Below are 72,089 nucleotides of genomic sequence, written 5' to 3'. Positions count from 1 at the left end.
CAATAATTGATGTGATAATGGTAAACAGTCATGTGTCAATGCTGTGATATAATCCAAGCTAATCCAAACGATTATCTCCCATTAAACTGGCCACACGTGGAGTGAAATTTGACTAATTTCAATGCAGTCAAGAAAGAGGTAATTAGAAAATTTGTAATAGTCATGGGAGGAAAGTGTCAAGAAAAATTGAACATTCTGCATTACTCACTGATCTTCGTTAGACAATACTGCAACTTGGGGCTTCTGCAAGCCGACTCTAAATAATGTTTTTCCAAAGGGTACAAGAGATTTTTGATAACAACTCCAGTTAATATATTTTTTCTCTCTGGGTTTGGATAGACTTTGGAAGGGTTAGAACTTCTGTCTGGTCTTTATTGAAGTGCACAATCACTTTCTGTCTGGGTAACTGTTGTTGCTGGGACAGAAATTGAGGGAAAATCTAAAACTATACAATTGGCACTAGAATTGGAGTGTAGGTGAATTTCCCAATGTTCCAATGACAAATGCCAAAGATAGAAGTTCCCATCAATATGGGGACTTTTTTTCTATTGCTTCCTGTTTTGTTTCAGGGACAAGATGTAAGGACAAATCTTAGCTAGAAAACGAACGTCCAGTTTTTCTGGCATGCTAGTCTCATGTCGAAAGTGAAGAGGTTACTCACAATACGAACATTTTCGTACAACAGAATACAACTTCAGAAGTGACGTAATGTGTTGACTAGTTTCGTATGTAGTCTTGTCCTTGCGATTTTTTTTCTGTACGAAAATCGTACTAATAAAACAAAAGTGGGATGTTGAGTTCACATCCGACCAAAATGTTATAGTTTGCACATCCATCTTTTGTCTGACGAAAAAGCGAAATCAGCTGTTGAAAGCATCGTACTAACGATCCGAAAATCGTCAGACAGCTCGTCGTTTGAATTTTTCCATCCGATTTTTGTATCGTGTGTACGGGCCTTTAACCCCCTGAGCGGTATTCCCGAGTCTGGCTCAGAGTGGAATTTCAGGACCAAAAGCGGTAACCCCGAGCCAGACTCGGGACCGCCTCGCTGGATCCACAGGCAGAGTTACTTACCTTGTCCCTGGATCCTGCGATGCCTCCCCGCTGTGTGATCGAGCAGTGTCCTCCTCGCTCGATTCACAGTGCTGAGTGCCGCCGAGCTCCGTTCCCTGCGACGTTACGACGCACAGGGGGCGGAGATCGGCGCCAAATTTTAAAAAGTAAATAAACACAATACATACAGTATACTGTAATCTATAGATTACAGTACTGTATGAAAAGAATACACACCCCCTTTGTCCCTAGTGGTCTGCCCAGTGTTTTTTTTTTGCCTGGAAACTGGGGATTGTCCATAGCAACCAAAAAATGTCCTTTTATGTCAAAAGTGGTTTTAGACCAGCTAGAAAACAGCGATAATAAATTAGAATCACTTGCAGAATTGAGCGATAGCGATTTGTGGGAAAAGTCGTCATCAAAAAATTTAAAGTAATAATTTTTATTATTATTATATTATTTGTTATAATTATTTATATGTATTTATTATATTATAATTTATGATTTTGTGTTTTAAATTTTATCATACCCGTGATGTCTACTAGACTCTTGTTTGGACAGATTTAAGTGAGTTGTTCCTAAGAATTACAGGCCTACAATATAAAACGCCAAATTTCCATGCAAAAAAATGGTACCGCTTTCAGCACCTAAAATCTGAAATTATCATACCGCCAGGGAGGTTAAAGCGGTTCTTCCCCCTAGAAACAAAAAATCTAAAGTCAGCAGCTAAAAATACTGCAGACTTTTAACAATAGGACACTTCCCACTGCACATGCAATAGCCGTGCGGCGCTTTGTGAATGGTCCTGCAGCTTTCTGGGACCTGTGATGTGTCCCAGAAGGCTGCGAAAGAAGGAGGGGGGCGAACTTCTGCTCGGATTGCTGAAACGATCCGACTTAGAAGTGGAATTGGGTACCTGTCAAAACCAGGTGCCTGCTTCCCTCAAAAGAAAATAAATAAAATGCCAAAACTTGAAGGGGGTGAGGGGTTGGAGAGAAGGCAGACAAACGGAATGTCCCTTTTCCGGTAAAGTTCCGCTTTAAGGGATGATTTACTAAAAGCAAATAGGCTGTTACCTTTGCAGGGGAAAATGCATAGTGCAAGGGATTTTTCCCCAGAGCTTAGTGAATGAGGTGTTTCCCTGCTGATGTCCATCATCCAAGCTATTTTTTTTATTTTTGCCTGCATGTGATTTAGTATTCTTTACAAAAGTGAAATTCCACCACCATTTCTAAGCTGTGGGGAAAATTCCCTTGCAAAGTGAACAGCCTTGCTGCCTTCAGTAAATCAACCCCTTAAGAGGGACCGAGGGCGGCTTCCTTCATGGGCTCCACTTAGGGCTACAGTTGCCTTAATCCGGCTCTGGTTAGGATACATTGTCGAGTTAGATCAGGAGTGTCAAACTCAATTTCATTGTGGGCCGCATCAGCATTATGAATGCCCTCAAAAGGGCCGGTTGTATCTGTAAGGCCTTGTACACACGGCCGAGGAACTCGACGTGCCAAACACATCGAGTTCCTCGGCCAGTTCAGCCCTGAAGCCGCCGAGGAGCTTGGCGGGACGAGAGCTCCCATAGAACAACGAGGAAATAGAGAACATGTTCTCTATTTCCTCGCCAAGGTCCTCGTCGGCTTCCTCGGCCGAAAGTGTACACACGACCAGTTTCCTCGGCAGAATTCAGCCAGAAACTCGGTCGGAAGCTGAATTCTGCCGAGGAAACTGGTCGTGTGTACGGGGCCTAAGATTAGATGTCCAGAGCATCCCCTCCCCTTACATTAGTTGTTAAGGGTCACCCACCATCAGAAGTTGAGTCCCCCACTCTCCCTTACATAGTGCATAGTACACAGTGCACCCCCCTTTCCTTATGCTGCTGCTGGGAAGAAGCTGGATGCATTGCTTGAAAGCAGAAAGTAGGAGTCTGGAGGAGGACCAGAGAGGTGCGAAGGCCGCATGAAATGGCCTGGAGGGCCGGATTCGGCCCACGGGCCTTGTGTTTGACACCTGTGAGTTAGAGTATAAGTGAAGTATTTTATGATGTGAATGTTGAACCAAAGAAACCAAACCAGTACACTACTACAGCATATCAATCTAAAGCAACCAGTTAGGAATACTCACCTGACTGGTGGAACCAGTATTGGTGCAGCAAGATAAAATTCAATTGGTTGGTATAGGAAACTGTTTTGCATTGGCTTACTAAATCAGCTTGAATGAATATGGTATTTGTAAGAAATGATTTGCCATCTATAAAGCTGGTTAGTCAGCGCATTTCTACTTGTTTCTTTTCTTCTTCAATACCAACAAGTAGCTCATCATTCTTAAAATGGCTCTGTCATCTTAATTGCATATACAAACACTTATTGTTTTATGAACAATGGGCTGTAATTCATTCTGACAGTAGTGTCCTACATATACTTGTGCACATATCAGAGAGATAATTACAATAATTGATTAGATTTACACGTGCTAGTGTATAATCTACATGCGCATGAATTCAGTAGCAGCACAGTGAAGTATGTAGAGACAGGCTGTGGCTGTTTGTTAGGAAATGATCTGACCAACAAAAGATTTTTCCTTAAATATGACACTTGCATAGACATGCATGCTTGTATCCTGCTGTAAACTGTAATAAGCCTTTATTGTTTTACTGACACACATGAATAACAGAGGGTTTGCTGAACATTTCCTGCTTGGTGTTAAAATTCATCTTTGGGTGTCTTAAATGGACATATGGGAGAAATTTAGACACATTACAGACTTACCTTAAGGCCTCGTACACACGTCCGAGGAACTCGACGGGCAAAACACATCGTTTTGCTCGTCGAGTTCCTTGTGAAGCCGCCGAGGATCTCGGCCAGCCGAAATTTCCCATTGAACAACGAGGAAATAGAGAACATGTTCTCTATTTCCTCGCCGAGATCCTCGTCGGCTTCTTCGGCCAAAAGTGTACACCCGCCCGGGTTTCTCGGCAGAATTCAGCTCCGATCGAGTTTCTGGCTGAATTCTGCCGAGAAACTCGGTCGTGTGTACAGGGCCTAACACTTTCACTGCACATGGGAATTTTTTGCACGACAGTGCATCTATAACTAGAACATTCTTCATAATAATTTCAGCGCTGCAGCCGCTTCCATCTTCGCCCGTCTTGCTTCTGGGTTCGCAGGCTCCGGCTCTGTGATTGGCCAGACCCGCAAATAGGTCACTCTCACGCATGCGCACAGGAGCCGCCATTCACGGCATAGGGCTTGGAAGGAACAGCTCAGGTGGTCGTTTCTTCAGAGCGCATGCACCAGTGATGTCACTGGCTGCATGTAATGTAAATATCTCCTAAACGGGGAACGTTTCTGAGATTTTGAAAACTACCAATAGGCCTCGTCGTAAAAGAAACGTAATTTTTCTTGACGAGGTTCTTGTCAGGCTTGTCGAGAATCTTGTCAAGCTTTCTTTGCATACACACTGTCAAGACAAAATCTCGTCATTCTCAAGCGCGGTGACGTACAACACGTACGACGGCACTATAAAGGGGAAGTTTGATTCCACTGGTGCCACCCTTGGGGCTGCTTTTGCTAATCTCATGTTACTGCGTGTTAAGTAAAAGTTTGGTGAGAGACGATTCATGCTTTTCAGTCTGTTACAGCGTGACGAATGTGCTATCTCCATTACGAACGCTACTTTTACCGAAGGTGCGCTCCCGTCTCATACTTTATTCTTAGCATGCACGGGTTTTTAAGCATACACACGAACGTGTTTCTTGTCGTAAACCAGCCCGTCGAGGAAATTGAGACTCCCGACGAGAAAAAAGAGAGCATGTTCTCTTTTTTTCTCGTCAAGATCCACAACAGTTTTCTCGACGTAAAACATACACACGACCGTTTTTCTCAGCAAAAATGCTCTGCCAACATTTTTCTTGATGGATTTTGCAGAGGAAAACAGCCGTGTGTACGAGGCTTCATTATTATATTATATAATTTGATCTGAACTTTCTAAACAGTATATAAATGTGAAGACAGCAGATATACATGTAAAACCTATGTAGGGAGATTTGGTTAATCTCTGTGTATCATCTGAGGCTGTTTACTTCACTGGGTGTATGGGGGGTTTACATCCACTTTAACACCCATATGGGCGTAACATGTTACCAAAGGTGAACTTATCCTTTAAATCTCCCCTAAGATCAGAACTATATCATAGAAATTGGGCATTTTCAGTACACTCATCAGTCTTCGCAAAGTTGAATTAAAATGTCATTAATATTTTTTACTGCTTTTTGTTTTTTATACCATTTTCCTTTGAATGTCATTTGGGTATCATTAAAAAAATAGACGTTTGAAAAAAAAAAAAAAAAAAAAAACATTGTATATAACAGAGTTATGTCTTCTAAAATAAATGTTATATACACACAAAATACTTCATGTCCAAACAATTATCATGATTTCTGATGTTACACATTTAAAAAAAATGTCATTCTACATGACAAATGATTGGGTACTTGGATGTTGTGGAGGCAGCTGTTGAGCATTTTACAAATGCTTTTCTGATAAACATTTTTTTTATGAGGTCATTTTCCCAGACAAACTGCTTTTGGGTCTTCTCTAAAGCTTTACTCTTTATTATCTGCAAACCCTTCTTTAGTAAAAGTGGTAATCTCTGTGCCTCAGAATTGCTGTTGACACCTAGGGGGGTGATTTACTAAATGCAAATAGACTGTGCACTTTTACAAGTGCAGTTGCTCCAGAGTTTAGTAAAATGAAGGGAAGCTCTACTGACTTCCATCATCCAATCATATCCTTGCATGTGATTGGGTATTCATTGTAAAGTGACACTATGGGGGTTGATTTACTAAAGGCAGTTGCACTCTGTAAGTGAGGTTGCCCCAGAGCTTAGTAAATGAGGTAAGGCTTTACTTTGCAAACAGTATCTAATCTTAATACAATATCTGCATTTTTGCTTGCATATGATTGGATGATAGAAGTCAGTAGAGCTTCTTCTCATTTACTAAGCTCTGGAGCAACTGCTCTTGCAGAGTGCACAGTCTATTTTACTTTAGTAAATCCACCACATATTATATGACTTCACACCATCGCCAGATCCGTCGCACAGCAGAGGTCCGGTGCGTGCTGGTTCACTGTTTCAGGTCCGTTTTCAGCCCGAATTTTGGGCTGAATTCGGACCTGAAACGGACTAAAAAAGGCACACGTTTTTCCCAGAAAATCACACCGGACCTGCTGCGGAGATATGTGAAACTGCTCCATAGAGAGCCGGTCACATTCTCCTGCTATGCGTATTGCATGCAGGGAAAACCGCATCCAATTCGCATAGGTGTGAACCCAGCCTTAGGGCCGGTTCACACTGGTGCAATGTCAGACATTGCATGTGATTCACGCCGCTCTGCTGTGCAAATCACATGCAATGTCTGTGCGATGTGAATTCAGCCATATAGATTGTATGGCTGCATTTGTATCGCATTCGGACAAAAATCGTGCAGGACCCTTTTTTTGGGCCGCACCAGAATCGTATTGCATGGGTGTTCACACCCATGCGATCCGATTCCTGTCCGAATTGACAGTTCGCACGGCGATATGCAAACCGATTTGGGGGTGTCAATAACTTTCTATTGACAGCCGCAGCGGTTCGCATAGGGCAGTGTGAACCGCTGGCAGGTGACATGCATTGCGGGAACCTGTGCTGGATGCACACAGGTCCTCGCATCGCAGCAGTGTGAACCGGCCCTTACTCAGTAATGCTGCTCAAAAGATTTCCCCTGTAACTAAGAGCTATTATACTCATGTCACAGCCCATGCTACCAATCCTTACCATCTTCAAGAGCTAATGTGCCCAGAGAATCTATTTAATCTAACACATTTCTGGGAGTGTTGGATTTCTTGCCCCCCAGCCAACACTGTGCTGGCCCCTTGGTCACTGCAGGACACAGTAGTTACCTGGGGGCCGACAGAAGGAGCCCCAGCCCTGGGCAGTGGACCAGGAATTTAAAGCTCTTGGAAGTGTTTCTTTTTCTTGTGGCCATAAATTCTCCCAGTGGAATTCTCACATGGAAACATTGCTACTGAAAGCATGGTGTCTCTTAAAGTAAATATTAAAGTGGTTGTAAGCCCTAGAAAAAAAAACTGCAAGACAAAGGCATAATGAACCAGTATGCATAGCATACTAGCTCATTATGAATTACTTGCCTTACATCGAAGCCCCCGCAGCGGTCCTCGTACCCCCCCCTGGCCTGGCGACATCTCTCCCAGGGTTACTCCTGGGTATCGTGACTCCGGCAGAAAAGACTGCACCGATGTCTACGGCGAATGCTTGCCGTTAGTGAAGGCGATCGTGCCGTCACTGACAGCACCCGCGCCCATGCACGGGAGTGACGTCATCACGGCTCGGGTCAATCACAGCGCCAGAGCCGTGATACCCTGAAGTCACTCAGGTATCATGGCAGCGGCGGAGGACAGGAATGAGGCCTCGTACACACGACCAAGTTTCTCAGCAAAAACCAGCAAGAAACTTGCTGTTTTTTTTTTTTTGCCGAGGAAACCGGTCGTGTGTAAATTTTTCGACGAGGAAACTGTCGAGGAACTTGTCGAGCCGAAAAGAGAGCAAGTTCTCTATTTCCTTGACGGGAATGGAGAAAATTGGCTTGTCGAGTTCCTCGACAGCCTAACAAGGAACTCGACGAGCAAAACGATGTGTTTCGCCCGTCGAGTTCCTCGGTCGTGTGTACGAGGCCTGAGAGTCGCTTCAGGGGCTTCGATTTCAGGTAAGTAATTCATAATGAGCTAGTATGCCTTTCTCTTGCAGGGTTTTTTTTTTTAAAGAAATATTTTAGAGGGTTTACTTTCTATTTAAGTCTTTTTAATTTGACCTAAATAAAGTTTGATCCCAATCAATGCTTTTTAGGACTGTACAGTAATATAATGTAAAACGTAGACTGTGAAATCATATGGAGTATGTAATAAAGTAGTTTTTCTGTTGTGCACAAAGTAATATTTGCTTGCCAGTTATTTCTTTTTTTTGGTTTGCTTTTTTTTACCTCCAGTTGATGAAATCAGTGTGTACCCAGTTACCAGGGTATGTTGTACATAGGAATGTAACTTTGATCTCTGATTACTGAGGGAGGAGGCACCAATTACTTGTTCATTTTAAAGTATCAATTGGACAAAACCTTTTTTTATGTTTTAATTTATCTTGGTCAAAGCAAACACGAAGGGTTCTTCTTTATCCTATATTACAGAAACCTGTCATGGCCAGACTTTCTCACGTTCACGTCTGGGTGATTCTCTATTAGTAGGGGGTGCAGTCCCCAGGAGAAGGGGTTGGACTGGAATGCAGGCGGCGCTGGAAGGTTGAACCCCGAGGAGCTTTAGTGTGACTGAGGAGGCCTCCTGTCCTCTTAGGTCTGTTGCTTCTCCAAGTGTTGTACATTGGATGGACATATGCACACAAACCAATGCTTTCTGAGGCTGCTCTATTTGATCTCTGGCCGCCTGCATAGCTCCCTGCTCACTTGCAGTTGTAAGCTGCCATTCAGATAAAAAAAAAAAAACCTTATTATCTCCATCCATGTAGTGATGACACATGTTGAAGTCAGTGGAGTATAGCAGCGCTCAAGCACAATAGTGTTAGCCTTTATCAAAGACACTAATAACAGAATGTGCTTAAAGATCCAAAGAGAGCAAAATCAAAGGACTTCAATGTAATGTCATTTGTAATGCATATTGAGCCTTTCTAGCATCTGTATTGACATTCTTCAACTCTTAGACAAGTGAACATGTTAGAATAGCATTTTGTAACTTTTCTTGTCTACAGATATCTTTTTTTTTTTTTTTTTTTTGTTATTTTTGAACTGCCAGCGTTTGATTATGGGATTTCAGAAGAGCCTTACCACACGTATTTTACTTTAAATAGAAACTTGTCAAAGAGCAACACCACATCAAAGAGAGTATGTATGCACATATTGGATTGAATCTAATTGTTTTCAAAACACGTTAATGATTGTTAGGCCCGCAAAAGAAAAGTTTATCTGTTGGCTGCTCATCTCATCTTATGGAATTCCGTGTGCATCATTCTAGTGAGAATCAAAATTGCCATGTCTCCCATAGTGCTGTGAGCAGGCTTTAATAGATCTTTGCAACCACAATTAGATTCAAAGCTGGAGGATAAAATTAGAGAAATTTCAAATCTGATTGGATAATAATACGCCATCCCTTTTTTTTTTTTTTTTTAACTTGATTGTTTTTCTTGTTCAACATTTTTATTGCGTTTTAAGCACTTTACAAAAGCCAATTATTTAAGGTTAGCAGAACATAACAAGGTATATGCAACACACCGAGAGAAAGTGAAATAACAGGGATCACGTTGCAGTGCTAATATATATTATATACAGGGCTTTTTTTCTTAGGAAATAGGTGCAGAAACTCAAGCACGACCCCTCAAAACCCCCACATACACCCTCCAAACCGCATCAAATAGTGAATGTAGACATATTTCACTATAGTGGGAGGGTCTTAAAGGGGCATTAAATACCAGGAGTGCCATATGTACAAAGTGTAGATTTTTTTTGGGGGGGGGGGGGGTTAGTACAAAGTTCAGGAGTGTGCTACGTGTATAGTGCAGAGTTCAGGGTGCGCTACCTACATAGTGCAGAGTTCAGGAGTGCCTAACGTACATAGTGCAGAGTTTGGGGGTGCGCTACGTACAGAGTTTAGGGGTATGCTACGTACATAGTGCAGAGTTCAGGGGTGAGCTACATACATAGTGCAGAGTTCAGGGGTGCGCTACGTACAAAGTGCAGAGTTCAGGGGTGTGCTGCATAAAGAGTGCAGAGTTCAGGGGTGCGCTACACACAGAGTGCAGAGTTCAGCCTTCTTCCCCAGCTGCCTACCTCTGCATCCTTCATACACATTTCACTTTTACCCCTCTTTAGGTCTGACCTCCGCATACAACCCCTCCACTGCCCCCATCTCTTCTCCCCCTCCTTAAAAGCTCCGTCATCTCTAACGTGTCTTACTTTTGTTGCTGTATTAAACTGAAGCACCCAGTCAGCTCTAGTAACTCCTCCCCCACTGTAGGTGGCTCTGCCTCTCTCACTTGCAGGGAGACCATCCAGTGGGGGTGGTGGCATTCCACACTGCACCCTGGGCAACTGCATCTCCCTTGTTAACACCCTGCACACAGAGGGAGCCGCTCAGAAGATCAGATCTGTGGGAGCCATTGGGAGACAAGCTGTCACTTGTAAACACAGAAGCCAGACTTCTGTGTTTACTAGTGATAATGGTGAGCAGGGAACAGAGGGCCTGAGCCAAAGGTGGTGGAACTGAGTTCCACCAAGTTCCAGCTGAAAAAAAGCCCTGTATATATATATATATATATATATATATATATATATATATATATATATATAAATGTATTATTACGGCAGTTATCAAGAACAAACCTTAACTCAGTAACTTTCATGACCGACCTAAGCAACCAACAGTCTGAGTCTCTCATTTGGAAAGTTTTCAGAGTGATAAGTTGGAGCACACATCAACGTCAGTCAGAGGTGATTAACAAAAGAACACCTTGGCGTTGATTTACTAAAGGCAAATAGAATGTGCACTTTGCAAAGTGCAGTTGCACTCTGCAAGTGCAGTCGCTCCAGAGCTTAGTAAATGAGGTAAAGCTTCACTTTGCAAAGAATACCCAATCACGTGCAAGGAAAAAAAAAAAACAGCATTTTTGCTTGTACATGATTAGATAAGGGAAGTCAGCAGAACTTTTGCTCATTTATTAAGCTCTGGAGCAACTGCACTTTCAGAGTATATTAAATGTGGGTGGTGTCGCGCAGTTCTTATGTTATTTACATGTGACAACAAAAGATAAAACCATCACATACTGTAAATCTATAAATCAATCTTGAAAAAAGTAATATATAAGGAACATGTGATGAATAAATTATATACATGTGTTGTGATCCAAAATAATATCACTAAACACATATAGCTACACGGTAGCTAACAAGTGTCCCAGTGCTCTTCTTCTTCAGTATAATTAAAGAAAAAATGTTCCTCTAAATGGGACTTTTGAGGGGCAGTATTCATCTACTGGTCAAACCATAGTCGTGAAAAAAATTACCGTATATACTCGAGTATAAGCTGACCCGAATATAAGCCGAGGCACCTAATTTTACCACAAAAAAATGGGAAAACTTATTGACTCAAGTATCAGGCCTCGTACACACGGCCGAGGAACTCGACGTGCCAAACACATCGAGTTCCTCGGCCAGTTCAGCACTGAAGCCGCCGAGGAGCTCGGCGGGACGAGAGCTCCCATAGAACAACGAGGAAATAGAGAACATGTTCTCTATTTCCTCGCCGAGCTCCTCGTCGGCTTCCTCGGCCGAAAGTGTACACACGGCCGGGTTTCTCGGCAGAATTCAGCGAGAAACTCGGTCGAAAGCTGAATTCTGCCGAGGAAACTGGTCGTGTGTACGGGGCCTCAGTCTAGGGTATCCATCTTCATGCCTCACTGTGCCTCACAGTGAGGCATGTAGATGGATACCCTAGGCTTATACTTGAGTCAATAAGTTTTCCCATTTTTTGTGGTAAAATTAGGTGCCTCAGCTTATATTCGGGTCAGCTTATACGCACGGGCAGGCAAATGGGCGTACCTGAATGTCCCTTTGAATTTGTTGCCTAGCTGGCACGTACGTACCGCCGCGTGCATCGGGAGTGTGCTCGTGGGTCCCGCAAACTCGATGTTCGCCGGTGGCCTGCGATTGCGGTGAAGAGAGGCAGATGTGAACAAGGCATTTCCCTGTTCTGCCTAGTGATAGGACAGTGATCTACTGCTCCCTGTCATCGGAAACAGTGATCTCTGTCATGTCACTTGTAGCCCAGTCCCCCCACAGTTAGAATCACTCCCTAGGACACACTTAACCCCTTCATCGCCCCCTAGTGTTTAACCCCTTCCCTGCCAGTGTCACGCGGTGACGTACAACACGTACGACGGCACTATAAAGGGGATGTTCTACTCCACCTTGGGGCTGCTTTTGCTAATCTCATGTTACTGAGTGTTAAGTAAAAGTTTGGTGAGAGACGATTCGCGCTTTTCAGTCTGTTACAGCGTGACGAATTTGCTATCTCCATTACGAACGCTACTTTTACCGAAGGTGCGCTCCCGTCTCATACTTTATTTTGAGCATGCGCGAGTTTCTAAGCATACACACGAACGTGTTACTCGTCGTAAACCAGTCCGACGAGAAACACGATGTGGAAATTGAGACTCCCGACGAGGAAAAAGAGAACTTGTTCTCTTTTTTTTTCGTCGAGATCCACGAAAAAAGTTTTCTCAACGAAAAACATACACACGACTGTTTTCCTCTGGAAAAAAAGCTCTGCCACCAAGTTTCTTGATGGATTTTGTCGAGGAAAACGGTCATGTGTACGAGGCCTCAGCCACCCAACAAGCTAAACATTCTGCTGCCTCCTATCCCTAAATAATTCATAAGAACAATCACGGTATGCCAGTTCTTTCCAATATACAGCGATATACGTCAGTAGAGATAGATATTTCTTTACGCAAAACAGAATAAAAACGATTTCCCCAGATTTTTGCATGACATCACTAGGTATTATTTACTACACCAGTTGTGCTTTAGATTAAGAATATTATCTCAAAATCACTGCACCTGGTACATTGCTGTGTGGAGACACAACATCCTGCATAGTCCCACTAATACATAGCCAATTAATTTAATCTTTTGATCAAAACACCTCACTGTTAGCCTAATCCTTGAAGAATATATCTTTGTAATTCTTGATCTTTGTTGAAGAGCCTTTGAGATGGCATGTTATAACTATACCTAGGTAATTGTCAAGGGTAGACAGGCAGGAGTGGAACAAAATCTACTTTTGTGTTCATTTACTGTTTGTTGATTTTGGAAGACGTTTTTCGTCTTTCAGTTTTGTAGTGATTTTTGTAGCAAGTAGCCCACACTCCAAAATTAGGTAACTGAACTTTACACCAGGTTGCATCATAAAGTGCAAGAAAAGTCCTGTAGTCTATGTACCAGAAAATCTAACTAAGCTGTGGTAACCTCTTCCAACCTTTAATGTAGTAATAGTTACTAGAAATCCATGAGGTTCGCGTTTTTGCCAAATGCTACTGGTCAGAAAATCTTTACACCTGATAATGCTAGAGTTCAAAATGTAACCCCAAGTCCATGTGCACTTTTTAAGACACACAAATTATTTTTTTAAATAGGAAAAATTTTCTTCAACAATATAATTATGTATAATTATTATAAATGTTGCATAACAGTGCTGTTGACATTCTCCGGAGTCTCTGCAGCTACTTCCTGTCTACATGTATGTGTTCAGAGATGGTTGCAGAGGTGTTGCATAGCAGGCATCCTGAGGCAGCGTACACACGGCCGAGAAACTCGACGGGCAAAACACATTGTTTTGCTCGTCGAGTTCCTTGTGAAGCCGCCGAGGATCTCGGCGAGCCAAATTTTCCCATTGCCAACAAGGAAATAGAGAACGTGTTCTCTTTTTGGCCGGACGAGATCCTCGTCGGTTTCCTCGTCGAAAAGTGTACACACGACCGGTTTCCTCAGCAAAAAAAACAAAACACAGCAAGCTTCTTGCTGGTTTTTGCCGAGAAACTCGGCCGTGTGTACGAGGCCTGATAGTGACAAAGGCAGAACATGCTCACATGAGTGTTGGCATAGCCGCTTATAGTTTGAAGTGCAAGCACTTGTGACACTGTGACAAAGAAGAAGAGCAATTGAGGGACGAAGGCCAAGCCTAGTCAACCTATACCTGAGTATAGACTTTCATGGTACAATTACCAGGTACTAACCCAATGAAAAATATTACTTTGAAAGATATTGAAAATTATTTTTTAAATGTATTTTAGATTTTAGAGATGGGATTTTAGAGATGTGCTCCACTGACTTCTATTGCGTTCTCAATAATATACAATTAGAAAAACATTTCCAGAACTTCCGCTTTGATAGACCAAAACATTGAAAAGTAAGATTTTAATCAATATCTCAATGATCACAAGTACAATTTCCAACATTTTATAGAACATTTGTTTAGCTCATTACATGAAAGTAAGGTTAATAATATAGCTGAGATTACAAAAATCTTCAGTTTTACTCAAATTAGTTAATGCAAGAATGAATACACCCCACAACTAAAACTACTCCATCTAGCATTTAGTATGACCTCCGTAATTTGTAAGGACAGCACCAAGTCTTCTAGGCATGGAATGAACAATTTGGCAACATATTTCAACATCTATCTTTTTCCATTCTTCAAGAACGACTTATTTTAGAGACTGGATGCTGGGTGGAGACAGATGCTCAACTTGTCTCTTCAGAATTCCCAATAGGTGTTCAATTAGGTTCAGAACAGGAGACATGGTTGGCCACTGAATCCCTTCCACTCTGATCATCTTCAGAAATGCAACAGTGGCTTTAGATGTGTGTTTTGGATCATTGTCACTGTAGGCACCATGCATTTTTCTTTGTACTCCTCAACTTTCTGACGCCATACAGTTTTGAAGCCATAAGTTCCAAAAACATTTATCTTGGTCACTTCATAGTACAGAGTCCCAGTAGTCTTCTTTTTTTAGCATGGGCCCTGGCAAATTCTAGGCGGGCTTTTTTGTGCATGGGCTTTAGGAGCGGATTCCTCATGGATGACACTAAGAGCTGGACTGGGACAAAAATTTGGCTCTGTACTTCATCCAGACCGGCCCACTTTAATTTTGCAAACACACACAAAAACAGTATATAAACTACAAGCAATTGCGCAAAAAAAAAAGTAAAAACATTCCACTGTAAGTATAAACGGCTTTTTTTTAATCATCATGGTACTGCCATCAACCGAGGATCCCATACCATGATGGTTCCCCAGTTATACCATATTGGTCTTAATTTCGAATGCCTCCAAAGATCCCTAACCGCTACCCCTAACCCCTATAACCGACATATATACATTTCGACACAAAAAATAGGGCGGGATGGTGGGAGCTCCTTCTTCATCCGGTGACCTGCGACTGACCACTGGCCCCTGGCCCCTCCTACCCCCAGAAATAAACTTACTAGGCCACCAGGTAAACCAGGTGGTGAGTTCTTGTCACTTCCACTTGAAACTCCTGAGGTCGACTTTTCGCTTCATTGAAGAATCGCATAAGATCTCCATGGTCAATGCCATTATTGGAAGTCGATTAGATTATTGTAATGCCTTGTACCTGGGTTTACCTAATAACATCATGCACAAATTACAGCTTATTCAGAATGCCGCTGCGAGGCTACTCACGGGTGTTGGTCGTCGTGACCACATCACGCCATCGCTGAGAGCCCTGCATTGGCTACCCGTGAAGGAACGGGTTCTGTTTAAGACTGGATGCATGGTGCACAGGGCTACCCATGGCAAGGGGCCAGTGTACCTGCAGGAAAAATTCACCAAGTATGTGCCCAACCGTACCTTAAGGTCGGCTAATTTGGAAACTTTGGTGATTCCTAAATTTCGTAAGAAAAAATGCGGAGGGAGGACGAGTGCGGTCCAGGGAGCACAGTTTTGGAACTCCCTGCCTCTAAAATTAAGGCTTGAGAATGATCTTTTTAAGTTCAGGAAGCTTTTAAAAACTGAGCTTTTCAGTCTAGCCTATGGAATTACATAGGTTTTTATAGTTCTTTGATCTGCTACTATTTTAAATTTGATCTGTTCCGCTGCCTGTGTGTGTTTTTTTGGTTGTTGCTGTATTGTTGTTCTCGGCGCATCGAGGCCTACGGGTAACTGACTGCGTTTTGTACTTTTTTGTACTTTTAAGAATTTTAATAAATAAATAAATAAATAAATAAACCCCCTACCCTTGCCAGCTACACATCCTTCATTTTAACCCCTATAACTGCTGTTTTGTGCTGCTACCCTTTCATGCCAGCCCTACGCCTAGCCTGCGTCTTGCTCCAGGCATCTCTTGAAATGCTGTCATTTTGTTGGCTAGAATGTGAACTAGTTCAGAGCAATAGGCTAACCCATTTTATGAATATCAAATTTCTGTACAGGTGTGGTACTTCTACATACATGAATATTATACATGGCTCTTTCACATGTGGCATTTTTATAAAGCATGATTAATGTGACCACCAAATAGTGCAGATGAATCTTTCTGCTGCATGTGTTTAAATGGGACTTGTTGATTCACAACTAGTGAATGGTGAAAGTCACCTTCACTGCTTTATAAATAGTTCCAGTGTCTTTTCTTGTTTTTTGGGGGATTATAGTAGTACTTTGAGGTTAGGGTCAACTCTTTATCCATTTTCAGTGCTTATAAGAGAGCAGAACCCTAGGTAACGCTATAACTGAAGGCAGAGATATGAATCTGCATTCCCTCTGGAGCCAGCATATAACATCATATGGGGTGTGCCAGGTCAAACGACTCCAGTTTCTGTATTTTGGCAGCATGAGTGTCTTGTGAGGAATAAGGATATCTTTGGCAAGATCCCTAGGATTAAAAGTGAAGCAGATTCAGAGACTGTAAATCTTGCTGAAATGCACTTACGTAAGTAGCATCCCAAATATTTCATCTATGTTGATTTCAAATCCTTTCACCACAGATATTTTATCCCTTATGTATATAGAATCATGCTGGTACAACTGAGGGGGTAATGCTTTCCACTGGTCTTGTACATGTGCAGTGCACTGCAGTAATTAACACCTTAAACTAAACCTGTCTTTTTTTTCCCTCCAAAATGCATATTTTGTGCATATACCAAAATTATTGGTGAAATGCGGACACCTGGACTTTCCAGCAAACACCTGCATTTGTCTTAAAGTGGACATGAATAATACAGGAGACATCTAAAAATGTTAATTGTGCTTAAAGTGGAAATGGAATGCCGCTGAACAACAGATTATGTGGCACTCATGTGGCACAGTACCCAGGCAACAGCTTATATTAATTTTGAACAACAAAACCAAAATTTGCCAATAAAATCTACAGATTACGCTCAGTACATTATAGTGTAAGTTAGTTAAGTGGGGAAAGAAAAAGCGTGCTGGGGCGAATAATGGGCATGGTTTAAGCGTAATATTGGGCGTGGCTTAAAGGGGCGTGACTCAAAGGGGTGTGGTTAGCATCTGAGATGAACAAGGGATAGAGAGAGAGAGAGGAAGGAAGAAAGAGGAATGGAGGGATGGCAGGCCCAGATCCTACACCACAATAGAAATATGTGTATTCCAGAAAGTTCAACAATCAGCAGATAAAGATACTCCAAAAATCTGGTGTTAGCACCTCAATCATCCCGGCACCATGGTTGTTATGGTGTCAGGGTGATTGAAGCGCATTATTTCTATTATTATATTGTAATATAAAATTAAATAGTTCAACTCACCATAATGCAGAATCAGAATCAGTGGGAGCCCTGATGTCACTGTCCCCAGCCAGCGGAGTGCTTCCTTACATCTCAGGTGTCCCCAGCGGAGTGTTTCCTTACATCTCAGGTGTCACTGTTCCCTGCCAGCGGAGTGCTTGCTTACATCTCAGGGGTCCCCAGCGGAGTGTTTCCTTACATCTCAGGTGTCACTGTCCCCAGCGGAGTACTTCCTTATATCTCAGGTGTCACTTTCCCCAGCGGAGTGCTTCCTTACATCTCAGGTGTCCCCAGCGAAGTGCTTCCTTACATCTCAGGTGTCACTGTCCCCAGCCAGCGGAGTGTTTCCTTACATCTCAGGTGTCACTGTCCCCAGCCAGCGGAATGCTTCCTTACATCTCAGGTGTCCCCAGTGGAGTGTTTCCTTACATCTCAGGTGTCACTGTACCCAGCGGAGTACTTCCTTACATCTCAGGTGTCACTTTCCCCAGCGGAGTGCTTCCCTACATCTCAGGTGTCCCCAGCGAAGTGCTTCCTTACATCTCAGGTGTCACTGTCCCCAGCCAGTGGAGTGTTTCCTTACATCTCAGGTGTCACTGTCCCCAGCCAGTGGAGTGCTTCCTTACATCTCAGGTGTCCCCAGAGGAGTGTTTCCTTACATCTCAGGTGTCACTGTCCCCAGCCAGCGGAGTGCTTCCTTACATCTCAGGTGTCACTGTCCCCAGCCAGCGGAGTGCTTCCTTACATCTCAGGTGTCCCCCCCCATTGGAGCCCTTCTATATCCCAGCAGTGGTGTCTCCGCCACCATTACTGAAGGCTGAGGGGGTGCAAATTAGAGGCGGCCATTTTCCAGAAGACCACAGACGAGTTATAAACGAGAAGGAAGCCTGCCTAGTGGCTACAATAGAAATTGAGCTGCGGCGCCGCCCGCCCGCCGCCCCTTTCCACAACAGGTCACAGATGACAGACCGGGGGTGGGCGGTGGGTGGTGCAGCAGCTTTATTTCTGTTGTAGCCACTAGGCAGGCTCCCTTCTCATTTATAACTCGTCTGTGGTCTTCTGGAAAATGGCCGCCTCTAATTTGCTCCCCCTCAGCCTTCAGTAATGGTGGCGGAGACACCACTGCTGGGATATAGAAGGGCTCCAATGGGGGGGGGACACCTGAGATGTAAGGAAGCAGTCCGCTGGCTGGGGACAGTGACACCTGAGATGTAAGGAAGCACTCCGCTGGCTGGAAATGGCTGCTGGCGGGGACATTATCTCCGCCGGCCGCGGACCTCTAGAGGCGGCGGCGAAAAATAGTGAACAAAAAGGTTGTAGCTATTGCCAACTATGACCGTCACCGGGCCCCTCTCGGCTGTGGGCCCCATAGCGCCCGCGTTGGTCACTGCATAGGGGGTTATTTACGAAAGGTAAATCCACTTTGCACTAAGTGCACTTGGAAGTGCAGTTGCTGTAAATCTGAGGGGAAGATATGAAATGAAGGAAAACTCTGCTGATTTTGTCATCCAATCATGTGCAAGCTAAAATGCTGTTTTTTATTTTCCTTGTATGTCCCCCTCAGATCTACAGCGACTACACTTGAAAGTGCACTTTTAGTGCAAAGTGGATTTGCCTTTTGTAAATAACCCCCAAAATGCTTACTTCCTGTTGACATCAGAAGATATCAAGCAGTGCCATCAGCACAGAACTGGCGGAAACCAGTGGGACCCAGGTACACCCATCTACTGTCCAAAGAAGTCTGACCAAAAGTGTTTTTTGGGGAAGAATTGCAGCCAAAAAGCCATACTCTGATGGTGACTCAACGACGCGTTTCGAAAATGTGCTTTTCTTCTTCAGGGGTATCCAGAAATATGAGTAATTCCCAATTTGTGGTTCCATGATGTTCATTAATTTTTTTTTAGCAGACAGTGGAAAATAACTTTGGCAGAAAATAGATCTCCTGCTCTGTAAGACAGGACTGTGCTGTGTGGCAGAGTTGTGTAAATCTTAGAACTGGATGTACAGGAATTTAAAGACAGGTAAAGCAGCTCACTTATGCATTTAATTTGTGCATTTAGCTGTTTGTCTGGAGTTCTGCTTTAGCTGGTTCATTATTCTGTACCTCGAATGACATGTTTTATATGTTCTCAGCAATGTCTCCCACAGTAGATGGATTAATTGTTGGACTATGTTCATTAAATAGTTCCTTTCGGCAGCAATGTTATGTTTCATTGTGGAATGTGCTGTGAGAAAGTAATTAGGAAAGTCTGTCAAGGAGGGTCTCACCACTGCCATTATCTCCTGTGTAGTAATTACATACCTCTTTTTGACAGACATTCCTATTCTTTTTTTTTTTTCATTGTAATTAGAGTAAAACTACTGATATGCATATTTGGATGGAGATTTATCCATTTACAAGATCTAGTATTTGGCTGTTTTACATGTCACTGGAAAGCAACAAATATGGTATGCAATGTTTGTTTCCTGCGGAATCAAAATTTAAAGTGTTTCTAGACAGAAATTGTATATATGACTGCCTACCAGTTCTTAGATATTAGGGGCTGCAGTTTCTATTTTTGTTTTTTTCCTTTCACCTATTTTCACTTAGTGATCCTGCCCAGTACCACACTTCATGTCCTGGAATAACAATAATCTCTAAAGCCTTGTACACACGACCAGTCCATCCGATGAAGCTGACTGATGGTCCGTCGCGCCTACACACCATCGGTTAATTAACCGATCGCGTCAGAACGCGGTGACGTAAAACACAACGACGTGCTGAAAAAAACAAAGTTCAATGCTTCCAAGCATGCGTCGACTTGATTCTGAGCATGCGCGGGTTTTTAACCGATGCTTTTGCCTACTAACGATCGGTTTTGACCTACCGGTTAGGCGTCCATCGGTTAAATTTTAAAGCAAGTTCTCATTTTTTTGACCGAAGGTTAAATAACCTATGGGGCCTACACACGATCGGTTTGGACTGACGAAAACGGTCCTTAAGACCGTTCTCCTCTGGCGATCCTATCGTGTGTACGAGGCCTTACTCTTCTGTATCCGGGCAACAGAACCGTAATATAACATGGAGGGATGTTGTTTTGTAGTCCTCAGAGGTAGCTATAAATGACATAACCGGTAACAGTAAACAAAAGCAGCTCACCCAATGTCTGTTAAAATCAGAGCACGACACTCCACACCAGGGAGAAAGCCTCACATTACTGTGTGGAGTTACAGACAGAAGAACAGGAAGTGAGGATTTCTCAGAAGAAATAAGGACATTTAAAAGCAAAATGGAAGGATGAGGTAAGTGAAGGAGGACTGCACTAAGGTAAATGAAGCTATTTAGGGATTTTTTTTTTTTACCTTTACAACCCCTTTACGTCTTTTAAAACTTTTTCTTTTAGAAAATATACTGATTCTGGCATAACTTGATCTATCCCCTGTCCATGGTGCTGACTGGATTGTTGGAACATGCACAAACAATGTGGGGTCAATTTATTATTAGAGTTTACTTAGCAAATGCAGTGATAATAAATAAGGTGAACCTGTATCCACTTTTAATACACAACCATGTGCCATGAAAACATCTTGTTTTTTTATTCTCCCTCATACATGGTTGGCTAATTAGCGTGAAAACCAATATTCCCAGAAAAGTGAACAGCCTTTACTGCTTTATACCACTAACACAGATGAACCTTAGAGAACTAGACCACGCAGCTTATAACAAAATATATATTTTTATATATATATATAGTATAGTCATGGCCTAAAATATTGGCACCCCTGTATTTCTGTCAGATAATGCACCACTTCGCCTATAAAATTGTTGCAATCACAAATGTTTAGGCATTCTCATGTTTATTGCTTATATTTGTATTGGTATGACACAACAAACAGCCAAATCTGACACATTTCACGCAAAACTCCAAAAATGGACTGGACAAAATTATTGACACCTTCTCAAAATTGTAAGAAATAATTGCATTCCAAGTTTGTGATGCTCCTGTAATTTGTAATTAAAACTCACCTGTATCAATTACAGGTGCTGACAATATGGAAATCACACTGTCAACCTGTTAAAATGATAAAAAATAAGCTCAACCTTTCTGTTGTGTGTCTCTATGTGCCACGTGGAGCATGGACAAGAGAAAGAACAGCAAATAATTGTCTGTGAAATTGAGAACAAAAATTGTGGAAAAGCATGGGCAATCTCAAGGTTGCAAGTCCATCTCCAGAGATCTTAATGTTTCTGTGTCCATTGTGAGCAACATTGTCAAGAAGTTTACAGCCCATGGCACTGTACTGTAGCTAATCTCCCTGGACGTGGATGAAAGAGAAAAATAGATCAGAGTTGCCAAAACCAAAATCCTTTTGGGAGAAGGTGCTATGGACAGGTGAAACAAAATTACAGCTTTTTGATAAAGCCCATAATTTTACTGTTTTCAGAAAAAGAAATGAGGCCTTTAAAGAAAAGAATACAGTCCCTACAGTCAAATATGATGAAGGTTCACTGATGTTTTGGGGTTTCTTTGATTCTTCAGGTACTGAATGTCTTGACTGTGTGCATGGTATTATGAAATCTGAAGACTACCAAAGAATTCTGGAGTGCAATGTAGGGCCCATTGTCAAAAAGTTGGGTCTCCATCAGAGGTCCTGGGTCTTACAGCAGGACAATGACCCAAAGCACACATCAAAAAGCACCCAGAAATGGTTTAAGACAAAGCACTGGAGAGTATAGAAATTGCCAGCAATGAGTCCAGATCTAAATCCCATAGAGAACCTGTGGAGAGATGTCAAAAAAGCACTTGGGAAAAGGAAACCTTCCAATCTGAATTTATTCACTCTTGAGAAGAGAAGAATAAGGGGGGATATGATCAACATGTACAAATATATAAGAGGTTCATACAGTGAACTTGGTGTTGAGTTATTCACTTTACGGTCAACACTGAGGACAAGGGGGCACTCTTTACGTCTAGAGGAAAAGAGATTTCACCTCCAAATATGGAAATGTTTTTTCACAGTAAGAGCTGTGAAAATGTGGAACAGACTCCCTCCAGAGGTGGTTCTGGCCAGCTCAGTAGATTGCTTTAAGAAAGGCCTAGATTCTTTCCTAAATGTACAGAATATAACTGAGTACTAAGATTTGTAGGTAAAGTTGATCCAGGGTAAATCCGATTGCCTCTCGGGGGATCAGGAAGGAATTTTTTTCCCCTGCTTTAGCAAATTGGATCTCATGCTCTGCTGTTTTTTTTGCCTTCCTCTGGATCAACTGTGGGTATGGAGTTGGGTGTATGGGATTGTACTGTGTTTTTTATTTTGTTTGTTTATTTTTTTTGTGGTTGAACTGGATGGACTTGTGTCTTTTTTCAACCTGACTAACTATGTAACTATGTAAATCTGAGAGACTTGGAGCAGTTGGCGAAAGAAGAGTGGTCCAAAATTTCAGTAGAGAGGTGTAACAAACTCATTGATGGTTACAGGAAGCAAATGATTTCTAAGAGGTACCAAATATTAAATTGAGGGTGCCAATAATTTTGTCCAGTTCATTTTTGGAGCATGGAATGTGTCAGATTTGGCCTTTTGTTTATTCACTTTTTTTTTGTCATACCAATGCAAACAAAATAAATAAACATATAATGCCTAAACATTTGTAATTGCAACAATTTTCTGGGAGATATGGTGCATTATCTGACAGAAATGCAGGGGAACCAATATTTTTGGCCATGACTGTATATAAATGTGCGTCTCCAAAAATTTGAATATCATCAAAAAGTTTATTTATTTCAGTAATTCAATAAAAAAATTGAAACTCATATATTTTAGATAGATGCTTTGCAAACAGAGTGATATATTTCAAGCATTTCTTATTTTTATTTTGATGAATATGGCTTACAACTAGTGAAAACCTAAAATTCAGTATCTCAGAAAATTTAAATATTATATAAAACTAATAAAAAAAAGGATTTTTAATACAGAAATGTTGGCTTACTGAAAAGTATGCCTATGTACAGTATAGTATGCACTATACCAATGCTTGGTCGGGGCATCTTTTGCATGAATTACTGCATCAATGTGGTGTGGCGTGAAGGTGACCAGCCTGTGGCACTGCTGAGGTGTTATGGAAGCCCAGGTTGCTTTGATAGCGGCCTTCAGCTCATCTACATTGTAAGGTCTCAGATTCTCTATGGGGTTTAGGTCAGGCGAGTTTGGTGGCCAATCAAGCACAGTGATACCATTCTCATTGAGCAATTCATCTGTCTGTCATAACAGCTGTTAAGATAAGATACCTTGTTGATTGTCATACTTGCCCACAAGATACAACCCAAATTGGAAGTGCATTGTCTTTAAATGGCCCTTAAAGTGATTGTAAAGTCTTGTTTTTTTAAGTTAAAAATAACAAACCTGTTATACTTACCTGACCTGTGTAGTGGTTTTGCACAGAACAGCCCAGATCTTCCTCTTCTTGGATCCCTCTTCGGTGCTCCTGGCCCCTCTTTCCTGTTGAGTGCCCCCACAGTAAGCAGCTTTCTAAGGGGGCACCCGAACCGAGTCACAGCTTTCTGTCTCTATTCACACATGGACCTGTGGCCTGGCCCCACCCCCTTTCCCTCCTAATAGGATGACTGACTTCGATTGACAGCAGAGGGAGCCAATGGCACCACGGTGCTGTCTCAGCCAAGGAGGAGGAGAGTCCCGGTCAGCAGAGATACTCCTACAACATCACTGGATCGAGGTGGGGCTCAGGAAATTATTAGTGGGGCTGAGGGGGGCTGCTGCACACAGAAGGCTTTTTTTCTTAATGCACAGAATGCATTAAGATAACAAACCTTTTGCCTTTACAATCACTTAAAATTTTGCCTGAGGCAATGTGGTATCATTTGCAATTTAACACAACAAACATACCGCAGTGAAATTCATTTTGAATTGTACGCACTATTACACTTGAAGGGATAATAAAGCTTCCTTTTTTATTTTTTTTAAATAAGAAACATTTCATAATTACTTCCACTGTGCAGCTCGTTTTAAACAAGCTTCTGGGGTACCTTGGCGGCTCTTGCAGCTCCTACCTGCATTAGATAACCCCCTTGGAGAAGAGCTCTCCCGAGGGGGTTACCTTGCGGGCACGCTCCCGAGTCATACACTCAGTGTCTATAGACGCCAAATGTATGACTCAGCCCCGTCCTCTGACGTTCGCGTCATTGGATTTGATTGACAGCCAATGGCTGCGCTGCTATCAATCTATCCAATCAACGCCAGGACTCCGTGGAGAAGAGGACGCCAGGGACGCGCCGAGCAGGTGAACTGACTCAGGTAAGTAAAGCAGGGGGCTGGGGTGCCAGTGATTGCCAAGTATTTTTTCAACTTAATGCATAGGATGCATTAAGGTGAAAAAACACGAACCTTTACAATCCCTTTAATATTGTAAATTATCCCATTCCAGGTAAACATACTGGCCCATATTCTCTCTAAAAATCCGCGGGCTGCGCTTAAGGCACTTACACTCTGCTGTCCCAACTTACAGGAGCAAGTGTTGTATTCCCCAAACACTTGCTCCGTAAGTTGGGACGGCGGAGTGTAAATGCCCCGGCGTAGCCTGGCGGATCTCCAAGGGGGCGGCTTGTATTCAAATTAAGCACGCCCCCGATTCTAATGAACTGCGCATGCGCCGGGCTTCAAAAAGCCCAGTGCGCATGCTCCAGTTCTCGGCGGAAAACGTCAATGACGCCGACGTGTGCGTCATTGACGTAAAGTCATATTCAAGAACGACTTACGGAAACGACGTACCCGACGAAAAAACACGACGCGGACCCGACGCCATCCGTAACATGGCCTACGTGGGACTTGCGGAAACTTACTCCTCATATAGCAGGACTAAGTTTCCGCTTACGCAAACGACGTTAGCGACGGTTACGCGACGCAAACTCGTTCGGGAATCGGCGTAGAAGGATCATTTGCATACGCAAATGAGTCCTTCACGTAAATGCCATCTAGCGGAGGCCGGGGTCATTACATTTAAGATCCGCCAGTGTAAGTGACTTACAGATGGCGGATCTTAAGTGTATCTATGCGAAAATGATTCTAAGAATCAGTCGCATAGATACACGGGCCAAAAAAGAGAGATACGATGGAGTATCCTGAGATACTCCATCGTAACTTCTATGAGAATATGGCCCACTGTATATAGTAACCAGCTGAAGGTGCACAGGTTCTCCATGATCCACTTTCTCCCTCTAGGCATTCAAACGTGATACGCACGATGCTGTGCTTTTTGCTGAACTGCAACAATATATATTAGCCTCATCAGATGTGATGCGTTTCACCCAATGGGCTTAGACACCTCTTACGATTAAGCCTATTAGGTGAAACAATTAAGCCCATTGGGTTAAAGCATCAGAGGACAGAATCACTTCTGGTACCTGCACATCTTGAAGGTAGTACGGGATGCCAGATGTGTGGGTCAGACGACTATAGTCTACCAGATAGAACTAAATGCAGGAACACATGCTGGAGCTCCGCTTTAAGTGAATATGTTGTTTTTCCGTAACTGTATATATGTCTATATAAAAGTTGCTTTATATCCTAACTATAATAAATGTCTAAAATATGCACAAAACAGCTATGCATTCCCTTTAATAGTGACAATGACCTCCAGATACTTGACAGCTTTGAAGACGATACGCTAACAAAGAATTGTCATTTTCAACACCATTGCCTTATTTACCCACCCCAGCCCCTGCTACACAGATCTCACATCGTTGGCAGATCAGTTATCTCCTCTGTGATAATCTCTTTCTCATTAGGTGGCCAAATACTGGGCCAACTGCAGTTTAAATACGCAGGTGTGGAAAACACTACAAGCACTACAAATCAGAGATTTTATGTTGTGTAAAGCCTTGTAGGTTGTTTTCCTGGAACATGGAATTTCTTTGTCTGCTGCCTCACAAAGCTTTATGCAAACATTTAGTATTTGGATTAACAAACTTGTAACTACTCTTTGAGTCCAAATTGATTTGTTTTCTAAGGATTTTGTACTTGGCCCTATCCATCCATTCCTCACTTTGTGAGCTGGTTTACATTCCTTTGCATTCTTCTATTTTAGCATACACACTATTTGTGCTATTTTTGCAAATTACATATACAGGTATTCTGCAGTCTGTCACAAACATTGACTCAGAAGTTTTAGCTTTTTTATTACCTTTTGATCCTGCCAGTAGATCATTTGTTTCCCTTTATCAGTGTGACACCACTGTTGTGCAAACAAATTGTGCAGCAGTGTTGTCACTATTGCGGACAGGGGAGTCTTAGGCCCCGTACACACAACTGTTTTCCTCGACAGAATCCATCAAGAAACTTGGTAGCAGAGCTTTTTTGCCGAGGAAAACGATTGTGTGTATGTTTTTTATGGAGAAAATTGTCGAGGAACTCAACGAGAAAAAAAGAGAACAAGTTCTCTTTTTCTTCAACGGGAGTCTCAATTTCCTCGTCGTGTTCCTCGTTAGGCTGGTTTTCGACGAGAAACATGTTCGTGTGTATGCATAGAAACCCGCACATGCTCACAAGGGTGGCGCCAGTGGAATCAAACTTTCCCTTTATAGTGCCGTCGTACGTGTTTTACATCACCGCATTTGAGAACGACGAGATTTTGTCTTGACAGTGTGTACGCAAAGAAAGCTTGTCAAGTTTCTCGACAAGCCTAACAAGGAACTCGTCGAGGAAAACAATGTTTCATTTACGACGAGTTCCTCGGTCGTGTGTACGAGGCCTGAGATGGGCATGTAGTTATAAATGGACCTTTGAGAGGACCAGAACTGTGAAAGCTGTGGCCAAAATAGTAAAGAAAAGGGTGAAGGACTGGTCATTTATGGTGTATGTAGGCTTCCTGTAGTTAATCTTCTCCCTGTTTCTGACTTATGCCTTGTTCATGCCTTGTTCTACATTGGTTGATTTACTAAAACTGGAGAGTGCAAAAAATAAAGTAAAAACTTTGCTTCCTCATGTCAGAGTTCCCTCTACGTGATTTGATGGTAAGTAGGGGAAGATGCACGAAATAGCAAGAGAGGTGCCTAAAGCATAAATTCACAAAAAAGATGATGCAAAAGCAGGGAATCTCTTGCTTTCCAGGTACAGCTTTCTCACCAGCAAGCAGAACAGTTTAACAACACAAAAGTGATATCACTAAATCTTATTATCTTATTATAAATCTAGCGAAACAAGCATCTTACAGTGCAGATACACAACTATGAAGCTCAAGGAACAGGAGTGCCTAGGCATAGAATGTGCACTGCTATTTTTGAGGAGGAATTCAAGACAAAGGGTTAATCTTTCAGGATACTGCTGAGTCACAATTAAAGGGATTGTAGAGTCAGGCCTCGTACACACGACCGGTTTCCTCGGCAGAATCCATCAAGAAACTTGCTGGGAGATATTTTTTTGCTGAGGAAACCGGTCGTTTGTACATTTTCGTCGAGGAAACTGTTGAGAAACTCGACGAGCCAAAAAGAGAGCAAGTTCACTATTTCCTCGACGGGAATGGAGAAACTTGCCTTGTCGAGTTCCTCGACAGCCTAACAAGGAACTCGACGAGGAAAACGATGTGTTTCGCCCGTCGAGTTCCTCGGTCGTGTGTACGAGGCTTCAGAGTTTTTTTTTATCCTAATGCATTCCAAAAGTCTTCTATGTGCAGCAGCGCCCCTCAGCCCCTCTAATACTTACCTAAGCCCCATCTCTGTCCAGCGATGTCCACATGTGTCTCTCCCCCCTAAATGGCTGATACACTGCAATGGCGCCATTGGCTCCCGCTGCTGTCAATCAAAGTCAGTTAGCCAATCAGGGAAGAGAGGGGATGTGGCCAAACCGCAGCTCCATGTCTAAATGGACACACAGAGCTGCAGCTAGGCTTGGATGCCCCCATAGCAAGCTGCTTGCTATGGGGGCATCTGGAACACAGACCACAAAAAACTATTAAAACGACTAAAACTATTCATGCCCTTTAAGGCTCCATTCACATCTAGGCGGACGAAATCGCGGTGTTTTGTCCCGCGAATTGCGGCGGCAAATAGTGGCGTTTTGGACCGCGATTTGCGGTGACAAAACGCAGCGATTGTCTGCCTAGATGTGCCCCTAGGATGTGCCCCTCTATAGAGATGGTCCCCGAACGCCGAAAGCCGCCTGAAAAAAAGGTCCGGGACCTTTTTTCAGGCGGCAGGCGACAGGCGTCCGGCGTTCGGCGTGGAGATGTGAACCATCTCCATAGAGGGCAATGTGTTTCCAGCCCTCTGGCGGCAGCGGCGTCACACTACAGGCGACAAAACGCCTAGGTGTGAATGGGGACTAATGGTGCAGATCTTTTTCTCCTGAATGTTTCCAACAACACTTCCAATTCTCTACCAATACATAGGCCAGTATATAATTTGCCCAGTAATCACAAGAGATTGTCAAATGAATGAGTGAGGAGTGAATATAGCCACCCTAAGGCCCTGTTCCCACCAGAATGCGATGCAGAAAACTTGTGTTCCGTGCGTGTTTCCCTCACTTCATTCAAAATGAACTGCATTTGCAATCTGCAGTGGTTGTCAATGTTAATTTTACGACAGTCTGAACACAGGTCGCAAATGCAGTGTGTTTGCCTGCTTCGGCTTGCATGGGACAGAAGTCCCATGCAATCCAGTTGCAGTGAGTTTCCAAAAGTAGTGCATGCACTGCTTTTAGTGCAGTGCAGTGCAATTTGAGCTCGTTCAAAATGAATGGGCTCAAATCACACTACACTCACGAGTGAATTGCACAGGAACGCATAGTGGGGACACAGCCAGAACACTTGAGGAATGTCGCCAAGAAAACCAGGCAAACTTCCTGCCTCTTTGCCCACGTGACTCCTTGGTGGCGCCGATTTGAGGGTCTAGAAGGGGCGGGACTTATTGTGAGGAAAAGTGAGGTGGGCTGAGGACAGTGCTGACTGCCTGCTGTGTGTTGCTGCAGCTTTGCTTGCTTGTGATGTGGGGAAGATCGGGCCCAAGGGGAGCAGCAGGGGGAGAAGATTGGATGAGCCAGACGGTGCCCCTATCTATGTGGTGCCTGGGGACATTCCCCCTCCCACCTAGTTTCGGCGCTGCATGTACTTCTATGAAAAAGTATCCTGTTCTCTTTGTATTCCTCCCTTTGTTCCTGGTGTTCCTGCCAGTCACTCTGCTTTTTCTATTAAAAATTTACCACACTAGGCAGGAGAGCACAGCACGGTCAGTTCTCTAGCTATGCTGGGAACTCAGCCTGTCTCTTTCAATGATCAGACTTGTGCAGCCATGCCCCCCCCCCCTTCTCAGCCTTTCACTGGGAAGATCAGTGTACTGCTGCTTCTGCTCCCCTAGCTCTCTAAGGCCCCTTTCACACTGAGGAGTTAACCTATGACAACGGTCCTTCAAGGTTAGGCACATTCGACCACAGGTTCGATAGACACAGATTGCTATTGTCAGCATCATGTCCAATCTCCTATCTATATCGAACTGTTGTAGCAATGAAAGCGAAATAAAGCATTTTTTTATGTCGGATCGTTCGGATTTCGAATTCTGCAGTGCGTTTTCGTTTGTTAAAACAATAACGAAAATACCCGAAATTTGGACGAAAACGAATGCACACGTCTAGCCTTAAGTACACCCCCCACATAGTCTTAAATGTCTCAGGTAGCATATCATCCCAGTAAGGGCTTTCCCTGTGTATTGATACTTTCTAATAAAAATGTACTTTCTGTATGCACACATATTCAAGTTAAACAATTCCACGTGTTTGTCACTATCGCCACATGGAATTGCAGCTGAATACCGAACGCACTTCACATTTGCCTGCAGATATTTCAGATATTGCAGAAATTCCTTTGCTAAGAGCATTATACCGCATCCCTTAATATTTTACTTGCACAGATTTATATTTCAGAACGAACACATATGCACAGGCGACATATGAAGTATCACCGAGAGGCGTAAAGATATCCTGGCACTGACATGAGATACACTTATAAACAGATTGTTTTTGTGTTAGGAGATTGAATTTCATGAAACGTATAGCTCCATACACAGGCTCCCCCAAATACCCCTCAAGGCAATGCAGAAACTTTAATGCAGAGCCCAATGTCTGAATATTAAAATGCTAAAGCATTAGGTTAATTACAGCTGTCAGGTTCTATAAATACCTCTCTCCCAAATCCTCTGCATAATGCCATGTCCTAAATTTAGCTTACATGTTTGTAGTATAGGAAGAAACATCTACAAGCGAAATAATACTTCTTTAATGCTAAATCATGTATATTGTTTTTTTGAGATTGTATAAAGTCCTGCTTGTATAAAAAGCACCAGCGTGGGTCAGACATGTGTGTCCTATGGCTCTCTTTTGTTTGTGGAACTTAGGAATGCTTTAGCAGAAGCACCCGTTTTATTCAGTATGTCGTAAGGTTTCAGTGTTCTTTTCAACCCACTGACACAGAAGGGTTGAATGATGAATTATCATTTCTTCCTCAGGCTAGGTGCTCTGTTTTCTCCTCTGGATGGCAGTAAAAACATTCCCTGAGAAGGGGCTTGCTAGTATTTAGAAATTGGTGCTGAAGCTGTGTAGTCGCTAAAATTTGTTAACAATTGCCAAGAACACTTTCCTGTAGTTGGATATTAGTATATGTAAGGCCATGTCTGGGGCAATGAAAGGTCAGAGTGGTATGTGTTTGCATAAGCATGTTCCTCCTATTTTTTTCACTTTATTCCAACATATTGTACAGCTTTAATGTGGTTGTAAACCCTAAAAAAAATAATGAAAACCCCTGCAAGACAAAGGCATAATGAGCTAGTATTCATAGCATACTAGCTCATTGTGTATTGCTCACCTCAGATTGAAGCCCAGGCAGCGGCCCTCGTCCCCCCTCTGGCCGCCTACATCTCTCCCAGGGCTTTTTTCCGGGTTTCCCTGCTCCGGCGCTGTGATTGGCCGGAGCTGCGATGACGTCACTCCGCGCATGCGTGCGGGAGCCGCCGGTAACAGCACAAGGACCGAAGCAACGGCACACAGGTGCCATTGCTTCAGTTTGCCCCAGTGCGCATGTGCCGATGACATCGGCACATGCAGGGGACAGGGGATATCGCCTATACCGTGCAGGTTTAGGAGATATCCTGGGTAGCTACAGGTAAGCCTTAATACAGGCTTACCTGTAGCATAAAGTGGTTGTAAACTCTAAAGCCCTGTACACACAATCGGTTTGTCCGATGAAAACAGACCGATGGACTGTTTTCATCGGACAAACCGATCGTGTGTGGGCCCCATCGGTTTGTTTTCCATCGGTATCCAACGAAAAAATCCATCGGACTAGATTCCATCAGATATCCGATTGTGTGTTCGAGGCTTTTCCCCATGTAAAGCAGGCTAGAGCAATTTACATGCGCATGTCTTTCATATTTCTCCAATGCACGTCCTTTAGAAGAAATCGCAGATATTTACCTCAATGACGTCACCAGCGCATGCGCATTTTTGCCTTCATTTACGGCACGCTTCGCAGGCTGTCAGTCAATTCCTCTTGTGCCGTGTCTGCATAATCAGCAGGTAATCTCGCAAGATTACGGGCCCATTGAGATTTTCCTGATACACCCCATGTGACTTGCATGTCACAGGGGTGTAATATCGGCGCTCAGTGTTAATGGAATGAGCAGGCCCACTGCACATGCGCAAGACACAGAGGAAGAGCGGAAGTATGCTGAGGGCAGGAAGCAGACAGGAGCTAAAATGGCGCTGCTTGCAGCTGGGATACATAGAAACGAAACTACACTGAAAAAGAAGCAATAGGCATGGTAGGTGGATAAATCGGATTGCAATGTGTTTTAAAAAGTATAAATTGGTGGACTTATAGTTGCAAATGATTTTTGCACTGGAGTTTACTTCCTCTTTAACTCTTACAAATACCAACATATGCAAAACCCGGATATGGGGTATTTTCAGAGAGCAACATTTTCTGTTATTACCTAAATGTTTGTATTAAATTTGTTTTTGGTGGGACAAATTTCTCTACATCTTTTTGTAAAGTATTTCCATTACTGCATTATGATAGTCTTTTCTTCTATTGCACCGTCAGGGAGGAAGCACTGCTTTTATATTCAATGGCTCTGAGCATATAACCCCCTCTTTGTTTGTGCTGGGAAAATATAACAGGTTCACTTGACTGTAGGGACACTTAAGATCACAAGATCACATGTAGTTGTTGGCTCATTTAACATATTAAATATAACAGAAACTACCACCAGCGCTGTCAGCTGGGCTGCCTCTCCGATCTCCGGGAACACAGGCTGGTACGCTGAGGTCTTGCTTCCGTCTGTATGGCTGGTCTCCCGGTCAAGCTAGGCCCCGTCTTCCGGCCTAACAGTACAGCTGACTCGGTACACAGCTCCGCGCAGGAGAGAAGGCTGGTCCCGAGAGCGAGAAAAGGCGCCACTCCCCTCCTTTAAGTAACCTCCTTCACTCGCCTGGGCGAAAACGTCACATCCTCCTAGATGGCAAAGCATTGCGGGAAATGTAGTTTGTTTCTCCGAAGAGCCTATGGAGTCCATGTCTCCTGCTACTAGTAGTCCCGCAATGTATAACTTCCTAACAATATCCAACATATTTACAATTTAGCATATAAGTCCAGAGGGAATGACCTGTCATGAAGCTTTGACAGGGAAGGGCCCGCTACACTTGCATATGGCAACGGGCAGATTTGAAAGCCACTATTAGACTGAACAATGTCTATGGATCCACCCACTAATCAGCAACAAGGCAAACCTGATGGGGGAGTAATCTCTTAGTTCCCCATCAGGCTCTGCCCATCCCTACTACACAACTCCTCACCCATGTGCTTGTCTGTAAGATGGGTGCATTGGCCAGGGACTGTCTAGTATGGATTCTCTGATCTTGGTGCCAGGCACTGACATATTCTTGCACCTGTCCCCAGCAGGTACATGAATCAGACGTGCACACTGATGATTTCAGTGCTGTGGCTAAAAGAAATTCTCTAAATCCACATTTATGTGGACTGAGCGATGCCAGCTTTCCAAGTTTTCTTTTACCAATCCAATCTCACTATTAGATGCCCACAACATAGAGGCTATTAATTCTGATAAGAACTGGGAGGGCTCTTTGAGATAACACAGGAAGAGGACACAGAAGAGCTCTGAATTTCTGACAAGAGCTACATTTGTTTCCACTTCAATGGCTTTGAGTATAATGTAATAAAAGATAATAATAAAAGATATAATGAAATGTTTCCTATAGTAAATTTACAGTACAAGACCGAGAAGGCCCAATTAAATTCATTGTAAGGGATTACATACACTTTAATTTCAAAATGGTTCTAAAAGCAGAAGTTTTATTATCGTAATGCGTCCAATGCATTAAGATAAAAAACCTTCAGTGTGCAGTAGCCTCCCTAATACTTACCTAAGCCCCATCTCAATCCCACGATGTTGCACAAGAGCCTCGGCTGTCTGGGACTCTCCCTCCTGATTTGTTGAGACACAGCCATTGGTTCCTGCTGCTGTCAAGTCAGTGAGCCAACAATAAGAGAGCTGGGGCGTGGTTGAGCCGTGGCTACTTGTTTTAATGGATACACAGAGCAGTGGCTTTGGTGCCCTCTTAGCAAGCTGCTTGCTGTGGGGGCATTCAGCAGAAAAGAGGGGCCTGGAGCGCCAGCGAAGGACCCCAGAAGAGGAGGATCAGGGCTGCTCTGTGGAAAACCACTGCACAGAGCATTATATTAGATTAGTATTGGAGCCTGCAGATTTCACTATACGCACCACCTTCTTTTAAATATAACAAAAGAATATATGCCCAAAGAGCAAAGAGTGGAGATTTGAGGTGCAAGAAAATCAGAAATCAATTATACAAAAAATAGAAAATGTATTAGTACATTAGTATTGTGACCACTGGGCCATTCGTTGCCCTAACTGTATAAGTAGTTTTATACTGTTTATGTTCTAATACAATTTTTATTTTTTGTATAATTGATTTCTGATTTTCTTGCACCTCAAAACTCCACTCTTTGCTCTGTTGGCATATATTCCACTGCACAGAGCAGGTAAGTATAACATGTTTGTAATTTAAAGAAAAAAACAAAATAAAAACCAAGGGGGAGATTCAGATAGAGATACGACGGCGTATCTCCTGATACGCCGTCGTATCTCTGTGATCCGACGGTCGGATCTATGCGACTGATTCATAAGAATCAGTTACGCATAGATCTCCCTTAGATCCGACAGGTGTAAGTGACTTACACCGTCGGATCTTAGGCTGCAATCTCCCGCCGGCCGCTAGGTGGCGCTTCCATTTGTATACGCGACGAATATGCAAATGAGGAGATCCGCCGATTCAGAAACGAACGCCCGCCCGTAGCTTTTTTTTTTACGTCGTTTGCGTTCGGCTTTTTCCGGCGGATAGTTACCCCTGCTATATGCAGCGTATTCTATGTTAAGTATGGGCTTCGTTCCCGCGCCGAGTTTTGAATTTTTTTACGTCGTTTGCGTAAGTTGGTCTCGAATGCGGATGGACGTAATTTACATTCACGACGAAACCAATGACGTCCTAGCGACGTCATTGGGAGCAATGCACGCTGGGAAATTTAGCCGACGGCGCATTTAAATCGGCACGGGGACACGCCTGATTTAAATACTACACTCCCCCTAGCCATGGAATTTGAATTCCGACAGGGGATTTACGATCCGCCGGCGCAAGTTTCGAGGTAAGTGCTTTCTGAATACTGCACTAGCCTCTCAAATTTGCGCTGGCGGATCGTAAATCAGATAGATTACGCGGATCTAAAGGTCCGCGTAATCCGCGCATTATCTGCGGCTATCTATGCCACGTCTGGTGCTTCACCCCCGCTGTCTTCTGGCAGACACACAGGTCCCAGAAGACAGCAGGGGCCATTCGAAAGTGAAGCCGCAAGGCCTCACTTCCTGATTCCCTTACCGAAGATGGTGGCAGCAGCACCCGAGGGACAGATCGGCTTCGGGTGCCGACATTGCGGGCGCCCTGGACAGGTGAGTGTTCTTATTTTAAAAGTCAACAGCTGCATTATTTGTAGCTGCTGACTTTAAAAAAAAAAAATATCAGCGGACCTCCGCTTTAAATAGTTTTTGTTCTCATAATCCTCTAAATTGTGTATGTGTTCACATCTGATAAGGGAACCAAAGCTATCCCATAAAATTGTTTTAATAAAATGATGCCGTTTATATTTGTGGTCCATTTGTTTTTAGTGTGGAAAAAAAAAATAGATGTATTAATATTTAGCATTTGTCAGGGGAAAACGTATGTTTAGAGTTTTACTTACTTTATGGAAAATAATATCTATATCTAGCTTCGAGGATTTCCACTTTTTAAAAAGGGCTGCCACCTGTTAAACTGTGCAGAGCCAGAGGGATATGTAAGTGGAAGTGCTTATTAGTTTTTATTGGTGTCTGACCCTTACAAAGAAATAGATACATCATGATAATCCTGTCCATAGGATTTCTGCAGGCAGCCCCAGCACATTTATGCTGCGTGTGGTTTAATATATACATGAGGCAGTGTCAGCTGCTATAGGCTGTGATATAAGGTGATGTATGCAGAGATGACTTCACACATGCCAACACACATAGCTGACACTCTCAAAAAATAAAAAAGCTTTATGTATTCGTGAATTTTCTATTATCTAGTTAGATCGTGTTCTCAAAAATAATAATTCAGCACTAGTTTTGCTGATTTGTCATATCGCTAAAAGTTCATGGGAGTGCCATGCTCTGTTATGAGTTAGTTTTGAAAATGTGCTTTCCATGAGGGTTTTGAAATCGGGTAAAGGAAGATTTAACCTTGTGACACAGTGACAAGGGCATTATATGTAGTTGTTGGCTTGTGTTGAATATGTTGATTCCATTATGAAAAACAGAAATGCAAATTCATATATAGCAACTATAGCAACCAATTGCATTTCCGATTCTCTGGGAGGCGCTAACATGATAATATAAAATTTGATTTGTTGGGCCCTAGTGCCATTGGCTGCATAAGGCCCTGTGGCCAGTGTTGCCCACCCCCCGAAGTGAAATTTACTCACAGGATGCCAAAATTTATAAACGGCACCAATTTTTTTACTGGCAAAAAATCAGGAAATTTACTGGCAGAGCCACATTTTGTACCGACACTGCAAAAAAGTACCTAAAATAGCTGTTTTCAGTGATAAACGATAGTTAGAGGATGCGGACATGGTACAGGAGATGGTTAAAGGATGTGGACATGATACAGGACATTGTTAGAGGCTGCGGACATGATACGAGAGATGGTCAGAGGCTGCGGACATGATACAAGATATGGTTAGAGGATGTGGACATGATACAGGAGATAGAGGATGCGGACATGATACAGGAGATGGTTAGAGGATGCGGACATGATACAGGAGATGGTTAGAGGATGCAGACATGATACAGGAGATGGTTAGAGTATGCGGACATGATACAGGAGATGGTTAGAGGATGCGGACATGATACAGGAGATAGTTAGAGGATGCATACATGATACAGGAGATGGTTAGAGAACCTGGACATGATACAGGAGATGGTTAGAGTATGCGGACATGATACAGGAGATGGTTAGAGGATGCGTACATGATACAGGAGATGGTTAGAGGATTCGGACATGATACAGGAGAAGGTTAGAGAACCTGGACATAATACCGGAGATGGTTAGAGAATGCGGACCTGATACAGGAGATGGTTAGAGAACCTGGACATGATACAGGAGATGGTTAGAGAACCTGTACATGATACAGGAGATGGTTAGAGAACCTGGACATGATACAGGAGATGGTTAGAGGATGCAGACATGATACAGGAAATGGTTAGAGGATGCAGACATTATACAGGAGATGGTTAGAGGATGTGGACATGATACAGGAGATGGTTAGAGGATGCAGACATGCTACAGGAGATGGTTAGAGGATGCGGACATAATAGATATTAAATATATCCTCTAGCACCGATTTTTTTCACCTATTTTCTGCTGCAGACTTGCACTCCACTATTAATCTTCCACTATCACAGACATGCAGTTGAGCAAACTCTCCTACTGGGTTTGCTCCTTTCAAACTTTTTTTTCCTTTCTCTGCCCGTCACAGTCTTGGAATTAACTCTTTCTCTGCCCGAGATCTCTTCCTCCCAGAGGTGCCCAATCTGTCATTATCACTTTGCCCTGGTTAGCAGGGTCTCTTAATCGCACTCCTTTGTGAGTCACATAAAGCTGGGATCTTCCTGCTATTTCTGTCAAGTTCCATTTCCCGTGACTCCAAATCAAAAGCTCAAAGAAGTAATCCATCTAATGTTTAGTATGTGAAATGTGTATATTGTGAAATGTGTATATTGCATACATGTTTTACTGAATACAGTGGAACCTTGGATTACGAGCATAATGGAAACTAAAATAATTTGTTCCGCATTGACTTCCATGGCATGCAATACCGCGTATGGCCAGAGGTGGGGGGCGCCAGAGACCCTCGGAAATACTCGGAAAGTCTCAGGGACAGCTCGGCTGAACTCGGAAAACCTCGGAAAGGCTTGGGAACTGAGTATTTCCGAGTTTTTCCAAGTATTTCTGAACGTCTCTGATCGTCTCCGGCGCCCCCCGCACCTCTGACCAAATGCGGTACTGCACACCGCTGTGGCTTAAATCTGCAAACCAAGTCAGGATTTAAAAAAAAAAAAATGCTTGTATTGTGAAACGCTCGTTAACCGCTTTACTCGCATTTCTAGGTTTCACTGTATATTGTTCATTGGTGTTATCTACTGGAGTACATGAAAGAGTACTCTGTATTTATAATTTAGTGGGGTAAATCTTTTCGCCCCTCTATACGGGCTAATTCACTTAAATTAATCCACATGTATTATTGTAGTGAACTTAAAAATCTGCTTCACATTCAGTTAATAAGTGTGCAGAACATATAGATTGCATCTTATGCATGTAACTTGGCTAAAAACTCAAAAATATACTAAAAGCAATATCATTAGCCCTAACTGTCCAACAAATCCAATAAAAAAAAAGGTTAATGGCATGCCCCACTTTCAGCAGTAAAGTTACCTTAATTTTATTCAGCAAGTTAAAAGTAACTGATCTTTGTAGTCTAAAGTCTCAGGGTCTGCTAATGATACTCTCTATCAGCTGTTCCATCTAACTGTATTCGAAAGTCCTTTCTGAATGGAAACAGCACTTGAACTTGTGCTATGTTGAATAGCTCAAAAAACCCATAAAAAAAGGATATACTATAATGAAATGTTGCACCAATGGAAATTTGGGAGACAGAAAGGAAGTCGTTACAGAGAATTAGAGGGCAAATTGCAGCTTTGCTGGAAGTATTTATTAACATTCCGTGTAACAGGAGGCAGTGACTTCACTATCGTTCCCATGCTCAAGTCCTTCTGTTTCTTTTAACTCTTTAAAGACCACTGGACCACTGTGGTATCCAGTGGTTCAGTCCAGTTTGTAGAGTAGCCCATGTCTCTCTCTCTCTCTCTCTCTCTCTCTCTCTCTCTCTCTCTCTCTCTCTCTATATATATATATATATTTTGCCTGCATGTTTAAAATTGTAATGTAGAAATTTATGACATCCCTTACAAGAAGCCTGACTCACAGCATAATGGAGGTCACAGGTCAGCGGTCAGCTCTAATGCTAAATGTTTTTCATACGTGTGCTCATGGCCTTTATTCTCTTACTTGACTTTGGTATTTTACTGTATAATGAAGATCTCACATTTTTTATAACGTTCATACCATTTATTTTATGTAGGCAACTATTTATGTTGTTATATACAACCATGTACAGTATGTTTGTTATAATTTGTATCTTACGTTTTTGTGTAGGGCTTTATTTAAGTTGAACATAATAAAGCATTTACAATTTTTATAAATGTATTTATTATCATGTAAGCAATTTAACGCTAACATTTTGACTGTGGTGTTTTTTGTCCAAAGGACATGTATAAATGAATTAGTGCACAGAGTGGATCTTTAAAGGAGATGTACAGCCAAAGCCATACCTCCCAACTTTCTGAGATGGGAATGAGGCACACCTTTCAGCAAAAGTATGCAGGCATAGGACACACCCCTTGCCACGCCCCCTTAAAGGAGAATTGTACAAAAAAATAAGATTGGTTAAACCCACAAGTGCTTTTTTTTCCACTACTATTTCTTTATATTGGCTTTTGGAATTTACAAATGCAGCAATTTAGAAATCAGGTGAACGGTTTAGCACTGGGAAACACTTTTTGATAGATAAAAAGTGCATTTTATATACATCTATATCGATCAGATCAAAATGAGGGACAAATGAGGAGAATGAGGGACAGAGGGACATTGCTCCAAATCAGGGACAGTCCCTCGAAATCAGGGACAGTTGGGAGGTATGCCAAAGCTCCTGTGGATCACAGGCGTGCAGTTCATTCTGCACTTCTGTGACCCATTTTTAGCAGACAACGGGCTTAATCCTGCTGTCGGCTGATGTCACAGAACCGGTCCAGGCTGGGGCAAGATCGCAACAATATGGTAGGGATAAACCCACATCCCTGGACCGGCACCTGGCTCAGCCTCTCAGCAAGCTGCTGAGAGTCTGAGCCAGCTGCTCCCTCTACAGCCCAGAGCTCCACTGAGCGTGGGGGCAGAGCAGACAACGGGGTTTGACAGGGAGCTTTGAGAACTGAGCGATCAGTGGTGTTTGATACAGATGCAAACTGATGCTGCATCCACCTAGGTAAGTATGATTCTTAAAAAAAATACTAGTCTGTAATTCACTATAGAAATTTTGTTTTCAGTATAGGGGTGTAGTTCTGGTGGCCTCATCATTTAAAGTATAACTAAACACTAAAACAAAAATGTATGGGTTGTTTTTGCTGTCATTTTTTAGCTCACATGAAGTGCTATATGCAATGGGTTTCTGGCTAGACTAACAAAAAAAATTCTGTACATCCTGAAAACTTAAAGCGAAAGCAGCCACTATATCCAACAACTAGTGAGCTGCAATGTAGTTTTTTTTCTGGGGAAGGGGTTTAGATACATAGGCATTGATGATTTTGTTCTCTGGTTTGTGATTCAGCCAAGAAGCTCATATTTCAGGTCCTCAGTGCTTTAGAAATCAAAGAGAACTTGTTATAAAGCTTTAATTTTATGAAACCAACATAATCCTTAAACTTTTTAGGTCAAATGAAATATCAAGTGTAAACTTTATTCGTCTCACTCATGAACCAAAACAGCACTGTATTTGGTTAAGAAAAAATTTAAAATGTTAGAAAATCCAAAAGGGCACATTTCTTTAAATGTAGAAATGTAATCTTGCATTACAGTGTAGTCAGGGACTTACTTAAATTATTTCTGACCTGGGCCTAACTATGTCTTAAAGGGGTTGTAAAGGTAAATGTTTTTTCACCTTAATGCATCCTATGCATTAAGGTGAAAAAAGATCCTACAATACCGCCCCCCCGAGCCCCCGTTTTACTTACCTGACCCTTCGAAAGTCCTGCGCTCGCCCCCCTCATCCTCCTCGTTTCCGAGCCTGGCGTTGATTGGCTACACTGGAGGGATTGAAAGCAGCGCAGCCATATGCTTGCGCTGCTGTCAATCACATCCGGTGGCGGGGCCGAGTGATACAGTGAGCGGCAATAGCCGCCGGCTGTATTACAGGAGCATGCCCGCAGGAACTCAACACCATGCGAGTTCGCTCGCATGAATGTGTTGAGTTCTTGCGGGGAGGAGCCGAGACAGCCGCCGAGGGACCTCAGAAGACCAGGTTCAGGGACACTCTCTGCAAAACGAGCTGCACAGTGGAGGTAAGTATAACATGTTTGTTATTTAAAAAAAAAAAAAATTATAACTTTACAACCCCTTTACACACTAGCAGTTTTTTTTTTAGTTAAATCCAGGGGGCACAATGAAAGAAAACTGAGGCGCTCGGGAGGAGCCTCTGTGCTAACTATAAAATGTTAGTGCAGCGATTTCCCCTGCTGAGCTATTGTGTTCTGACAGGAGGGGCAGCCCTCTGCCAGAACATGGGCTGAATATCAGGCACTATCAGCCGGCTCGATATAAACCGGCCAACATTTGGCTCCGTGTGTGTACGGCAGCCGTTCCGACAGAAGCCAGCTGAACACTCGGCTTCTATCGAAGAGGCATGACCAAAAAAGGTTTGCCGATCAGCATCCGATCAGCGCTCTCAGCCAATGGCTGGCTGCTGTACACACAGGTCCAATGTCGGTCGGTTTCTGTTGAACTGGCTGATACCGCCTGATATTCGGCCTGTGCAAGAGGACCTGTACAGTGAACCTGTGCCCAAATCATGCATACCAAAGTATTCTAAACAAACGTTTAAAGCATTTCATTTGTCTCTATATCTATGAGCATTGTGGAGAAGTTGACAACAGAGGCAGGGAAACATTCTTTTAAATATAGCTGAATATTGGCAGGCCACCTGCCCTCCAATGTAAACAACCAGCAAGTGTTTTAAGCTGTTAGAGACCGACTGAAACACATTTTTTTGTTATGATCTTTGAGGACATATGAGAATTAATTACTCCACATTTCAAGCTGCTCTAGAGTTGGGTGAAGACTTTTTTTTTAAAGTTCATTTACTTGTTATAAATGTATTAAAAAATGATGACCATGGTCTGGGAACAGGTGCATTTTCAAGATGGGCTAAAGACAGCATTGGGGTGGGGGTGCTTGTGCAATAGGGATCAATTATGCACAGTATATATGTTTAGCCCCTGAAACCAGCTGGCCTTTTTAATAACTTCCACCTATTTTTTTTTTATTAGCATTTGTATTTGGATTATAACATTTAGCATGGTACTTCAATTCCTCGTGCTTCCTTATAGGCTACTTTCCTAATAGCCTTGGAAGCCTGTTGTTTTGTAGTATCTTCCAAGCTGGTGTCTATACACTGTACAAGAACATTACTTCAGACTTCTGTGTTTACAAGTGATTGTGGTGAGCAGCCCCCCCCCCCCCCCAAGGGTCTGAGCCAGAGGTGGTGGAACTGAGTTCCACCTGAAAAAAAGCCCTGGTTAGAATGCCCTAATGCAACTCAGAACTAAGCTTCACCCACACCAGTTAGCATGCTAATGTGACATCCTTTAATCATCACAAGACTTTTCAATAGTAGAGGCAGGACTTAGTTTTGGGGTTGGGCTGAGATTAGCTCTGAATTAGGCAGAAGCTAACCATAGTCTCCTTAGGCCCATATACATCTTGCTGAAAATTATTGAGCACTCTTAAAAAAAACAGCTGCAGGTATATGGCGCAGGCAACTAAAGGCACCTGCACATACCTGCAGCACAGTGGGTTGAACGAACAAGACTTTCGATGTGGATGGAGCAATCCTCCCCACTGGGCTATTGTATTCTGACAGTGAGGAGGCTTCTCCGCCATCAGAGTACAGTAATTTGTGCTGCCGGCTATAGCCTGTGAGGCTGATCGAGCAAAGAAAACCCAAAACCCGACAGGGTGGTTGTACAGAAGTCAATCAGTAGATCGACTTCTGTTCAACCTCCCTGTCCATACAAGGATTGAAAATCATACTCTCTTAGGTCAATGCCACATGAGACCCATGCTGCATCTGTCCCTTGCCGCCTCTAAGGCCAAGACCTGAGCGATCAAAGTCCACTGATTACTCAGTTCTCAGTCTTCAGTGAGCAGAGAGCCAGTGACTGACAGACCGTGACTCTGCTCTTCCAACACTTAGTGGAGCACTGGACTGTAAGAACGGGTTGGAGCGGCTGGCTCAGACTCTAAGGCCCCGTACACACGGTCGGACAAAACCGATGAGAATGGTCCGAAGGAACGTTTTCATCGGTTCACCTCTGAAGTGGCCGTACGGCCTGATATGTGTACACACCGTCAGTCCAAAATCTGATCGGGTCAGACTGCGGTGACGTCAAACACACGACGTGCTGAATAAAACGAAGTTCAATACTTCCAAGCATGCGTCGACTTGATTCTGAGCATGCGCGGGTTTTGAACCGATGCTTTTCTGTACTAACCATCGGTTTGGTCCGATGGGGCAGTGGTCCATCGGTTCGGTTTTGAAGCATGTTTTAAAATTTTGGACCGAAGGAAAACAGACCGATAGCCTATACACACGGTAGGTTTGGTCCGATGAAAATGAACTTCGGTTTATTCTCATCGGACCAAACCGACCATGTGTACGGGGCCTAAGCAGCGCACTGAAAAACTGAGCAAGTTGCCGGCCAGGCATTTGGATTGATCCCAACATTAGGATCCATCCAGAGTCTAGACATCAGACGATAGCGAAATTTAGCCCACTGTCAACTGAATGCAGGTTACTGTAGTGCAAAACTAAGTGTATCCCTGTGACCCACAGGAGAAGGTAGGCTGTAATATTTGTTAGTCCTCTGAATGGCATCCTCCTATTGGCTGTATTCACAACCTTCCCCCTTACTCATTTGTCTTATTATTTGTCTATTTCATCCCCTTGACAGCCAAGCATTTCATTTTGTTATCAAAGAGCATAATCAAAACCATGAGCTTTGTTTTTCCATTATGTAATCAATACATCCTATGGCTGAACTCCAGGTGAATATTAACCACTTAACAACCAAAGGCCGTTATTTAACGTCCTCGACTTTGTGCGGTGATATCTGAATGATGCCTGCAGCTATAGGCATCATTCAGATATCACCGTCTTCAGCCGCCGATTCTGTGCACGATCAGAACGATCAAAGCGGCAGTTCCGCCGCCATCCGGTGCTTCCCCGGCCTCTCCCGTGCCATCGGGGGCCCGGAAAACAAATCGGCCGGCGCTGCCTGGGAAGCATAGAGATGACTGGTGACCAGATGGTCATCTCTATGACCGTTGGAGGCCCAGGCGCGACGTTATAACCCGGGAAGTAAACAAAGCCGCAATTGCGGCTGTCGGCATGTGATCAGTGAATTTTTTTTCACCGATTTCATGCTTGTAAGCCTGGAGGAGAGATGTGGGGTCTTATTGATCCCACATCTCTCCATAAAGAGGACCTGTCACAGTGACTCCTGTTACAAGGGATGTTTACATTCCTTGTAATAGGAATAAAAGTGATAAAAAAAAATGTAAAATAAAAGTGTAAAAATTAAAAAATTAAGTAAAATAAAAATAAATTTTTTTTTTTTTTTAAAACGCCTCTGTCCCCGGTAGCTTGCGCACAGAAGCAAACATGCATGCAAGTCCCGCCCACATATGTAAACACTGTTGAAACCCCACATGTGAGGTATCGTCGCGTGCGTTAGAGCTTATGCAACAGTTCTAGCACTAGACCTCCTCTGTAACTTGAAAATAGTAACCTGTAAAAAATTTAAAGCGTCGCCTATGGAGATTTTTAAGTACCGAAGTTTGGCGCCATTCCATTAGTGTGCGCAATTTTAAAGCGTGACATGTTAGAAAAATGATTACGCAAATACCGTGCGAGAAAAAAAGTTGCAATGACTGCCATTTTATTCCCTAGGGTGTCTGCTAAAAAAAAATATACAATGTTTGGGGGTTCTGATTAATTTTCTAGCAAAGAAATTGTGATTTTTACATGAAGGAGAGAAGTGCCAAAATAGACGCGATTGTCACCAATCCGTGCAGTTATGCATTCATTAGTTTAAATGCCTGAATGTATCTTTATAATCGTGTCCTGATATTTCCTGCACAGCAGAGTTTTGATTAAAAGAGGCATAGTGAGTAATAGAATTATATTAGGGCCCACTACAGTGAGGCCCCGTACACACGACCGGTTTTCTCGGCAGAATTCAGCCAGAAACTCGATGGGAGACGTATTCTGCCGAGAAAACCGGTCGTTTGTACACTTTTCGCCGAGGAAAGCGACGAGGATCTCGTCGTGCCAAAAAGAGAACATGTTCTCTATTTCCTCGTTAGTCAATGGGAAAAGTTGACTCGCTGAGATCCTCGGTGGCTTCACAAGGAACTCGACGAGCAAAACGATGTGTTTTGCCTGTCGAGTTTCTCGAGCGTGTGTACGGGGCCTTACTGATAGGAATATGTTGACAGCAGGAGAGAGCATGGTGATGTGTCCTCAGTTTGCTTCTTCCCTCATCAACCCATCAGCCAGCTTTGAGTGTATTCTTAACTGCAGTTCAGGTTTAGGATCCGGCTTTGCCATGTCGTAGGTGGTGTGTAAGGCAAACAACTGGATGAACATAGTTAGAAACATTTTTGCAGGTAAAAGAGTTCACATTTCAACTTTGTCATCATCTATTTCCCTGGGTTCAGGTTTAAAGTGTACCTAAACCCCAAAACAAAAACTTTTTTTTTTTTTAAGCTTATCAGTTCTTAAATGTGGTGGCTGAAATTGTTTTCTTTACCTTTGAAAGGGTAATCCTGCAAATAACACACTTCCTATCCCTGGGTGGCTACATTATTCCTCCACTATATCTATGGAGGGAACCATCATTGTCACCCAGACCAAACTACAAATATGTTTACCTTTGTTCATCTCAATTACATAGTGGGTAGGGAAAAAGAGGCAGAGAGGATGGGGATTATTAGGAAGAACTGACCTGCAATCATAACAGGCCAACACCATTCTGGCCAACTGTAAACATTATGTGCTCCTTTTTTGCGTATTTCATTTTAATATGAATTTCTGTTTGTACTACCTGTTTATAATACAATTTTTCATTTTAATTAACCTCACTTGAGTCGTTGTGGCACCGCAATAATCCCCATCCTCCCTGCCTCTTTTTCAAACCATTGGGATGAGGTGCCTTATCTAACGAGGACATATCAGCCACTTTCTCCATAGTGGGTGGGGGTATTAGTAGTTTACAGAAGGACGATAATATTGTTTGAGCATTCAGTTCATCTCACAAGGACACTGGAGTTCCACCAACACATTAGGTATTTTCTGTACTTGCAGAAAATGTTCTTAGCCTAAGGCCCCGTACACACGGACGGACAGTCCGCTGAAAACGGTCCGCCGGACCGTTTTCAGCGGACATGTCCGCCCGGAGATTTCTGTCTGATGGTTGTACACACCATCAGACAGAAATCCGTGCGTAAACGGCCTTGAAGTTCAAAGCTTCCACGCATGCGTCTAATCAGTACGACGCATGCGAGGGATGGCGGTCGGTCGGACATGTCCGGTGAGTCTGTACAGACGACCGAACACGTCCGATGAACAGGTTTCCAGCGGACAGATTTCTTAGCATGCTAGGAAATTTTAGTCCGCTGGAAAAAGTCCACTCGGCCGCTGAAACTGTCCGTCGAACAAATATCAGCGGACAGATCCGGTCGTGTGTACGGAGCCTAAGACCTTGTACACACGATCGGACAAAACCGATGAAAACGGACTGAAGTTCAGTTTCATCGGTCCAAACCGACCGTGTGTGGGCCCCATTGGTCAGTTGTTCTTCGGTCCAAAAAAAGAGAACTTGCTTTAAAATTGAATCGATGGACGCCGAACCGATAGGTCAAAACCGGTCGTTAGTACACACAACCATCGGTTCAAAATCCACGCATGCTCAGACTAAATGAGGGGACGGGAGCGCTCGTTCTTGTAAAACTAGCGTTCGTTTTGGAGATAGCACATTCATCACGCTGTAACAGACAGAAAAGCGCGAATCGTCTTTTACTAACACAAAATCAGCTAAAGCAGCCCCAAGGGTGGCGCCATTGGATTTGAACTTCCCCTTAATAGTGCCGTCGTATGTGGTTTACGTGTCCGCGTTCTGACACGATCGGTTTTTAAACTGATGGTGTGTAGGCACACCAGACCATCAGTCAGCTTCATCGGTTAACAAATGAAAACGGTCCTTCGGATGGACTGATCGTGTGTACGCGGCCTTAAAAATAAAAAAGAATGCTTCCACCACATCTAAGGACTGGGGTAAGCTGCAAAATATTAAATGTTTTTTCTTGGGTTTAGACATCTTGCAATGATAATGTAACCTTTATATTCATTCAAAAAAGAATTAGCCACACTTGAGCAATATTAATAAATATATTTATATTAATTGCCTTCCTGTACAACCTTGACCTCCCCATTTCCCAGTACAGTCTAACATTAGGGAGCAGTTCCATAAATGTGCTTCTTGTGTAACAGCCGGGGAATGGTAAACAAAGGGACAGTCACCAAATGGAATCTGAGGTAGACCAAACAACAGGCCAGCATATGTTATAATGAATTAGTTATTAGGTAGGGACAGGGATATATAATGAATTCATACAGTACTTTGTACCATAGTAGAAGCTGCCATATTGTGTTGCTGAACAAAACAAAAACATTGAGTGTTGACTAGGGAATAATAACAGCACTGAGTTATTTTCCTAGCTTCTTGGAAACTATTAAGTATACTGAATTATACCAAAGAAAATGTGTGCCTGGACGGTTTGCAGGCATCAGACATATTGCAAAACTTAAATGGTGATGATTGATTTCATTGAACCGGGAGAACGGTCACATCCAGATGTTATTTGCTTTGTTAGGCACAAGGATAGTGTGGTCTGAAAACAATCAACAAAGTTCACTTTAGAATGATCATTACATCTGCAGTCTTGGCCAACACCAGAATAAATTATCAGGTAACCACGTATCTCGCAAAGTCCATCGGAACAAGTAGCCGTTTTTGAGGTTAGTCATCAAATAATCTTGTTTCTTGTCCAAATTTGCAGGCTAGGGGTCCAAACTTGGAGGCTATGGATCCAAATAGGTTCTTAGATGATTAAATCTGGAAAACATCCCTTCCCACATCACTGTCCTCTTCTCTGTCTGCCGTTGTTTTTTTGCTGTTTTCGAATACTTTCTCTGTATTTAGTGTTTGTGTGAAATAGCCGCACTGCATCGTGGTCTTTGTTGTCCAGTACTCTTGGTAAGAAGAGAGAGGACTTTTGCGTCCTTCGAGTCTTGAAGCCTCTCCTAGGTCGTCCTTTGCCATTGATAGATAAATACCAGAGTCTTTCTGCACTGGCTTTTCGTTTTGTTCCAGCTCCATTTGGAACTGTCCTATGTAAACGGGAAGCATAGGTATTATACCCAAGTTCATGAATCCTCTCCACAAACTCACATTCAGCATTGTAGGTTTCCTGGAGGAGAAAAGGAAAGCATTTTGGTTACTTATTTTAGACTAAAACTGAAAAAACAAAATAAACAAAAAAAAAAACACGACCAGTAAAAAACTGGGTGACCACCTCATCCCTTTAACCCCGAACACATATTAATTACACAGGTTCTGTGGCTGATTAAGGTCGTAATTAAAGCGGTTCTCCACCCTTGAGTGAAGTCCCGCTGATCGGAACCCTCCCCCCCTCCGGTGTCACATTTGACACCTTTCAGGGGGGAGGGGGTGCAGATACCTGTCTAAAGACAGGTATTTGCACCCACTTCCGGCCCGGCAAAAGACGGGCATTTTGTCACATCCCGTCGCCCCCCCCCCCCCGTTGTGTGCTGGGAACACTTGGCTCCCAATACACAGCGGAAGCCAATCGGCGGGCGCAGCGCGACTCGCGCATGCGCCGTAGGGAACCGGGCAGTGAAGCCGGAGCGCTTCACTTCCTGGTTCCCTCACCGTGAATGGAGGGGGGAGCATCAGGGTGACGAGCAATCGCTCGTCCTCTGCTGCGGACGCCACTGGACTCCAGGACAGGTAAGTGTCCTAATATTAAAAGTCAGCAGCTGCAGTATTTGTAGCTGCTGGCTTTTAATATTTTTTTTCCAGGGAACATCCGCTTTAAACTCACTTGGTGCCTTATCTGCATTAAATTAGCCTCAGAACCTGTGTACAGTAAAACCTTGGATTGCAAGCACAATTTGTTCCAGAAACTGCTTGTAATCCAAAGCACGTGTATATCAAGGCGAATTTACCCATAAGAAATAATGGAAACTCAAATGATTCGTTCCACAACCATTTATTCATAAGTCCTTCAGTTTATAGTCCATATAAAAAGATTATAGCAATGTGATGGGTTGTGTAACTATAAAATGTCCATCCACAAATGGAAGCCTCCACTAGGGGATTAGAAGAAAAATCCTGCAGGAGCTCCAGAGTATAAAAGAGAAGAGAGGCGCTTCTAAGTGTAGCAATATGTTGCTAAATGTTTTACCTTCAATAAATGTAACCATATTGCTACACTTAGTGGTGCCTCTCTTCTCTTTTATACACAGTTGTGACATGACGCTACTCTCCTATCAAAACATTGCTTGTATATCAAGGCAAAATTTATTTAAACATTTTGCTTTTTTAGCAAAACGCTCTCAAACCAAGTTACTCTCAAACCAAGGTTTTACTGTATCTCATATGTGTTCAGGTTTAGAGGGATGAGGTGGCAACCCTAGTGACCGTCTGTTGCTCTGTTATGTCATACAAGTAAGATTGATGAACTTGCGTTTTCACTAACAGTAGAAACTTCATTTTCTGCAAGTGCATCATGTGTATGTTTAGCCAAGCAGCCATTTGAACCCACTGCAATACAAAAAACTGGGGTGGCTTTTAGAGGAGGGGGGTGGTCTTTATTGCACCAATCTTTTGCATATTCGTGAATTTTGCTTAAGATTGCAGAAGGACCAAGATTAATGAAATATCATGCAACATTTTAGGATGGACCTATGGCTCCTGTGAAAATTCTGTTCTTCAAATCAAAACAGTGTTACAAAATGCCATTTAACATCCCTCTAATACACCTGTTTTTTGTCCTTTCATAGTCTTCAAAAGTAGTAAAGCCACAGAGCAGGTTCAAAACCTGCTCATCCTATTGAGTTATGTTTACATCACCTTTCCTTGTATTGTTCAAACAATTGTATTGTAAAATTGAATTGATGTAAGGGGCATCAATACACAGACAGAGCTATTCTATTATATCTGGAGGTCTTGAATGCCACATTCCAGTAAGAGGTGGATCAAACTGAGTGAGGCATGTTGTGGTGTTCTATCTACTGAGAGCAAATGCAAGTGAGATACATAAATGAGATACATAAATATTGTACATAATATTTGGTGAATAGTGGCATTGTAGCCTTTTAAAGTGATTGTAAAGTCTTTTTTTTTTTTAAATAACAAACATATTATACTTACCTTGGATTTGCACAGGGCAGCCTGCATCATCCTCTTCTCGGGTCCCTCTTCGCTGCTCCTGGCCCCTTCTTCCTGCCGAGTGCCCCCACAGCAAGCAGCTTGCTATGGGGGCACCCGAGCCGAGCTTCAGCTCCATGTTTCCATTCAGACACAAAGCTGCAGTTTGGCCCCGTCCCTCACTCTACTGATTGGCTAACTGAATTTGATTGACAGCATCGGGAGGCACTGGCGCCGCTGCTGTGTCTCAGCCAATCAGGAGGGAGAGTCTCAGATGGCCAAGACACTCGTGGACATCTATGGACAGAGAGGGGGCTCAGGTAAGTATTGGGCCCCTTCCACACGAGGCGGAGTCTGCCAGCTCAGTGGAAGATCTCTCCGCTGATCTCCACTGAGCCAGCGGATGACAGGTCCGTCTCTGCTCACTGAGCGGAGAGGGGCCTGTCGAGCGCCGCTAATTCCTATGGAGAGATCAGACGAAAATGGACAGCATGTCAGTTTTCATCAGATCTCATCCGATCCAATCCGCCAGGACGGATGGTAATGATTTCAGCAGATTGGAGTGGATCAGATCTCAGCGCACATGGTCACTGCTGGCTCCATAGACCTGCATTGAACATCTGTTCAGGTCTGCCTAAAGAACCAACAGGCGGATCAAAACTGAGGAGCTCATTGTAATAATATTGGAACTCCCCAGCTGAGCTATTGTGGTCTGGACTGCCCCCCTATCAGAACACACTGGTCAGTGCTCCCGGGTGCCTATCGGCAGATCTTTTTTGGTCACCCCCCTCAACAGAAGGATAGGCTTCCGTACACACAGGCCAAATTCAACCAGTGTCTGTTGAACTGGCTGATACTGGCCGATATTCAGCCCGTGTGTATGGGGCTTAAACCTTGTACACACTAGTAGTTTTTTTTCCTTCAACCCTGCTGATAAAAACTGAGAACTCCGGAGGAACCACTGTACTAACCATGCAATTTTAGTACACAGATCTCCCATGCTATGCTATTGTGTTCTGACAGGGAAGCCGGCCCCTGCCCCCCCCCCCCCCCCAGAACAATCCAGTTAGCGCTCTATTGGCCTGAGAGCACTGATCGGGAGCCAGTCGGCAGACCTTTTTCAGTCATGCCTCATCGACAGAAGCAAGCCTAACGGCCGGCTTCTGTCCGACCGGCTGCAGTACACACATGCCAACATTTTAAGCCATCTTCTGAGGACATAAAGGCTTTAGGAATTGAATGTACCTCCTAAAGGCATTAGAACAGAGATAAGAGATACACAAGGCTTCTTTTATCAGCTGCTCCTCTTCCCTAATTGAATTAAACAGATAGGGAAGCTAAACAAGCTTGACTGCCAGAGTGTGATTAGTCAATGAATTTTCATTCATTTCAGGATTCCTAGTGTGTGTATGTGTTGTGGTTCACCATTTGCTTCCTTATTTAGAAAAGGTACAAAACATTGGCTATTATTTGTGGCTTAACCAACATAGAATGAAAAAAGAATCTGGTTGCTATTTTCTGTGAGCAACTGCCTTATTTTCCGCTACCTAGGTTTTATCAGTTCAAGCTTTAAAACTGGATATGCCCATGAGCCATATAAACCTCCTAAAATAGGGGTGTCAAACTGGCAGCCCTCCAGCTGTTACGGAACTACAATTCCCACCATGCCTCTGCCGGTGGGAGTCATGCTTGTAACTGTCTGCCTTGCAATGCCTCATGGGACTTGTAGTTCCGCAACAGCCGGTGGGCCAGCCAGTTTGACACCTGTGTCCTAAAAGGAAAGTTATAATGAGGGCCTGACCTTTCTTTTGCTGCCAGCCAGCCAAAAATTGACTGAACAGTTCCATCCTTTTTATGTCAATGAGAGTCATACAGCATTATGAGCTTTCATTTAGCTGCTTTCTGTGGGGTCACTCAACAGGAGGGAGGGGCCAGGAGTGGCGGCGAGGGACCAGAGAAGAGAAGAATCTGAGCTGCTCTGTGCAAAACCATTACACAGGGCAGGTGTTTGTTAACATGTTTGTTACTTTAATAGAAAAAAAAAACACAAAGCCTTTACAATCACTTTAAATATAAACATCAAATATATATTATACTGCAGCTTGCCAATTCTTAAATTTGATGACTGCATTTGTTTTGTTTTTTTTAGTTGGTTGGTTTAGTTAGTTTTGTTGTTTTAGTCCCAGTGTAAGGTCAGCTTACAGATTTTCTGTAAAGGTGAACTTAGAATTTAAGGACTGGTAAACGGCAAAACATTACAGTTTTGTTTTTGTGTTGAACACCTCATTAGGTATGGGTGGGTGTGTACATTAGCTGTTAATAATCCTAGCTAATAGTGAATGTGTCACATGTGAAGCTAGGCCACAGGGGTTGATTTGCTAAAAGTGAAGAGTGCAAAATCGGGTGAATCTCTGCATTGAAACCAATCAGCTTCCGGGTTTCATTGTCAAAGCTTAAAGCAGAGTTCCGCTGAAATAAAAAAAAAAGTCAGCAGCTACAAATACTGCAGCTGCTGACTTTTAAAGTAAGGACACTTACCTGTCCAGGGCGCCCGCGATGTCTGCACCCGAAGCCAATCTGCCCCTGGTGCTGTCGCCGCCATCTTTGGTAAGGGAATCAGGAATGAAGCCTTTACGGCTTCACTTCCTGGTTCCTTACTGCTCATGCACGAGTCACGCTGCACGAACTGAATGGTCCCTGCTGTCTTCTGGGGCCTGGGTGTCTCCCAGAAGACAGCGGGGGGGGGGGGCGGAGGAGGCGCTGGACGGGGCGTAGCTATCCGCGGATATCTATCCCCAGAAGTGGGAGCAAATACCTTTATTAGAGGGTCTAAAAGGGTGTCAAATGTGACAACGGCGGGGGGAAAAGCAGAAGTTCCATTTTTGGGTGGAACTCCACTGTAATGGAACAAGCTGAAGTTAGAAGCCGATTGGCTACCATGCAGAGCTGCACCAGATTTTGCACTCTTCAGTTTTAGTAAACCAACCCCATAGTGCTGTTATGCTGATTGAAAGAAAATGTAGAAAACCTTTTTTCCTTTTTAAAAATTTGTTGCCATTGCTGAGTAATCAACAGTGGAAAACCAACCAGTTGGCCAACTTTATTAAAAAAAAATAAAAAAAAATCTGCATATAAATGGGAGCTCTGGATGTTTCTTATTTAACAAGGGCGCTCCCATAATGAAGCTAGTGTTTGTTACATAGATTCAGCAATCCCATGCTCAATGGGAATTTGTAACTGTGTTTTGCTGCATGTTCCAGCACTCTTTTCTTGATGACTGATTTCACCTGAATTGTTATGAAACAATTGCACTACCTTCATAGACCTCTAAGGTCACCATGCTCATATAATATGGTATTACGGCACAGTCTGATCTCTTTGTTTGGTTTGTTGAAAGGGATGGGAAAATATAACAAATGTTAAAAAAAAAGGTTCTTATGCTTCATGTGGGTATTTTTGCCGGTTGCTGCAAAATAAACTCGCACACAAAACTGCCAAAGGAAGTTCTGTCATGTGTAATGTATCCATGTGTTTGTGGATTTCCTAGGATTACTTTGAGAATTTTAGAGCCAAAATGAAGCCGTCTTGTACAAGTGCAAAGTAAAACAAATGCGTGCCGATGCAGGCAAAGCTACTGTTGCAAAAGTAAAAGATTTGGTTCCCGGGATTTAACTTCTAGGAGTAAAAAGGTGTTTGTGCATTTCAGAGTACTCACTGAGGCGTAAAGTCTCCCTCTTTTGTTCATCGCCAGGTATCTCCCGGAGAACAGTCCTTTGATGGCGACAATTCCCACATCCACCGCAGTTATTTCTAAAATACCTTGAAATAAGAAAAAGATATGATTTAATCCTTTTTTGCCCAAGCATGACCACCTGCCAGTTCCCATGCATGCCATTGCTTTCATTCATCTCTATCGGCTTGAAACATGTTGCACTATCTGTCTATATACACACACAAAAAAAAAATATTCGTCACACGCCTAGATTTTTCTTAGGACACAGCCCCATGCTTTGAAATCAGACATTTCAATTTATTCAAAGCTTTCACATATGTGCGAATGTCCTTTCACATCTGTTCTGGGGGGACCCTTACTCTGCCGTCCGTGTAACCCATCGGAGATATATTTAAAAGCTTTCCTTAAGATGATCTTCCCTTTAGGAAATGGTGGTTTTCCTTACTCCTCCCCGAGCCTTTGAGGTTCTCCTAATCTCTGTTTGCCATCAAAAGCAAGGGTATAGACATTTTAAAAGTATTTGGGGGGGATTAGAAAGACAAATGCAATATTTTGCAGGGTATTAGCGGCACGCTTAGACCGACTGGCGGAGGAGTCAGTTTTAATCTCAAGGATCCCAAAATGTTAGGATAATGCATTACAACAAATAGGTGGCACAGATCATTTGTTTTATTGAGTATAAGAAGCTTTAGCCAATTCTGAACTTAGTCAGTGTCAGAGGGTTTTCTACATTGTTGTAGGACCTCCTAGTGGGGGTGGGGGGGGATCACCTTGTTATTTGTTACAGGGACCATCATGTTGATACAGCTATTTAAAAAGCATGTCCAAATGTGGAGAATCGATTGGTGTGGGCTATCAAGCCTGCCTGAGCTGAGCTTGATCTAGTTTCAAGTAGCATCTAGATATTTCCTTACATCCCTTTTATTGGCTCAGCTGCACAGCATTTTGTAATATTATGAGAACAGCGATAACAAGTTATTGATTATTTATTTTGGATATGCTGAAAATAAAACTAAAAAAATAACGTGGACCTATTTCGTAAATAGCTGCACAAACTATATCAATCCTGTAAAATAATAATAATACGAGTGAGACAAAATAGATTACACAATCCCTTGGAATGTAAAGCATGTCAATGTTATGGTTTTAATACATTTCATATCAGTAGCAACACTTAAAATTATTTTAAATGCATATGACTATAATTAGGATTGTGCATATTTTGACAGCTGGGGTGACTGAGAATAGATGACATCGGAATATTCAAAGAGAAAATTTTACATTAGTGTTTCACATGTTCATGAAGCAGTAGAATATCTAAGGCTGGTCATACATTATACAATTTTCTTGTACAATTTTCCTTTAGATTTACAAAAAAATAACTATTTTATATAAGTTCAAACCTAAACATTTTCAATTTGTATGCAATTAGGCAGGCCCTTGCAATGCATAATTGGAGGTAAATCTAAAGGAAGCTGAATAAGAAAATTGTATAATTAAGGCCAGCCTTATGATAAGCTTTGAATGGATTGATTCATTATTTGGAATCACAATTAAGTAAATTATACAATTTTCTTGTTTAATTTCCTTTAGATTTACCTTCAACTATGCAGTACAAGGGCCTGCCTGATTCCAAACCCATTGAAAGTGTTTAAGGTTGACCTTATATTATATGTTTTTTTATAAATCTAAAGAAAAATTGTAGATGAAGATTGTATAATGTATAGCCAGCCTTAAATTAACTCCTAGAGAGCAATTCTGCATACTACACCTCTTATCAGTTGCCTGTGAAAGTAAGGGGGTCATCAAACAAGCCAACCTGAAAACAATCCCTTAACCAGGTTTGTAGCCTGTATTCCCACCTTGTGTTAGGTTGGTCACACCTGTGAATGCTCCTTTACCTTTATAGAGCTACACAAATAAAGTAATGGGAACGTCACTAAAGTTGCTGAACATTTTGGCAAGAAACTAATGAAAAAAGTGAGGCAAAAGCACATAATCCAACAAAAGTATAGCACATTGGACTAAGCTATTGTTCGTGTTGACTAGCTTAAAAAAAAGAAAGAAAGCCGATTGAATAAATGACATGTTCGGAGAACCAGCTGAGGGTTGAAGGTACATCCTTACCCTCCAGGTTAATTCATAGAAAGGCACAGCGAAAGGGAGATAATGCTTTACCACCTCAAAGTCTCATCCTATTCACTCCAACATCTTAAAGAAGAAATGAGAGACAACATGAAAAGAAGATGCTAAATATCCTTTTATTAATAAAGGAAAGGAAAAAAATATGTTTTCTTTCTTCAAAAGGGCTGTCTAAGACCATCTGTAGAAGTCTGTTCAGATAAAAATCATTCAAAAAGTAAAAAAAAAAAGAAAACGTGCAACCACAACTAAAGTGTAGTGCATAAAAAAAATATTCTGTCTCTTTCTTTCTTCAAAAAAATATTAAAATCCAATAAAAATGTCAGTTTTCCAAAAAATTTAAAAAAAATTTTTTGATTATGAAGATACAAAGTGATAGAAAGGTAAATTTGCAATAAAATTACAACATCTCCTGACTTGGGATGCAAAACATTGCTTACCTAACATATTTATGCTTAAAAAATAAAAAATAAAACCAAAACTAGAAATGCGTTAAAACACAATCAATACAGTATACAAATCTTTAGAAAAGTGTGGACATCATTATTATTATTATTATAACACTCTTGCATATGAAAATGAAAAACATTAATACCACAAACGTAAAATGCACTTACTAAAGATGCTGTTTTTCTCTAACGTTCCATTTATTTTCCCATTTGGATGGATCTGAAGGTGATACTTAGTAGCACAATAAAGTTTTCGGTGTCGAGGTGCACCGCCGAGATGTTCGTAGACCCCGCCGCGGCCCCCAGCATCTCTTCTTAGCCTGGGATCACACAGTTTTCCTCTGTCACAAGGCACTCTGGCAGTACTAGACAAAGCCTTCGCCCAGGATACCTGTCGACCAAGATCACAAATACTGAGCAGCAAAATCCAAATTATAACCATTGTGGCATGGCCGAAATACTGTTGGCTGGAAGGCTGGAAGCAAATGTCACAAGGGGTCCCATTAAAGAAGTCTTGTTAGCAGCTCTCTTAAGTGGCAAGTCACACCGTTCTGATGCATGGACGCTCGTAGCGTTATCTGACCTTCTATCTGTCTTGCCTTGATCCTCTAAATAAATAGGTGTCAACAGTGGTCACAGGTTCATGGATTATTTGCAGCACTCAGAGTGTAAGCATCTCCCAATGTGCAAGAATGAGATCCCTTCTGAATTTTATGAGTTTTCGAGAAATAGTGGTGCTCAACAGCACTGAAATAAAAAGCCCCCCTCCCCTTGCAACAATAGACAGATCCCCGACCAATTGATACAAAGGAGGCAGGCAAGGTATCATTCTTGTGTGAACTAAGTGCAGGCTGGATAAAATTACACAGCACTGCTTACAGTGGCTCAGTGCAAAGAAAAAAAAAGAAAGAAAAGCCACATCACAAAGAATCAGCAGCCCATCAGAGGATAGGGTCTGTGCCCAGCTCTGCCTTTTCAAAGATCCAAAAAGAACAATTATGCGTATGAAAATTATACATTAGGGATTTTTAAGAGAATGGTCCCTGGGGTCTGTTCCTTCTCCTATCAATCCCCAGATCACAATATGTGACAGCTAAAGGATGACTGATGCTGGAAAGAAACAACTTGGGGAAGTCACTCTTAAAAATGCACATTTGAAATGGCGCATATAAAAAGGAGGTAGACGTGGGCTGTTGGAGAAGCTGTCTTTCCTTTTTAAACACAAATTGAAAGGCAATTTATTTAAATTCTAAAGAAACTTTTCCTTTAGGTCAATTTGTTAGTATCACTGAGACATAACGAGCTTTCACTGGATAGAAACAAAGACAGTGTATATGTGTTACCTTACAAAGGAACTGGATAAGGGATGTATATTCCCTATCACCAAAAAAATGTTTATACTATAAATCACATTTGACATTCATTTTGTAGGATTTTTTTACCAAGCAAAATTCTAAAAACGAGCAAAAGCTATACAGAGCTGAAATATTCTTATAATGGCAACAATAGCAGTTATGCCGCGTACACACGATCATTTTTTAGCATGAAAAAAACTTTGTCTTTAAAAAACGCCATTTAAAATGATGGTGTGTGGGCTGCACATCATTTTTCAGGTTCTGAAAAACGACAAAAAATGTTTTCGAACATGCTGCATTTTTTAACGTCGTTTTAAACTATGTCGTTTTTCTAGTTGTAAAAAATGATCGTGTGTGGGCTAAAACGACGTAAAAAACCTGCGCATGCTCAGAAGCAAGTTATGAGACGGGAGCGCTCGTTCTGGTAAAACTACCGTTCTGAATGAAGTAATCACATTCATCGCGCTGTAACAGACAAAAAAGCGTGAATTGTCTTTTACTAACACGGAATCAGCTAAAGCAGCCCAAAGGCGAATGGAACTTCCCCTTTACAGTTCCGTCGTACGTGTTGTACGTCACCGCGCTTTGCTAGATAATTTTTTCAAAACTATGATGTGTAGGCAACATCGTTTTAATGATGAAGTTGGGAAAACGTTGTTTTTTAGACATGCTGAAAAACAACGTTTTCCTTCATGCTGAAAAATGATTGTGTGTACGCGGCATAAGACGTGAATGTTCAAAATATGTAGCTTACAAGAATGTAATGTTAAATATAGGAAATTAAACATCCACCTTAAATACCAACATTCCTACATTGATAAACCATACTGCAAAAACTGGACAGGACCCCACAGTACCATCGTGATACTCGGGTGTTATGTGTCAACTTGGGTACAACGTCACACGACATGCAATTGTCAGTTAGAGCATCGCAGTGCCGTATCGCAAAAAATGGTCTGGCCAGGAAGGGGGTAAATTCTTCTGGGGCTGAAGTGGTTAAAAGCGGTACCCAGTATTTAGTTAAAAGAAACTGCAGTGATGTATCAGGCACGGTTGTATTTTTGTCTTGGAAGACAGGGAAACAGCATTTCATTATTTAGGTACATCCTTTGCTGAGATTTGCATACATACATCATATAATTTCGAAAGGCATGCCCTCCTGGGTTTTACGACAAAATGCACCATTTAACCTTCAACAACATTTTGTCCCCTACATTGTGGCCGCTCTTAAAGTGTGATTTTAATGAACCCTACTTCTAATCAGGTCATTGACCTTGAACATCTTGTGCCATTTTCAGCTTGTCATTAAGTGAAAGACACTGTTGCTATAGAGCAATACAGGCCACTGGATTCTTGTACACTTTAGAATGATGGAAAATAAAGAAATTCACTTAACAAAAGAATAAAGAACAAAACTTCCATGCAATATAGACAAAATAGTCACTCGTTAGAGAATGTTAAACTTGTTTTTTTAACAAAATCTCATCACTGGGTTTCGTTCATTTGCCGACAAGAAGTGCTAATAGAGGATTTAGTTGTTTAGGTCAGTGCCCTCTAATATCCACAAACCAAACAAGACGCTATATGAGTTGCCCAGTAATCCCTGCTTGGTTAAATTGGTTTATACAGTTACTGGTTTTAGATCATTTATTTAAAGCTCTTTCATGTTAAAGAAAAAAACTTTGAAAAAAAACTTGTGGCCAGTTTCTTTCCGATCAGAAATGAACTTACAGTTTGGCAGACAACATAAGAGAAACACTATTAGATGTGTGCAAACACATACAGTACTATACAGTACAAATATTTTAGGTAGGTGTAAAGAAATGCTGTAAAATAAGAATTCTTTAAAAAAATAAAGGGCCAGATTCAGGTAGAATTCCGGCGGCGTAACGTATTGCATTTACGTTACACCGCCGCAAGTTTTACGGGCAAGTGCTTGATTCACAAAGCACTTGCCTGTAAACTTGCGGCGGCGTAGCGTAAATCCGTCCGGCGCAAGCCCGCCTAATTCAAATGGGGAGTGTATCATTTAAATTAGGCGCGTTCCCGCGCCGAACGTACTGCGCATGCTCCGTTTTGAAATTTCCCGCCGTGCTTTGCGCGAAATGACGTCGCACCAACGTCATTTTTTGAACGGCGACGTGCGTTACGTCCTTTCCTATTCACGGACGACTTACGCAAAAAATAAATATTTAAAATTCGACGCGGGAACGACGGACATACTTTAACATGGCAAGTCTAAATATAAGCCAAGAAATAGCAGCTGTAACTATACGCTGGGAAAAGCCGACTAGCAACGACGTAAGAGAATGCGACGAACGCGCGTACCTTCGTGGATCGTCGTAAACAGCTAATTAGCATACCCTACGCGGAAAACGACGCAAACTCCACCCAGCGGGCGCCGAAGTATTACACCTACGATCCGAAGGCGTACAAAGCCGTACGCCTGTCGGATCGAAGCCAGAAGCCGTCGTATCTTGGTTTGAGAATTCAAACTAAAGATACGACGCGGCAAATTTGAAAGTACGCCGGTGTATCAGTAGATACTCCGGCGTACTTCTTCTGTGAATCTGGCCCACAGTGCCTTAAAAAAGTTTTCATACCACTTGAAATTTTCCACAAAAACTTAATTGTATTTTATTGGGATTTCATGTCATAGACCAACACAAAGTGGCACATAATTGTGAAGTGGAAGGAAAATAATAAATGTTTTTCCAAATGTTTTACAAATAAATATCTGAAAAGTGTGGTATGGATTTGTATTCAGCTCCCTTTACTCTGATACCCCCAACTAAAATCTAGTGGAACCAATTGCCTTCAAAAGTCGCTAATTAGTAAATAGAGTCCATCTGTGTGTAATTTTATCTCAGTATAAATACAGCTGTTCTGTGAAGCTCTCAGAGGTTTGTTAGAGAACCTTAGAGAGCAAATAGCATCACGAATGCCAATTATACACCAGACAAGTCAGGGATAGAGTTGTCAAGACGATTAAAACAGGGTTAGGTTATAAAAAAAATATCCCAAGCTTTGAACATCTCATGGAGCACTGTTTAATCTATCATCCGAAAATGGAAAGAGTATGGCACAAGTGCAAACCTACTAAGATATGGCCGCCCACCTAAACTGACAGGCCGGGCAAGGAGAGCATTAATCAGAGAAGCAGCCAAAAGGCCAATGGTAACTCTGGAGGAGCTGCAGAGATCCACAGCTAAGGTGGGAGAATTTGTCCACAGGACAACTATTAGTCGTGCTCTCCACAAATCTGGCCTTATGGAAGAGTGACAAGAAGAAATCCATTGTTGAAGTAAAGCTATTTGCAGTTTGCGAAAAAGTCATGTGGGGAAAAATGCTATGTGTGGCAAAAAACTAACACTGCACATCACCCTGAACACACCATCCCCACTGTGACCCATGGCGATGGCAGCATCATGTTGTGGGGATGCTTTTCTTCAGCAGGGACAGGGAAGCTGGTCAGAGTTAATAGGAAGCTGGATGGAGCCAAATACAGGGCAATCTTAGAAAAAAACCTGTCTGCAAAAGACTTGAGACTGGGGCGGAGGGTCACTTTCCAGCAGGACAATGACCCTAAACATAAAGCCAAAGCTACAATGGAATGGTTTAGAGCAAAGCATGAAAGTCATGTGTTAGAATGGCCCAGTCAAAGTCCAGACCTAAATCCAATTGAAAATCTGTGGCAAGACTTTTGAAAATTGCTGTTTACAGATGCTCTCCATCCAATCTGATTGAGCTTGAGCTATTTTGCTTAGAAGAATGGGCAAACATTTCACTCTCTTGATGTGCAAAGCTGGTAGAGACATCCGCAAAAAGACTTGCAGCTGTAATTGCATCAAAAGGTGGTTCTACAAATTATTGACTCCTGAATACAAATGCACCCCACACTTTTCACATATTTATTTGTGAAAATTTTTGAAAATCATTTATAATTTTCCTTCCACTTCACAATTATCACATAAAATCCCAAAAAACATTTACATTTTTGGTTGTAACATAACAAAATGTTGACGATTCTAAGGGGTATGAATACTTTTTCAAGACACTGTATTTATTTTATTGTTTATTTCTATAAATTTTCAAAATGCAAAGTGAGGGAACAGAAGAAAAATCTAACTCAAATTAATATGTGACCACCCTTTGGCTTCAATCCAGCATAAATTCTTATGCCGCGTACACACGGTCGAAATTTCCGACAACAAATGTTAGATGTGAGCTTATTGTCGGAAAATCCGACCATGTGTAGGCTCCATCGGACATTTGCTATGGGAATTTCCGACAACAAATGTTTGAGAGCTGGTTCTCAATTTTTTCCGACAACAAAAGTTCTTGTTGGAAATTCCAATCGTCTGTAGCCAATTCCGACGCACAAATATCCTACGCATGCTCGGAATCATTGAACTTAATTATTCTCGGCTCGTCATAGTGCTGTACGTGACTGCGTTCTTGACGTTCAAAATTTTCGACAACATTTGTGTGATCGTGTGTATGCAAGACAAGTTTGAGCGAACAATCCAGAATGTCCGATCGTGTGTACGCAGCAATACACTTGCACATTTCGTACACTTGTGCAAAGCCAGGGATTTTGTAGGATTAGAGTCAAGTGTATGATAAACTAATTATACCAAGCAGGTGCTAATGATCATCAATTTCATATGTAGGTTGAAACAGAGTCATTAACTGAAACAGAAACAGCTGTGTAGGAGGCTTAAAACTGGGTTAGGTATAGCCAAACTCTGCTACTAAGTTGAGGTTTTGAAAGACATTGACATGTCACAGGTCATACACCATGGCAAGACAGAAACAAGACACAACACAAGGGGGTTGATGTACTAAAACTGGAGATTGAAAAATCTGATGCAGCTGTGTATGGTAGTGAATCAGCTTCTAACGTTTTCTGTGCAGAGCTGCGTCAGATTTTGCTCTCTCAAGTTTTAGTAAATCAATTCCCATGGTAGTTATACTGCATCAGCAAGGTTTCTCATAGGCAAAGATCTCAAAGCAGACTGGAGTTTTAACCACTTAAGCCCCGGACCAAAATGCAGCTAAAGGCCCAGGCCAGATTTTGCGATTTGGCACTGCGTCACTTAAACAGACAATTGCGCGGTCGAGCGACGTGGCTCCCAAACGAAATTGATGTCCTTTTTTCCCCACAAATAGAGCTTTCTTTTGGTGGTATTTGATCATTTTTTGCGCTATAAACAAAAATAGAGTGACAGTTTTGAAAAAAAATCTATATTTTTTACTTTTTTCTATAATAAATACCCCCGAAAAATATATGAAAAAACATTTTTTTTCCTCAGTTTAGGCCGATACGTATTCTTCTACATATTTTTGGTAAAAAAAAATTCAATAAGCGTTTATCGGTTGGTTTGCGCAAAATTTATAGCGTTTACAAAATAGGGGATAGTTTTATTGCATTTTTATTATATATTTTTTATTTTACTACTAATGGCGGCGATCAGCGATTTTTTTCGTGACTGCGACATTATGGCGGACACTTCAGACAATTTTGACACATTTTTGGGACCATTGTCATTTTCACAGCAAAAAATGCATTTAAATTGCATTGTTTATTGTGAAAATGACAGTTGCAGTTTGGGAGTTAACCACAGGGGGCGCTGAAGGAGTTATGTTTCACCTAGTGTGTGTTTACAACTGTAGGGGGGTGTGGCTGTAGGACTGACGTCATCGATCGAGTCTCCCTATAAAAGGGATGACACATTCGATGCAGCCGTCACAGTGAAGCACGGGGAAGCCGTGTTTACATGCGGCTCTCCCCGTTCTTCAGCTCCGGGGAGCGATCGCGAGGGGGTGGCTAGAAACGAATAGCCGCCCCCTCATCCCTGTTCGCTCCCAGACGATTTCCAACCACCGCATGTACCGGGGGGGTCCCGATCGGACCACTGACCCACGTCTAGGCAGGGACGTACGGGTACGTTCATCTGCCTGTACGTGCCATTCTGTGGACGTATATGTACATGCGGAGGTCGTTAAGTGGTTAAGATGTGCTGTTCAAGCTCTTTTGGAGAAGCACAAAGAAATGGGCAACGTTGAGGACTGTAGATGCAGTGATCAGCCAACAAAACCTAATGCAGCAGATGAAAGACATCATACCTACTTCCATTCAACATGGGAAGATGTCTAGCAGTGCCATCAGCACAGAACTGGTGGAAACCAGTGGGATCCAGGTACACCATCTACTGTCTGGAGAAGTCTGGCCAGAAGTGGTCTTCATGGATGAATTGCAGCCAAAAAGCTATACCTTCAATGTGGAAACAAGGCTAAGTGACTCACCTATGAACAAAGACTTAGGAACTGAGGCGCAGAAAAATAGCAGCAGGTGCTAAGGACTGATAAGTCAAATTTTGAAATATTTAGCTATAGAAAGAGGCAGTTTGTGTGCCAAAGAGCTGGAGAGCGCTACAATAATGAGTGTCTGTTGGCAAAAGTGAAGTGTAGTAGAGGTTCGTGGCAAGATTGGGGGGCAAAGAAGCCAAATAGTCTGTGTCCAAATTGCAGGTATATCAGTCAAAAACCTGCAACACTGTTTTATGTGTCCATAGGAACAGTATGACAAATAACAGCAAACATAGCAAACATGGACAAACTGCATCTGCACAGAGGAACAGTGGCTGCCAGTCAAAGCATGTCGATAGTAATAGGCAAATTTTAAACTTTTTGCATCCAGAATAATAACAGAATTCAGTGCTTCTGTGATCAAGTCTTGACAAAAACCTTAGTTATGATGAAAAAAGAGGTAGAAAGAAAAGTGCACAGTACTTTGCAATGCGTGTATCCAGGGGGAAATGAAAGGGTTGACAGTCCACTGTTGTGCACAAAGTGGAAACTTAAACCACAGATAGAAGGCCAAACTCGGTCCAGCTCAGGGGCGGATCCAGGGGGAGGGGCAACGGGGCAAGTGAGAGAGCGGGCATTTCCGCAAGCGGCTCCGTGGGCGGGCGTCGCGTTTTGTGTGCGGGCGGGCCGGTTTGCCGGGTGGCTCAGTGTGTGTGTGGGTGGGCGAGAGTGAGAAAGAAGGCTCGGTGTGAGCGTGCAGCTGGCCAATCAGCTAGCCGGGGGGCGGAGGAGCAGAGAGATGCGATCATCTCTCACTGCCGTACATTCCTGCAGTAACTTCCAGTTTGGCTCTGAAGAAGAGGGCTTGCCCTCGTAACGCGTAAGCCATATTATATGTCGTCTGGACTCTCCAGCTGTCTGTTTCCAGTAGAAGGCCTTCAGGAGGCATCTATCCCTGTTGACGGAGTGGTGTATACGCTTGTATTTTAACGTTTTTTTAAGAGTAGCTTTCATCTTTGTACATTTTTACAATTAAACCTTGTTATCGGTAATGCGCAAGGTCGGTGCGCCCTTCTTTTCCTCTTTTACATTTCACTCTCAAGAATACCTATTATTCTGAGGAGGGCAGCAAGATTCTTGGTCATTCCCTATTCCAATGGAAGACTCTGTTTGTACCACTAAGCGAGTGAGCGCAGGATATTGTCTGTGTTTCTGGTAACTTCCGACCCTCACTGTGCAGGCAGCAGAGAGATTACATTATCTCTCTGCTGCCTGACTCTGGGACAGCAAGAGACAAGCAAGCAAAGCACCACCTTAGGTGGCAGGTGTGGTAGGTGAAGTGGCAAGTGACAATCCGCAAGGTGTGGCAAGTGACAATCTGCAAGGTGTGGCAGGTGACGTGGCAAGTGACAATCCACACGGTGTGGCAGGTGAAGTGGCAAGTGACAATCTGCAAATTGTGGCAGGGGATGTGGCAAGTGACAATCCACAAGGTGTGGCGGGTGACCTGGCAAGTGACAATCTGCATCTGGTGGCAGGCAAGTGACAATTCGCAACATGTGGCAGGCGACGGTGACAAGTGACACACTCAGGGCTCCCACTGACTCTGCAATATGACGAGTTAAACCATTTAAGCGCCAACACCAGCCATTGCCCACGAAAAAAAAAATATTTTCTGGCAGTGCCCCTCCCGAGACAAGACTCTAGATCTGCCGCTGGTCCAGCTGCTGAAGCTCATTGGTGGGTATCCATAAACTAAAAGTGACAATGAGAACAGAGAAAATTGCGCAGATCTTGAAAAACATTATCGCATTTATTGTATAAAACAAAATTGTCAACTCACATTTGGCTGACTTGTAGCGCACATGAGGCTGGCAGAGGGCAGTTTAGTGTAAATCTGCACATCAGGTAAGTGGCCTCTGAACTGTACTAAAAGTCAGTCAAAAGTGAGTTTTTGTTTGTTTTATACAATGAATACTGTCCTTTTTACTGCACTATATTGGTGTGTTTTTCTCTGTTCTTACTGACAAAAACATTATATGATAAACTTTACAAAGCTGAAATCTGTGGAAAGGTTGCCATTTGGAAAGTGCACCTGAGGCCAATACTCAAAGAAAAAATCTGGACCCCTGGGCAATGGAAATAAGTGATGTGGTTTGTTGAGTCATCTGTCACCCTATTTCCTATATCTGGACAGGTTTATATTTGGAGAAAGCAAAAGAATGCCTTTAGACAACAATGCCTACTGCCAAATGATAAACATTGTGTGAGATCTATATTGATGTTGGCAGTCATCTCATGAGCAACATTAGGTTTTATGATTACTCTGCATAGTCATATGGTCAATGATTATACGCTTGTTTTATTGGAGCAAGTGCTCGTTTTACTTTTGATGTAATTAATATTTAAGAGTCATTCATCAATGCAGAAATAAAGTCACATACATTCTGTGGCCCGAGCAGTCATCAGATCTAAACATTATTGTTTCTTTATGAGATGTTCTGTAGAGCACAAATCTCTTTACAGATCAGGACTTGTATGACAGCATTCCAAGAAAGGCTAAGGATGTTGTGAAGGCAAAAGGCTTTCCTTACGGTTTGTTAGTCTATTAAAAAAAAAACATATTGATAGGTAGTTGTTATTTTGTCCATCCCTGCATATCGGATAACACAGCACAGAATTATATAGTAGGTGAAAGTTGTTTTGAATCTACTGAAGCTTCATTTTCAGATTTGTAGGTAATAAGTCATAAATATCGGGATTTACTGGATGTATCAATGTGTTCTTACTTAGAAATGCAGTCATATACATATCTTAAAATAATTAATAATGCATTTTTATATAAATTAGCCTTTTTTATCTTCACTTATTTCAAGGTAACTATATACCACCAACATGTGCTAAATGTAATACCCAATAATAGGTTATTTATGACCAGTTCTCTTTAAAATATACCGTAACTGTACATTCACTATCAAATATGCATATGTACTTGCTTTATCAGCCTCTAACATAAATCTAATATTGATAACCTTTACTAAAGATATATCCTTTGTCCCGAAGCATGGCCTTGCTGTGTTTTTATATCTTTTTGTGCTGTGATCAAGCTTCTCTTGCCCACAACCAAGACCTGCTTAAAAGATGCCAGGAGCAACTTATCAGAGTACAGCTAGGTGGACACACAGAGCAAGGGGTCTACCGACCATTATACTGATAAGATGATGTACCTTCAGAAAAGCTAACCTGGCACACTGGCATTTTTCAGAGGTGGCAGTGGCACAGGTGCAGTTATTCAGTTTAGTGCCTGGAGACATTTTCTGGAGGGAAAGGTGGCTGAAGCTCTGGTGGTCTTTGGAAAATAAGAGTGAAGCCTAGTACACACCGCTAGTGTTTTTCATTCAACTCAGTGAGTTAAACGAAGAAAAACTGACAGCTCAGGTCGGAGCCACTGTACTAACAATCCAATATTAGTACAGCGATCTGCCATTGGCCGAGAGCACTGATCGGGAGCCGATCGGCAGCCTTTTTTCGGTCATGAGCCTTCGACTGAAGCCGAGCAAAAGTGTATCTGTGCTTAGAATCTAAGGTTTACGCTCTAGCTGAGATTTATTAGCATAGTTCAATGTCAAAAAGCAATCAGTTTAAAAAAGTTACCATTAGCATATAATTCTTGGATAGAAGCAGTAGAGTAGCATGGTGTGGCAGTGACTATGCACCATCCACTCTTCATGCCTGACCAAGGCCTGTGAGGAATTTGACATCACCAGAGGCAAATTTCACTTTGTCCATTTTCTGATATCTAGATACTATTGATGATGTTCTAAGGCCTTGTACACACGATTGGATAGCCAGAGGACAACGGTCTGAAGGACCGTTGTCTTAGGTTAACCTATGAAGCTTACTGATGGTTCGTTGTGCGTACACACCATCAGTTAAAAAACCGATCGTGTCAGAACGCGGTGACGTAAAACACAACGACGTGCTGAAAAAAACGAAGTTCAATTCTTCCAAGCATGCGTCGACTTGATTCTGAGCATGCGCGGGTTTTTAACCAATGCTTTTGCATACTAACGATCGGTTTTGACCTGTCCATCGGTTAAATTTTAAAGCAAGTTCTCATTTTTTTAACCTAAGGTTAACTAACCTATGGGGCCTACACACGATCGGTTTGGACTGATGAAAACGGTCCTTCAGACCATTGTCCTCTGGCCATCCTATCGTGTGTACAAGGCCTTTGAGGGTAGGGCTTTACAAACTTATGATAACTGTCTAGTGATCGTTTGAACATCCACTAATATGGTGTCTGCCTCACAGCTCTGTGGAATGGATAAAAACTAGACCAAGCTAAAACCAATTTTTGGGTTTTAGCTTGCTGGGGGGGATTAGAACTCCTGTCAATTTCTTTCTGCTGTCTGTGTCCCCTTTTAAAGGGGAGATTCACTGTCTCTGTTTGTCCTGTTTACCATTATCAATAAAAGTGAATGTAAAAGGAAATCCCAATTTTTGGGTGGTCCCCATAATTTTATAAAATATAACTGGATACGAACAGTTATAGGTAAAGTTGATCCAGGGAATATCCGAGTGCCTCTCGGGGGATCAGAATTTTTTTTCCCTGCCGTAGCAAATTGGATCATGCTTTGCTGAGGTTTTTCGCTCTGGAACAATTGGGCATACCCCACTTTTAAGTACACAATGGAGTTTATTTATTAAAGGGGTTATAAAGGTTCGCTTTTTATTTTCTAGAAGGAAACCAACAATGCACTTGCTTAAAGGAACCTATTTAGAAAATAAAAAACAAACCTTTACAACCACTTTAAAGCTGGGAAGTGCAAAATCAGGCTCACTTCTGCATAGAAACCAATGCGCTTCCAGGTTAGAAGCTCATTGATTTTTATGCAGAAGTGAGCCTGATTTCGCACTTTCCAGCATCAGTAAATAAACCCCATTGTGTACTTAAAAGTGGTGTATGCCTGTATATGAAATTGTATTTTTTTCTCTCTCTCTCTCTTTTATTGATTGAACTAGATCTGTGGTAGGCAACCGGGGGGCCTTACAACTGTTGAGGAACTACATTTCCCACAAGGCATTGCAAGACTGGCAGTTACAATTATTCCCAGAGGCATGATGGGACTTGTAGTTTTGCAACAGCTGGAGGGCCCCATGATGCCTAACCCTGAACTGGATGGACTTGTGTCTTTTTTCAACCTGACTAACTATGTAACTAAAAGTAATAAAGGGGAAATCTTCCAATAAGGACACTAGTACTGGTGACCTGGGGGTCCCTATGAAATTCCTTTCATTTGTAAGGATTTCCTCTCACTTCCTGTTTGGCTATGGCACAGGAAGTGAAAGGGAATCTCCTCAATGGGACACAGATGGCGACAAAAATCTGACAGGGGTTATAACTCTCCCTTGCTCTATCCAAAATGAATATTTTTTGCCTATAGTTCTACTTGAATTTTTATAATAACGATAACAGCTAATAATTAGTAACAGAGTCAAAGTTAGCAGCAGCACAAAAAGGAAAACTCACCGAAAGTCTGGTACACAACATCTCATTTGTGAATGTGAACAGGCTTTACAAATTATCTTATTAAAATGCTGCAACTGGGGCCGATGTTAACTGTATGTTTAAAGAATGATTTGTTTCTGTCTCCTGAAGAAAAGCAGGAAATAATGGAGGATAAATTATATGGGCAATTGATTTGAGATATTTCCTCATAAACCTGGGCTGTGACATTGAGATAACACTTTATGCTATGTAAATCTGCCAGCAGTAAATGTATTAGCCCATGACGTATCCAGTACTAGACTATTAGTCTGGACTATCCCAGGGGTAGAAAATAGCACACTAGACGTTTGCCAAAATTGCTTCCATCTTGGCCACATTATGGTTTGCCATTTTCATAATTAGTGCCATCATCTTAAAGTCTTTCCGCCTTTGGCTCGAAGCATTCATGCTTCAAAGCTGCTTGTTTTCAGCACAGAGAGCCAGGCTGGGCATTTACTTAGAGCATTAATTGTTTCTTTAAAAAAAAAAAAAAGACATGTGACCTCCTCTGAAATATCAAAGGACCCCCCAGTCTTCAGCTCACTTTGTGAAACATTCAATGGGAACCTCCAGTCATTTTGCGAGCCAGACATCTATACAATACGCTGCAAGTCCACTCTTCTGAATTGTATACTGTCTGGTGACCATTTTTGAAAAAGTATAAAAAAAAGGTTTTCTTTGATGTGGTCTAATACCAAGCATTGGGCTTGCTTGTATTTTAATTACACCCCTTGCCATCTACGCAGCCTCCAATGTGTTCTTACAAATACAAAAAATCAATTACTAGCTAAAACAACAAGGAATGTCCTCTTAAACAAACTGCACTGAGCAACTAAGTCTTTATTACTGGATTCCTTAGTCACACCACTTGACAGGTAAACTCTTTGGGAAGCTGCCACCCTATATCATTCTTTGCTAGTTATCTGTTTATCCCAGTAGAAAGAATCAGCATCTGATATAGTACTATTTGTGTTTTGAAAAAATATTGAATGCTGTTCTGTGCAATAGCTTACACCATACTACAGTGGAACCTCGGATTGCGAGTAGCGCGGTTAACGAACGTTTCGCAATACGAGCACTGTATTTTAAAATATCCTTACTCGGTTTGCGAGTGTTGTCTCGCAAAACGAGCAGAATTCAGGCCAAAGCGGCGTGCAGTACAGCTTTGGCCTGAGGTGGGGGGCGCCGATCGCAGCCGATAGGCGCCATTCGGAAATGCACGGAAAGGCCTCCGGAACTGAGTCTTTCCGAGGTTTACCGAAGTCAGCCGAACTGTGCAGCTGTTCATAGTAACCAATCTGCTTCTACATTGAGCTTGTTCAATGAAGCTTTGACAATAATACTTATTAGCTGATTGGGTACTAGACACAGCTGCACCAGATTTTCTGTGCTCCAGTCTTAGTAAATCTCCCCACTGTCTTTTGCCTTCTCAATTTTCTGATTTATAAATTACTTTAAAGGGGTTGTAAAGGTACAATTTTTGTTCCCAAATAGCTTCCTTAACCTTAGTGCAGTCCTCCTTCACTTACCTCATCCTTCAATTTTGCTTTTAAATGTCCTTATTTACTTCTGAGAAATCCTCACTTCCTGTTCTTCTGTCTGTCTGTAACTCCACACAGTAATGCATGGCTTTCTCCCTGGTGTGGAGTGTCGTGCTCGCCCCCTCCCTTGCACTACAGGAGAGTCAGGCCCACTTACACACAGCTCCTTTCTCTATCAGCAACATAGAGACCATTCTGACTCTCCTGTAGTCCAAGGGAGGGGGCGAGCACGACACTCCACACCAGGGAGAAAGCCTCGCATTACTGTGTGGAGTTAAAGACAGAAGAACAGGAAGTGAGGATTTCCTAGAAGAAATAAAGGAATTTAAAAGCAAAATGGAAGGATGAGGTAAGTGAAGGAGGACTGCACTAAGGTAAAGGAAGCTATTTAGGAAAAAAAATTGTACCTTTACAACCCCTTTAATGCATAAAATGCATTAAGATAAAAAACCTGCCTTTACACCTCTTTTAAACCCAATAACACACGACCCCAGCAATAACATTACAGTGCACCTATGGGAAAAAAATAATACTTACATATAT

At 42.4% G+C, this 72,089-nt stretch overlaps 1 protein-coding gene across 1 annotated transcript; it reads right to left on the bottom strand.

Moving 5' to 3' along the window:
- Positions 1-47,385: 47,385 nt before the first annotated feature.
- Positions 47,386-57,870, bottom strand: FGF3 (fibroblast growth factor 3). The gene is made up of 3 exons (XM_040328150.1): positions 56,956-57,870; positions 54,179-54,282; positions 47,386-48,481 (listed from the first exon to the last, which is right to left on the bottom strand). The coding sequence occupies exons 1-3, from the start codon at positions 57,227-57,229 to the stop codon at positions 48,149-48,151; spliced, it is 711 nt and encodes a 236-aa protein (XP_040184084.1). The 5' UTR covers positions 57,230-57,870; the 3' UTR covers positions 47,386-48,148.
- Positions 57,871-72,089: the final 14,219 nt, after the last annotated feature.

Source organism: Rana temporaria, chromosome 11 (assembly GCF_905171775.1).
Source record: "Rana temporaria chromosome 11, aRanTem1.1, whole genome shotgun sequence".
NCBI lineage: Eukaryota > Metazoa > Chordata > Amphibia > Anura > Ranidae > Rana > Rana temporaria.
This window is presented reverse-complemented; position numbering and strand designations above follow the sequence as displayed.

Coding starts and splice junctions, on each gene's coding strand:
- FGF3 (XM_040328150.1), bottom strand. CDS start 57,229: ATGGTTATAATTTGGATTTTGCTGCTCAGTATTTGTGATCTTGGTCGA. Junction 54,283..56,955: donor AGAGAAAAACAGCATCTTTA/GTAAGTGCATTT, acceptor TCTTATTTCAAG/GTATTTTAGAAATAACTGCG. Junction 48,482..54,178: donor GAGGGAGACTTTACGCCTCA/GTGAGTACTCTG, acceptor TTTCTCCTCCAG/GAAACCTACAATGCTGAATG.